This window comes from Capricornis sumatraensis, chromosome 9 (genome assembly GCF_032405125.1).
Source record: "Capricornis sumatraensis isolate serow.1 chromosome 9, serow.2, whole genome shotgun sequence".
NCBI classification, from domain to species: Eukaryota; Metazoa; Chordata; class Mammalia; order Artiodactyla; family Bovidae; genus Capricornis; species Capricornis sumatraensis.
Window position 1 is genome coordinate 68840696 of NC_091077.1, and position 72089 is coordinate 68912784.

General features: G+C 37.3%; 1 protein-coding gene across 2 annotated transcripts; it reads right to left on the bottom strand.

The window, feature by feature from the left end:
• Positions 1–1172: 1172 nt before the first annotated feature.
• CLINT1 (clathrin interactor 1) lies at positions 1173–60593 on the bottom strand. 2 transcript variants are annotated; one of them, XM_068979695.1, is made up of 12 exons: positions 60412–60593; positions 27807–27911; positions 27175–27271; positions 25594–25702; positions 24487–24651; positions 21339–21516; positions 17573–17819; positions 15243–15312; positions 8718–8792; positions 5502–5794; positions 3807–3957; positions 1173–2858 (listed from the first exon to the last, which is right to left on the bottom strand). In XM_068979695.1, the coding sequence occupies exons 1-12, from the start codon at positions 60450–60452 to the stop codon at positions 2512–2514; spliced, it is 1878 nt and encodes a 625-aa protein (XP_068835796.1). In that variant the 5' UTR covers positions 60453–60593; the 3' UTR covers positions 1173–2511. The 2 variants fall into 2 exon arrangements, with proteins under 2 accessions (XP_068835796.1, XP_068835795.1); XM_068979694.1 differs by having other exon boundaries at positions 3807–4011.
• Positions 60594–72089: the final 11496 nt, after the last annotated feature.

Sequence of the window (72089 nt, forward strand, 5' to 3'; positions counted from 1 at the left end):
TTCAGAAATCTATTCACCGTTAAGGTGTGTTCTGTGCTCAGGACAGTTAGCCTTATTTCACTATTTCATAAATATTTGAGAGAAAAAAGTATTAACCCTTCCCTCCAAATATAAGTAACTATAGGCCTCAATTTATTAGTGACTAGCCCCTAACCAATAGCATTATGGATATCATTCAGGCAATTTATTAAAATTTTTAAAAAAGTAAACATCCAAAGTACTGTACAAGAACACTGTATACATTTATGGTTCCGAAAGATAACAAAGAAGTAAAAAACATCTGAAGAGGGAAAAAAAGTGAATCTGGAATGGCAGTGGAGAGTCACACAAGTGTATGTAAATTGCAAGAACACCCCCAAATTCTCCTTCACACCCCCAAATATTAAGCAAATGTTCATTAAACTGAATGGAACCCCAATGAGGCAAGTTTTGTTTTCCTTTCATGGGCTCTGAAACAAAAACTACTAGTAAAACAGCAAACTGTATGTTGAGACACAGTAATAACTAAGGTAGGGGCTCACTTGTCTACAGAAGTACAACACTGGAAGAAGCCATAGTACAAAAAATGCTTGAGATAAATCTCAGTTTTATTAAAAAAATTTTTTTAAACACAAAAGTTTAGAAACAAACTATTTCTTTTAAGGACCGGATATATTTGAGAAGGTGATGCTATACTTCTCAATTTAAAGAAAAAATTCAAGATTACAGATTTCAAGTATCAGAGAAGATACTCTCCATGCTGCTTACCAGAGCCTGGTTTGATTGCTCTGAAGTAACAGCACTTGAAAGCTCCTATTCTTTGAAACTAATTTAAACACATTGAATTGTTGAAAGATTAAAAACCACAGTCAGCTAATTACACTCTCTCTCATCTCTTATTCAGCAAATGAATCACTTTTCATTACTGCTTAGCAGAAGTACATGAATATCTGCCTAATTAGAAATGTTGTAGATGGAACATTAGCAAAAATGGAGCAGGTCAGGATATCTTTGCTGCTTCATTTTTAATTCCTAACAGTAGAGTCTGATAGGAAGGAATAGAGAAGTCATTAAATAATTTTAAATTATTTATAAAAATTACTTTACCCAAATTATAATTATTTTTTCCCCAAACGGTTTCAAATGTCTAACATAATGAAAGAAAAAGCAGTTCAACATTGATTTTAATGAACATTTTAATGTTATGTATAACAGAACTTTATGAATACAATGGAAACAAAGTTTCATCAATTTAATTAAAAAAATTTCAACACAAAGTGGGGAGGTAATAATTTGATACCTATATTATTCATTTTAAAAAATATTCCCAGCTTGAGGGTGAAACAATTTTGCATTCCAAACTCTAGAATCATGATTTTCATGTGAGCTTAATGCAGAATTACAGCAGGAAAACAAAAACATCTTAATTAATTTCCTTTATTTGCATTAAATCAATAAAATCTTTGACTGCTACAGGTCTCCTTTAATAATATAGATATTTAACTCACCTCTATTGGAACCATATTGCTAATGCCATATTATATACACTCAAAACCAAAACAAAACAATACTGTATAAAATCTAAAAGCCAACATTGTTGAGTTCTTACATTTATATTTAAGGTCTTAATGAGTTTTCACCTTTTCAATTTTTTTAAAAGACACCAAAAAAAATAAATATTTTTCTCTTTGACTGTTCCTATTATGTGGTGGCTACAAGGATAAACATGGAAGGGAAGTCTTACCAAGTTAATCACTGCAAAGTGTAAATAATGACTGCTAAAACCAAAAATACTGGAGGTTTTTTTTCTTTAAAGGAAACCATAGAGCAGTCCCGAAAAAAATATTTTTTCTAGTTCTGCACAGGATAATTATAGCAGAAGAAATGGGAAAAGTCCCATAGCTGACACCAATTGCTTAAAGAGGTTTTGTTACAATAAAAATTTGGATAGTATAATAGCAGTGTTGTTGGAACATTAGCAAAAGTATATACATTCCAGTTACCTTTGATTTAGCCATAATCACATATGTATGCCTTTTTTGGACAAAAATATATATTTTTATAAAAAACTGATCATCCAACTTTAATGATTTCATATATGGACTCAAGAGTGGTAGTAAAAGGAACAGACCCAATTGTGACAAGGTGATTCAGGGACAGAAAAATCAAGTTCTTCAGGAAAAGAAAAGTATAAAATTTGATATTCAAACATGTTTATTCAGCCCTATTCTAGTCTTCCCACATATTATGATATTAAAATTGGCTCTTCAATTTATAAAGGCTTTCAACGATCTCACTACCCCATTTGTGGTCTCACTGGAAAAAAGTTTCAGACTGCCTCATCAAGTGCCCTTGCCTGGCCATCTAAAATACTAGACATTTCACTTTTATAAAACAGCCTTTTTGGCTCTTAATGTAGGTTTATTTTAATTAATTGATAAAAGAAAGGGGAGTTGATGAGCATTTTCCATCCCAACATCACCTATCTACACCACTAAAAATCCTTCACTCAATCTGTTCCTTTATATTCTCTTATTTGCTAAAGTTGGCGAAATTTGCAAAGGCATCTTGCTTGGGTTGCACAGTTCCAGAAGTCATGGCTAAGTTGGGCATGCCCATTCCCATTGTGCCTGTCAGGCCCATCCCTGTAGTTGACATCCCTATGTTCATATTCATGCCCATCATGCTCTGGTTCATCATTGGACTATTTCCAAGAGGGGCCATTCCCATGGTGCCAGTCATCACATTGGGCATGCTCATAGGCATGGGTGCCCCCATCAAAGGATTAGTTTGAGGCCGGACAGGAAGCATGTTCGATGGAGAACTGAGGTTTACAGCTCCGAAACTTTGGGTCATCATATTCATAGGCTGTTGCATATCTAACAGAAGAAGAGACAAAAGAACTTTACCATTCTGAATTCTTAGACTTAGACAGCAGAAAAATAATACAATCTTCCTGACCATCAATACTTGTAAGCCCCAATAAAATTACTTCATAGTGATTTTATAAGAGAAGTCAATTGTCAATTAACTTGTATTGATTACTCATGAGAAATATTCAGCAGCTGTCAGCTCTGGTTTCCCCAAGATGAAGAAACATAGGAGTGGCCTGGGGGAAAACATCAGGCAATTTAAAATCATTCCTATAAAATCTATTATTGAATCCAACCTAACAAGTTGTCAAGAGCTATTGTGTATCAAAACCTTTAAAAAGATTTTATCCTTTGACTTGCTCTATATTTAGAACATCATACTAAGGGGAAAAAAATCACAAGTACAAAGATTTACACAAAATCATGGAGTTATTTATAGCAAAAAGCTTGAAACAACGGAAATAGACGAACTGCACAGTAATACGATAGATAACTATAAAGATACAAAAATCATACTTTCTTAAGAATATTCAACATAGGAAAAACAACAATTTAATGTTGAATGTGAACTCCAAGAAATATAGACATAACGCTCTCAAGCATTAAAAATGCAGTTAGCAAAGATGGAATGTGAAGAAATATCAATTAATGGTGATTATCCCTGGATTATGGAGTTCAGATGAGTTTTGTTTCCTTGACATATTTGCCTATGTTAAAAACAGTATTTTTTATTTTAGTGATCAGGCTGTCAAAACTCACCATCATACAATAAATGTTATCATGCTAAGACCAGAATACAAAGCAATTTAATGCGGCAGGAGGGATACCAGATCTTATGTGAAAAAAAATCTTAATGTGAACACAAAGCTGCCTTCAATACGTTTTAAAGTAGTCCTGGCATAAGGGCAAAGGATTACAAGCACACAAACAAATGGATGTCTTGCAGTAACTTACTCTGTTGTTGAATCATTGTATTGAGTGATGGCTGCTGGGGTTTGGAAGGCTGCATACCAGGTAGTAAGTTGTCTAGGCTGATGTTTACACTGGGGTCAGACCAAGTAGAGGGCAGGGTTTTGTTGACTGACTTCTGGACCATATCTGTATTCTGATTATAGAGAGGATTAGGCTTCTGCAGCACTGTGCTAACATTTTGCAAAGGCTGGAAAATAGAAAAATGCTCTAAAAATTAAGTATCTTATCTATAAAGATTATCAAATGGCAGGTTAATCACAGTAACTCCAAATACTGATATATACTAGACTTTGTAATAAACTTCTGAAACTTTTAATGTTCTATATGAAGGTCTTCAATACCCTTCCTGTACCACTAGCCTCCCATAATATTCCTCCTGAAGTCCAAATCATATTTGGAGAAAAAACTAAGATATTTACATTAACAATTATCCTCCCATCACCCCAAGTCTAGAAGCCACCATTTCAAGGTAACTACTAACTTCAGGTTAGTACAACTTTAAGTAAATACACAAGTGGAAATTTATTCTTACAAAATGGAATTCAGGGTATAAGTTCTCATGCTAAAAAAAAAAAAAAAAAGCAAAACCATCAAGACAGCAAATTATACTCCAGAAAACCCGACTGATATATCCTTGCTCCATGTACATTTCTATTACCTAAAGTGAACAACACTAGTGGAACTTGCTATAATATGGACCAATTCAGGAGGAGAGATTCAGGAAAAAGAAGCAGAGGTACCTGGTCATTACTACCAGAATAACTGCAGCAAGGACAGAAAAAGGGAGAGATAGGAGTAGGAGGAATAATTAAAAATGGACCAATGCAAAGAATCACAACACAGATGCAACTAAGATTGTGAATAAGTAGACTGGCTTTATGATAAGACCATACGAAAGAAATGCTATAAAGAATAAACCAGCTTGGGCTTGTTCAGTTCAATTTAATGGCACTGGTATGGCTTTTATGTCCTTTGTTTTTAATGTTAGGTCTAATATCTGTTATACAGATGAGTCACCTTTCTGTTTCTTCCATCTCTCCCTTCATCCTAACACCCCAAAGAAGGTAATCTACACATTAAACTGAATAATTAGCATCATAAGCAAATATTCTGAATAGCCTGAGTCAAAAGTAGCAAGTTCCTGGTACAACTGCAGACAAATATGCACTTGTTTTAGTTCTAAGTGAGTATCAGGTGATTTAGATTTAATTTTTAAAAGTGAATTACAAAGTTCCTATTCAGTTGTCTTTAGGAAAGTGAGAGTTGAAAGCCTATATAAACAGTATATAATGTATAGGAGGCCTAGAATAGGGAAGTACATTATTTTAGAGAATAATCTTCTATATTAGCAATATATCTCTATTCCTTCTTCTTAAAAACACTTTTTTAAACTATTAAAATAAATACCAATTATTTGTTCAATAAAATTTTCAGCAAATGCCTCCTCTGTGAAAGGCATTACACTTGGCTTTGCATGGATAGCCAGATGGGTGGGAAAGCCTTGCCCTGGAGAACCAGATGACTATTCCAGGGGAAAGGGCACAAGGTAAATGCAATGTACAAAAGTAATCATGTATCACATACTTATTTTTCTGTTTTATGCCAACCTTCCATTAGATTAGTCACAGCACATCAAAAATTATGAATTACCATTTCCAAGGGAGGCAGGTAACTTACCTGTGATCTTGACATGGGCAAACCCAGCCCTACAGTATTAGTGCTCATCATGGAGAAATTCATACTCTGGGAAGATGTCATGGTTGCCTGTGATGAGCCCATAAGATCAAATAGGTCTGAGGAATTTGAGGCAGCTGGAGGTGGGCCTAAAGCTGGTTGTGAGCTACTGACAAGCTCTACAGCTGGCTGTGAGGCACTGCCGAAGAGCTCGCCACTGGCAGCAACAGGGACTGATGGGGCTTGGTTGAAGGCACTCCAGTCACCAAAGTCTCCATTCCCACTTGTTGCTGTTACTGAGAAAGAATGATAAGGGTAAGAAAGTTTCTGAGATGCCCAGAACAAATGTAACAATCTACCAACTGAAACAAATTAGAGCTGATCTGTGTCCATCCAAATTAGCATCTGTAGGTACCATCTCCATCTGGATGTTATTTTTTCTCATGAATATTCCATGAGTGTTATTTAACAAGGTGGCAAAGAAAAAACAAAAACTTCCACATATAAAGTAAAATCCACCTCTGGCCATTGGCAGGTCTAAGGTAACAACAAGAAATGATAGAAACCAAAACTTTCCTTTAACCTAAGCATGCATATCAACTACGTTTCTAGCTAAATTAATATGAACTAGCCTGAGCTCCCCTCAAAACAAGAACAAAACTCTAAACTGGTTAAACCTTTTGCTGGGAGAGTTCATTCATTATTTGGAAAGGGTCAAAGAGAAAGCAAGCTATGACTTATACCATCTCATGGAAATAAAACCCCAAATTCATTAAAACATGAAACAAAAACACAACGAAATTAAGAGCAGGACTAGTAAATTTCTGTAAGAAGTTCTCACCCATTTGGCCATGCTTCCACTTACAATACAAAGGCTACAGAGAGCTATGATATTATAACCTTAGAAAACTGCTCACTTCAAATGCAACTGTTCAATCTATTTACATTAAAAAGTGGGGCAAGTCTTAAGAGGGGAACTCCTGCTAATATTTTTTTAAAAAGGAACAAAACTATCACTATGCTTCAAAGTATAATAAGTTTAAGAACTTAAAAAAATTTTTTTAATTAGTCTATACAAAATAAACAAATCTTACTTCAAGAAAGGGACAAATAGATACATGTGAATTAATGGAAGTTGAAAAAAGCAAAGGTGAAGAAAGAGCTACATGTAAACTGTCATCTGAAAGTGAATAATATCCAGTTCCAAGTTAATTAACACCATTTCTTTGCTATCTTCACTTACAACTTGGAAATACATTTTGTCTAGCCTAAAAGGTAAGCAACCACTTCAATACTGTATCTCATTATGCTGAATATCAAAAGAGAACAATAACATTAAGTCTTTACAATTATATTCTTCTATTACCATATTATATTATAAGCACCCTCAAAAGAGAAAATAATTCATTAGAAACCCCAAGCTCTATTAACAATTTAATGTAAGAACTGGGCTAATATTCATTACCTCAGGGTTTTGCTAAAATATGTCTTTGATCTTCTTTATAAACACGACTGAATTAAGTTTTACAATTAGTTCTATATATTAAACAATTTAAATTAATTTAAAGAAGACTGCTGGATAAAGGTAAACTGTATGCTGATTTTCTATCTACTTGATCTAGAAAACAGAGTAAGAATGGAAACTGGGGCAAAATGTGTTGCCCCTTCTGAAAACTTTATCTGAAATGATTAATCATGAGAGGAAGAGATTTCTAGTGAGGCATATATTGTTCAGAAATGATTAATCATTGTTGCAACAGTTTCAGCCCCTTGCGTAATGGTGATCAGGTTATATTAATCACACGCATACAGATGAAGAGATGCATCACTTACCAACATTAACATATTTGAATTATTTGCATAGTAGGCAACTTTATATACATAAAACTTTTGAGAATTACACAAGCAGCCTATAAAACTAGGGCAATGTTTATTTTCCACTTTGATTTGCCTAAAGTAAGGTATTAATGTTTAAAAGTCATAGTCACCCTTTTAAAATGAAGCACTTCATTACTCCACAATGCTAATTTCTGGGAAATACTTGGAATTTATACAAGTTGTCCAAATAACCCAACTCACATTAAAAACTATGCAACTTTCTTCCTAAATCCTCACAAACCTAAACTAGCTGTTACTAAATATAAATTTTAATCTAATTTAATGGGGACATACAACTCTACTTAAAATAAGACTAATTAAGTTAAATATTTTCTCCTTGCCTCACCTCATGCTTATGATTTTTAAATGTAAGTTTTTTATACTATCTCTCAAATTTGAGACCGACCAGATTTTATGGAAAAAACATTAGAACCAACACTTTACAACCTAAGAGACACTTAATAATGAACTTAAGACTCCATTCTACACATTTCTATGGACATTATCAAGAACCATGACAAGAAGCATTATTCCCAATCTTAGAAAGGTAGAGGCTCATATACTAAAGCATATGGCAGAGGCAGTAAGATAAAACATATTAATAAAAAGGGGGAAAAATACAAGCCCTTCACTCAATCCACGATGTTTAAGTCTGTATTTGCTTAGATGTTAGCACTTTTTTGCCATCAAAAAAAAAATTGAGGGTCTAATTGATATGTAACATTCTGTTAGTTTCAGGTAGACAACATAATGATTTGATCTTTACCAATACTGTGAATGGATCACAGCAAATCTAGGGTATTTTAAAATTTCTTATTTAACTAACATGGAATGAGGAAGTTTTATTTTCCTCACATTCAAGGATATGTCAAAATGAAGTTCAGTTATTTTTCATAAAAATTCTCTTAAGATACCTAAATTTCAAAGAAATTAATTTTGGCAAAACAGTCTGCCCAATTCCAATGTCCTTGAATTTCATTCAAGAAAATCATTAATATTTTCTTTTGCTAAGATGAGATTTATACTTATTCACACTCCTACCCACCTACCCCCACCCACTTCCTCCCTCCAGAGGAAACTAAACAAGAGTCACTTATGAGTGAGGAGAACTTTATTTAGGTGTACCTGAGTAGTCTGCAATGAAATTAATTCATTGGGCACATCTAGGATACTAGTCTAATAAAATACCTTTGTGAATAAATTATTTGATAAGTGGGAATTACAAATACTACAAGTAGAAAAATGGCCAAAAGAAGCAGATAGGGAATACGGTGGGGGAAGAGCTGTTTTGGTAACCTTTTCACTGCCTCTAGATTTCTGGCCAGTCAAATCATATCATACCTTGGGAAGGGAAGTTGCCTGATGCAGCAGCTGAGCCAAAGTCAGCAAATCCTCCAAATAAATCAGCTGAGCCTCCTAGAAATTAAATATGAGGGAAAAATTGTTAGGACCACAGCACAATTGATAGCAGTTTTATTAGGAAGCTATTTTAGCACAGTACTCAAAAATTACTCAATATATTAGACCCCAAGACCTATCATAAAAGCTAGTTAGCTGATCTAGCTTTTTATGCCACCATGTTCCCTTTCAGCTATCACCAACTCTCTAACATTCTCAGTTCTATATCTCTACTGATTGATACAACTGTTATTAAAGTTATCCCTTACTTAGACTTCACAAACCTAATGTAGGCATACAGTTTATCTGGCTAATCACGCCCTTTATAAGAATCTTCAATGGATGCTAAAACCTGGGAAACATGTTTCTGGGTAATAAGATAATCACATATTCTCAAATCATCACCCTACAGATTATTTACAAATAAAAAGGGATGAAGCTATTTTTACAATGCAGAAATTAGATGGATATCATCTTAAACAATGTCAGGTGCTCAAACTTAATGTCACTAATAACTGGAGAATATAGTACTCATAGGCCTTCTAATGTAAGGGACTAAAAAAGAGATCATCACCCATGCAGAAATTCTTTCCCAGAATATTTAACGGGAATCCAGTCATGAGGAATAAATCAGACAAATACAAACTGAGGGATATTCTGCAAAACAACTCTCCAGATTTTCAGAACATGTCATCATAAAAGACAAAAAAGACTGGGACCACTCCAGATTAAAGAAGCCTAAAGGAACATGACAAGTAAACAAAATGCATGAAATGATGTAATTGAGATACCAGGGAAATGTGAATATGGTCTATTATACAGTAATACTGTTTTAATGTTAAATTCCCAAAGTATGATCATTATATTATGATGATGATGGAAAATGTCCTTGTTGTAAGGAGACATATACTCAAGTACTTTAGGGTAAAATGTCACAATGCTTGTAATTCTCTCTCAAACAGTGTACAATAAGAAAAAAAAAAGAACTAGAAAGAGAAACTGTGACACATTTTCTGCAGCTTGATATTTTAAAAAATAGAAATAGGAAAAAAAAAAAAAACCTTGAAGTTGATCTGCACAGAAGTCAGTTTTAATAACTACAGGAAAAAGAATGAACGCAATGATTTAGGTGGACCTTTTTTTTCTCCTACTATTTACTTGCAAATACATGCATTTTTAGTATTTGAAAAAATAGTAGCTTTCTGCTGCTTCCAGACTGGTGTTTCTAAAGAGGTGAGATTCAAATCATAAGGCTGCAGGTCAAACTCTGCTTGCATAACATCACATTCTCATACACATTTTCACTTGTAAACACTACATAAATAAGAATATTTCCTTTTATCTACAATTTGAACAGTAACATTGTTAAATTTTATATTCCACTTCTTAATTCAGTTACCAAGGAAACAGCAATAGTCAATGGATCTAAAACCTTAAATAGCTGTCCTTGTTTTTTGTTTGTCCTTAAAGATTTCACCTCTTAAAAAGAGTCACAACCTTAGAAATTTAGAGCAGCAGTTCAATTATAGTGCTTTTAGTGTTATGTGAACATTATATAGGTTACATCACAGCTGCTTAGCCTGCAGTGCTTAGAAACTAGCCAGGTGGGACTAGAACATCTGGGCTGCACTCAAACACCACCAGGGACAGCTTCCAACATCTGGTGCCATTTCTGAATTGTCTTATCGCTGCAAGACATTCTGCCCCATCTGCTACACTCAACTGGGTTAATTAAACTAGAACCATCTCCCCTTCTTAATAAATGGCCAGCAGTAATAAAAGGAACAAATCAGTTTCTGATACATGTATACTTGGTATTTCTTTTTAATGCACATTTACTATAGTCACCTATCAGCAGGTCTAACGAATTCCTCATTTCTTCACCTCATAAAAGATGCACAAATTCACATATATACCCATTCACCATGAACTAACGTCCATGAAGGCCAAGGTTCTCTACTCCGAGCAACAATTACAGCTCACATGTCTACTTCTGCTTTATCTAAAGATAAATATCATAATGATTTCTCTCTAAAGGTACATATGTCATAATATATACAAAAGATGATGGGTACAAAAGATCAGTGAGCTGTATTTTTTACCTATATAAACAAGCACATATGATCCAAGTATACAGTTAGGTAACAGAAAGATAATCTTTTATTATAGCATTAAGGGATTATTAATAGAAGGAAAACTGGGGATTATTTTCATTTTCTTCATTTAAGCAGTGAATAGATATCAATATGTAATTTATTATGCCAAATAAGTTAGGGATTTTCAAATCTTATCCAGTCTGGGCTACAAAGAAAATTCATGCTGTGAAGAAAAGCACTGAATAACGTGAAATCATAATTTCACACTGGTGACATATTTTATTTTTGTCACATCCTGAATTTAATATTTCAAGTGAGAATCTATTTTAGTTATTCTACTGCTCTACCTTTTAACACCTAAACTAAAATTATACAATGTTCATAATGTGTCTACAGCAAATATTATTATTTTCTCCAACCATACTATAGGGAATTTAATTTCAAATATGACTAATTTAAGAACAATGGAGGGGAAAGAGTAGAAACACACATATAAATATTTTACAAATAGAAGCCACCTTTCCTTGAAAGGGATTTAACTTTTCTCCATCTTTTGAAGTACTGCAGATTATGCTTCTACTTATGTTTTACATAATGTTGTCCTCAACTTTGGAAACTATCTCAGAAATTAAAAATCTCTTATTTCATTTAGAAAAGTTTCTCACGCTGAGAAGGGACTATCCATACCTATATGCATGACGTTATGCATACCAATGCTTAAATTTAACAAAATTTCTTTATTTAAGCATTTTTCTAGATAACATCTATCTAAGGAAATTTAAATAAGAATAATTTACCAAAAATTGCTGCATGGGGAAGACTGCTAAATTTCACAATAAGAGCTATCCTTCAAGATTCCCACATGAGAGGTGTCATTATAAATGAACCATTTCCATCTGCCTTTTCAGGGCAGCAAGGAGGTTATTTACAGTCACCAGCTGGGAACATGTATTTCCAAAGCAATACTGTGAACAGGAAAAACACAGCTGAACTAGACAGTGCTTTAACTACAAATGGACATTTTCTTTAACAAAGAATTTAATCTAGATTATATTATGAAAACTTTTCCAAGAGGAATTTTAATAAATACAAAATGAAAATGCAAAAAATTATAAATATATGAATAACTAATATAAATAAGTTTTTTAAAAAAATAAGGATAAACAACCCCATTTTTTTTAAAAAAAAGGACAAAAGAAATGAATAGACAAGTTACAACTGGCATATAAAACATGAAGAGTTTCAAATTCAGTCATCAAACACATGCAAAATAAAATGAAATACTGTTTTTCTCCTTAGCAAAATGCAGTATTTTCAAAGATACTATTTCCCTACTTTTATAACAGAGAAAAGTTTGGAAACAAAACCTAATGTCCAAAAAATAAGACGCTGCCCAGTCAAGTAGATTACAGCATATTTAGATAATGTTAAGATTATAAAGCAAAGGTCTGCAAATATCAACTATTTTTAAAGCATGGTCATGAGATTTTAAGTGAAAAAGAAATTTTTAAAAATGTAATAATAATAAAAATCTTTATCTAGAAGCCTGAAAAAGACATGAAAGATAATGCTTAAATATACTGACTATATAGAAAATATAAAATAAGAATATTCACCCCAATTATTAACAGTTAACTTTATCTCAGTTACAGTAAATCACTTTTTTTCCATAAAATTTCTAAAATAAGCATACATTACTTTTAATTAGTGAAAACAGAATATGGTAAAACATTTTATTTTTAGTAAACTTGGTTTAAACTAGAGACAACTCCCATGAAAATTCTAATATATAAATTGGTTTCTAACAACCAGTAACTTGGCTATAACAAGGTAGTTCCTATTCTTGTAAATATCCTCCACTAACTGGGTACAGGGCAACAGGTTCAAATGTATATATAGTGAAGATTTTGGATTTGATGTATGTTAATCTTATATATTTTTTAGCTTAAATTCAAAACATATCGCAAGCCTTGTAAAGTCTTTCGATTTTCTCTTCAACCTCATTAATTGTACTAGAAATAACTTACAGAGTAGTATGTTAATCAAGACCTAAATTCATTAATTACAAAAGGGACAAAGGAGACAATGTAAACTTTTAGGACAATATATACTAAAAAATGAAACAGAATGACTCTTGGCATTATATTTGTAACTGGCTTATTTTCTAAATACAGCAAATATACTATACATAAAAGTCATCAAAATATCATTTGAGTACATATCTTAAAAGAACATCACCACAGTGGGATATATCAAGATAGTCTCAAATAAATCTTGATAAATGGGTTTCATATGTGTATTTTTAAACTTGGTTGATATTCTGCAACGATTTTACCACATATACTTCTAAAGATGCTAACAAGAAGGATGTAACAACACATAAAAAAAGAAAATCCATTTTCTCCAAGGAGACATTTTTCTGGTGAGTGGTACAGAAGTCATATCTGCTTAGGTTTACAGTTCATGCCCATATTACTTGCATGATGGCACCATTATAAACACAGGCACATCTGGTAAATGACACCCAAATGGCATACCAAATAGCAATGTTAGTATGGTAGATTCTTTAAGACTTTCTCACATACAGGTGCTAAAGATTTAAAATACAACTTTTTTTCCACTGCTGAATTCAATTTAAAATGTTATTATTACTAAAAATATTTAAATAGAAATTCATGGAAATGAAATTCATCTTACTGATTGGAGGGGGTTCTGCACAAACTGGTTAAACAAACTGTTTCAAATAGAAGAGAACTTTAAAAAATAATTAGATTGTCAACCCACTATCAGATGGTTTTAAGAAAATATTAAAATAAAAAATTAAGACAAGAAATATTTTAGATTTCATTCAGACTTTGTCTCAATTACTCTATTAACTACTACTTCTATTTAATTAGTCAATCTACTGTTAGCACTGGAAAAGAAAAATCACTCAAAGGTTTCTTGCCAAGCAAAGGAAGCATGTTGGATTTAGTAATTCTCTCTGTTCAAAGCAATCCTGATAATACCAAGGAAAAGTGAGATTCACTCATCTGACCTTTCTAGTTAATTCTTCTCTGATTGCTCCATTAAAACTTTCCACAGATACATGAAAGAGGCTCTTAAATATTTCATACCAGGAAGTCCAAAGTAGTTGATATTATGTAACACCAAGTCTCTACTATATGATTACATGCTAACTACCAGTTAATACTACAGTTAAAATCTTCAGCATACAAAAAGACAGCACATAAATTGTTAAACAACTAATGTGGTTGTTTGTTACTTTGGGCATGACAGTTCAATAGAGTTTAAAGAATAATTTTAGGAACAGTTATAGTTACAGAAAAAGAGAGACTGGGAATTGAAGAATCTCAGACATTGGTTTGAACCAGACACCCTAGTAAGTTAACACCCAATCTAAGAATTAATTTTATGGTAATAGGTAAGGAGTGGGAGAAAATAATCCCACTGTAAATTAGTAAAATAAATTAATCACATGTACTAAACTATCAGTGAGAAGTAATTTTCATCATAAACATCCACTTAAACTCTACTGTAAATTTTAAAATAATTAAGTTTTGAAAAATCATTACACACAACTAGAAACAATAGATTTACTTTGACATTATTTCTATGCCTATCTTGCCAGTTATATTTTAACGTGAAATGAACTTTAAACAAAGATTTATTTATTAAGCTACTTTGACTTGTAGTAGTTTATTATGACTCCACAATCCTCAAATGCATCCCTAAAATACCAATTTTCTTGAAAACAACTTATAGGGGATTAGTAAAAAAAATCTACCACGTATTAGAAATCAAATTGAAGAAATCATTGAACTTCTCTGTGAGAAAATCATGGTAAATGGACTATTTTCTTTTGATATAGCCCTCTTAAAATATGGAAGGTAGATAGTTACACACTTTCACAGAATGCCCCTTTCCTCTGTATGTCTGTAACTATTTGTGACTCTTTACTAAGCATTGTATCAATACCTCAAGCACCCAGGCCAGTGTCTGGTTCAATAAATGTTTACTGAATAAATGAATGAAAAGTGTAAATGAACTCTAGGCATGGCTAATTTGAGAATATGAAAAGACAGTGAAATGGGAAGAGCAGTATATTTCACTTACAGAGAAAGTAAAGGGACCCCAAATACTCAGTTCTAAGGAAATTGAGAGATTACTGAATTATCAAATACTTAAGTACTCATTTTCCTTATTTTAGGGAATTAAATATTTCCTCCTAAATAATGCTTAAGGCTCATTAATTTCACTTTAAAAGTAAATCTACCGTAAGAAAAATTTTTTAAAAATGTTCATTCCATCTCTTATTTGCCATTAAAAAAAATTACTTTGAAACCAACAAAAAGCCAGTGTCGAAGCTTACCTGTTGATTGGCTGGTGCCATCAAACAGATCGACAAGGTCACCAGATGACTTGCTGCTAGGCACTGAAGTCTGGAAACACACACAGAAACTAATAAGCTTAGGAAACAAATTTCTACTACTTAAAAAAAATCTGCTCTATTCATCTCTAATTCTCAACTTAGACACAAAAACCTGTAATTATCTGAATAAAGGCAGATTTCCTTTTCTGAATAAAGAAAAGTGAACTTGAATCCCTTTAAAGAGATATTTTTAAGTAATTCTATTCCTAACTTACCCACACTCCTCTTTCCCCTAACTCCTTTCTTTTCAGAAATCAGATGAGTTTGGCATGCCCACTACTCCTGGATTACTTTCTCAATTCTTTTCTTATTGTATTTCACTATGAGAAAACATACCTTCCAGATCCCACTCAAATATTAATGAAGAATCATTTGAGAAGCATACACACACACATATATTTTATATGTATATAAACATATACATATATATACAATATGCTGAATCATAATTGCCCAGGGTGGGATCCTGGTCTGTAAAGTCTTACAAAGCTCCCTTGGTAATTTCAATGTGTAAGGAGGTCTGAGATCTACTAGATTGGAGGCCAAGATCCTATCCAGCTCTAAAATTTTATGACTTTGTGAAGTTCAGCAACACTGTCTGTATATCATGTTTGTCAGTATAATTCTATATTGGTTTGATACACCTTGACATATGTTTTATATTTAGTTTCCAAACTAAACTGTGGGGCTAGAGTTGTAATGTAATTTCTCTCTTCTCCATAGTCCTAAACACTCTAATATATAGGTTCAATATGTTCAATACAAACACACTAAATTAGAACAAAAAGTGCTAGCAATAGGGAAACACTGTAAATAAGTAGGCATATTAATTTGAGGTTTGAAGATTAAAACACTGTATGCTGCTGCTGCTGCTAAGTCGCTTCAGTCGTGTCTGACTCTGTGCAACCCCACAGATGGCAGCCCACCGGGCTCCCCCGTCCCTGGGATCCTCCAGGCAAGAATACTGGAGTGGGTAAAACACTGTATACTGTGGGTCAAAAAGGCCTTGAGATTGAAAGATATCTGAAGTGGCTGAGTAACTTTTCAAGAACTTGAGAGTTCAAGACATCTGTTCAGCAGTAAAAGAAAGTCAAAAAGCTTATATACTACAAATATAAAATATTTTTGGTGTGACATACATTCAGGCTGTACTACAAATTTATATTTAAAATCTTTTAAGATGAAAAAGTTTCAGTTTATTGTTTAAAAAATATATACAGGTTGAATGATTTTCCCCATACAACCTGGAATGAATTCTCCATATGACAACCATCATGTATTTGGGTTTTAATTATGACTACCAAATCTTAGAGTCATCAGTTAACTAACTGTATCCACAGCAGGGGAAAGCTAAGACCACAAAGAAATAACAGCACCATTTCCCCCTTTTAACTGCAACTAAAGTTGAGTTATAATTTTGAATTTTGAGGTTTTCATCAGATCTATACAGAGGACAGTATGAGTGAAACACCAGAAAATATTTGGGAAAAGTTGACACAGTTTTTGCCACTAAGTAGGACTAGCTTTATTTTTAGAGTCACCTGCAATTCACAGAATACATTAGCAAAATATTTTCCGCAGGCTACATTTGATAAGAAGGTACAAACTGTGAGAACACTAGCAGGGGTATAGGAACAAAACAACTATTTAGCCTTTTGGGGTAAACCTCCCTCTTTGGCAGATTTCTCCCCAAAAGACTAGCTTGCAGTCAGGTATCTGGTGAGTGGGTTTCATCTCTTTGGTGGAAAAAAAAATGATGACGGTACATGAAGTAATGCTGCTACTGATCAATACTGGCCACAAGGCAAATTAACCTCCCATCACAGGCACCATCCCTGTATTAAACAAGACCATTTCCCCTATATATAAGCTTGTCATATATACACATTGTCATTGCTTACAACTTTCAAACACTACCACGTTTGCCTTAATGAATCTGGCACTTGGCACCAGTGGTAGTGCCTAGTAGGAAATAAAGGCACTACATTCTGATTCACAACTTTTCCCAAATGAACCAAGAGTGTCATTACTATTTCCACAGAAAGTGCATAGATAATCATTCAGCAACTGGACAGGTTTCTTCCTCCAAAGAGATTTCTTATTATTAATGACTGACTAATATATGCCAGTCACTTCACTTCAATATATGCCAGATGATCTATAATTAATAAGATTACCTAGAAATGCCTGAGACTACGAATGCAATAAATCTAAAAGTAATTTTTTAAGAATAAAGTTGTGTATAATGTGTAAACTTGTGCCATTCGCACCTTAAGTGAAGACTGAGGTGTATGAGTTGAAGCATTCTGATCTGGACTTGCTTTGTCCCCCGTGTAATGTGCTGCTGCGCCAAGATCAATGGTTTTGGAAGGATTTGCTGTGCGCTTGTGTCTTGTGGTGGTGGTCTCTGTGGCCTGTGTGATATGGATATGCTTTGTCGTCACAGTCTCCTCTTCATCTTTGAATTCACCTTTGGGAGATCTGCCTCTTCTTGCTTTCTTTTCCTCATCACTGTCACTAAAAGATATTTAAAATGAAGGAAAATAATAAGACAAGGGATTATTTTTAAATGGAGCCTTCAGTGATTTGAGCTAAAGAATTTCAAATGCAGTCACTCCAAAATTCTGTACTTTGACTTACTTGACAGTGATCAAGACAATGTTATCTAAGCTATCTGAATATGATATGTGTGCAATGGGGAGGGGAAGTGGGAACCCATCAAATTCCCCAGGTAAGACTAAAACACTGCTACAAAAAAGCATTTACATAAATGTGTACAAACAAAAAGGCCTGAAATAATTCACGTGCTTATTTATTACAGATTTAAAGTTTAATTAAAAAATAAAATAGCTGAATTATTATCATATCAGAATCAACTAATGAGACCCTGGGAGCTCAAACAACTGCAAGTTACATTTTCTTGAAATGGATTTTGTGCAACAACTACAGTTTCATTTATATAATTCTGTCAGTGACTCTCATATACTAAGCAAATATATAATAAAATACTATAATTTCAATGAATATATTCTAAATATCATCCTATCTGAATTCAAATGATTAAACTCTCATCTGTAAATGCAGAAAAAGGAGATAGTGCACTTTACAACAACTGTGCTCTAATTTACTATATACAGAATCAGGAGATCAAACTTTTACAAAACTATGAAAACTGTTCTACAGAAAATTTAAATGTATTTTAAATGTTTTGAAATCATTCTTTTTTGGGCACATTAAAAAAAAAAAAAAACTTCTTTTCCTTAACAGTGTGAAAGTAAAAAATAAAATAAAAATGCAGAATGAGTAAAAAATGCATATTTCATATGCCATGAATAGAAAATGTCAGCAATAATGTATTCTCCAGTAATGATGTATTGAGGGTTTTTTTTCTGGTACAAGTAAGACAGAGAGAGAAATTACCTGAAATATGTTCTATTACCTTTATTTCTTAATTTTAGAGTAGGTGGTTTAAATTATAAATATTCTGAAATAAAATACTTAAAATTCTCCTTAAAATTATGAGTATTACTACTGATGCAAATTAACTAAGACTAAAGCAATATCTACTTAAATATAAATCAGTTTGGAGCCTGTATAAATCAAGAATCAAGAAGAATGACTTCCCACACTGAGTAAAGGGGTTAAATGTATTTTTATCTACAAGCATTTTAAGGAATCTACTAGTTCTGATTAAGTATTCAAAAGCCCTTGTCACTAACTTCTAAGCAACAAATGACCTGAAGATTCCCATCATCAGTACTGTATCTAAAACTGAAATTTCTTACCTTTCTCATGTTCAATTTGATTCCAGAGCAAGATAACTTCTTTACAAGTTGAGAACAGAAACCTGACTAGCACACAATGAAATGGAAGCTTCATATATGATCAGTGTTCAAGAATTTCTAAATATAATGATGAACGAAAAGTCTGAAATTCTGATAACATGCCGAAGAGGTCCCATGCAACTTTGTCTAAAAATCCATTCTTCTCTCACAAATACTCCAAGATATAAAGTCCCTAGCGTGCTCTTTAGCTACTAAAACAAACACACACTGAATTTTCACTCTTTTAAACCTGAATACTCAAGATTTAGGAACTCTAACAGATCCTGTCTTAGAGGCAAACATAGAAAAAAAAAATCAAGGGAGAAACAGAAAGAAAAAAAAAGGAATAGGAAGACAAAGCAAAACAAAGAAAAACTGAATGTGGAGGGCAAAGAGAAAAGTAATAGAACGAGAATGTACATAGTTAGATCTCTAACCAGCCTACCTACCTGACTGCCATACTTCTTCAGAATATAACAAGAGAATATGTGGCCATTATGTTTTCTAAATCAAACCAAAAATGTAAATGCTAAGGCCACAAAAACACTAATGAGGGAAAAATAGCACAGAGTATTTGAAGTAGGCATAATTTTCCAAAGTTCAACTATCTATTATTACTATATACATATACTTTCAGTATAAAAGAGCTGGAAATCTAGTTGTAAAATATATTCAAACTATTAAAAATAAATTCTGGTTCTTCAAAGACCATATTCCATAAATAGACAGGAATTCCATAGATGAACCTTAATAGTTTCAAAATTGTATTTTTATTTCTTTTTCATGACCCCTAATCTGAACTGTCAAAGAGTGTTTTTAATAAGAGAAAAAGAGATGGTACTTAAGTTAAATGAACTCACTTGAAGTTGTGGTTGCATCTCTGTGTAACTATAGGCAAGTTCCACACAGATGACTGGGCCTCAGGTTTTACTTCCAAAAAATAAGGGTAAAATCCTTGCTCTAGACTACCTACTAGCAATATGGTGAGATACAAATGACCAAGATCTTATAAAACTTGCTTTGCAAATTAAATGCTATATATTTTACCCTCTTAACTGGCAGAAAGACTAATTAATAGCTATCCTGATAGGTAAGAACAAAAAGTGAATGCTAAAAAGTTCCAAGTACTATTCTATGTAAAACCAAATACAAATACCCCACCATCAGAAAATAAATCTATAAAAATACCGGTACTATGTGAAAATATTTTAGCTCAAAAATCAATCTGGATTTTTTTTTTTCTGGTATACAGTGACACATGATTTAAATGAAATGTCACAGAAAGAATTAAATTTCAACCCCCTTAACTTCTGTTTTAAACCTAATATACTAAACTTCATCATCCCTCAGCAATACCTTAGGTCCCTGGATCATCAGATGCTCAAGTACAAAATAAACCATCAAAGTTCTTACTGGAAAAAAAAATCCAATTAAATAGCCTGAATAAAAACATATAGGAAATGTGATCAAATTTAGACATAAATGGACATAGACAAGGAAAATGTGCCAATACTAAGTGCAAATAATGTCTGATCTAGCATCTTATAAACAGCTATACTGTATATATTATGTATGTATGCATACATACACACACACACAATATATGCATAAATCAGCATATATGGAAACTGGAACAATACAGAGAAAATCTGCATGTCCTGGGAACTGCCTGGTAATCCAGTGGTTAGGACTCGGCACTTTCACTGCCATGGCCTGTGTTCAATCCTTGGTTGGGGAACTAGACTAGTATGTCCCTGTGCAAGGACAAGAGTTCACAAACTATTCCATATTTTCACACAAGCACTTTTAGGAGAGTGAAACTACTCTGTGTGATTCTGTAATGGTGGATACTATGCATTTGCCAACTGTACAACACCGTGAACCCTAATGCAAACGGAAGAGTTTAGTTAACAATACTGGTTCTCAATTGTTAATGAATGTACACATGAATGCAAGATGTCAGTAACAGGAGAAAGTGTGTGTGTGAGCACACGCTTTTACTCAGAGAGGTGGGATTATGTGGCAGCTCCCTGTACTTCAGGCACAATTTTTCTATGAAACTAAAAATGCTTTAAAAAATAAAATCCATTAAATAAACAAACAACAAAAGCTGAATTTCAGATAATGCCAACACTCAAACAAAAAAACCCAAGACCCACCTGAATAAACCTAGTACCCTTTCCGAGAGACCCAGGAGACAAAGTGTTAATACCTGCATCTTTCTGGAGAGTCTTCTCTATCTTTCCTCCGGAACTTGCTGATGGTGTCATCAATTGTGCTTCCAATTTTATCACTCAGTTCACCTAATTTATCACTGAATGGAAAAGCACTCTTGTTTTTATCCCACTCCTCATCCCATTTTGATTTGGGCTCAGGATCGTATCTTTCACCTATATAAAGCATTAAAAAGAGAAGCGAGTCTAAGGACATTAAATTCAAAAGGGGTCTATAGTCCTTATTTCTAAAGCTTTTCCTCATAATAAAATAGTTTTCAAAGGAAAACAGAAAGCTCCCACAGTGCTGAATCAACACAATTACAGCAAGGCACAGCATGTAGTGCCAGTCATTAAGTGGCAGGAATGCAGATTCAAAAGCTTTTGTTTATGAAAACTTACACAACCTTAATGCAAAGCACAGCATATCCAGAAGTTCTTAAGCGCTGTTGAAAGGAGTAGAAGAAAACACAAAAACCAACACAGGATGTATAAGCAAAAGAGAAATGGAAATCTTTTTGTTTTTATGTGGTTTTGTGGGGTTTTTTGTTTGTTTGTTTTGGCCACGAGGCATGTGGGATCTTAGTTCCCTGACCAGGGATGGAACCTGCACTCCTGCAACAGAAGTGCAGAGTCTTAACCACTGGACTGCCTGGGAAGTCCTGAAATCTTTTTATTTTTACAGAAGTTGCTTATTGCATTATATTTCATTCTCATCTCTTAATGGTTTTTCAATTATTAGGAAAGTATCTGGACAGCAACAATCTCTTAAAAGACACAAACTATAGGAAACACTATTCTGAATGCTGCGTATCTCAATATAGTGTAAAGACTCATAACTGTCATTCTTTACTATCAAACTAGAAAAATAAATGTCTTTCATCGCCTGGGAAAGCACCTTTCAATTATTTTAAAAAGAAAAGAATATTCTAACTACCAAAAACTATACAGACTAGAATGATGAAATATGCTCAGGTGGTTCACAACAGTGATGATCTATACAAACACCAAGTCCAAACATATGCTGGGACTGGCAAAACCTAGGGAGCCTCTGTGTGAATTTGTGAATTGAGTCAGTAGATCAGTGGAAAAAAGCCCCCAAATCTGTTTTAGTCCTTGTCCTTGAGGGCCTAGAGGAGAGATAGGAATTGTAGGCACTAACTGGAACCTTTTCCATTTCCATGTCCAAACTTAAGAGCCAAGAGTAAAATGTCGGAGAAATCACGTGAGGTTAAAAAGAAGAAGACTGAAAACTAAGGCAGGGTGCAGAGAAAAAGAAAAGACCAATGAGAAACAGCAAAATAATCAAAAGCTGGATAATTGAGCTTTTATCTTAAAAGTTGGTTAACAAGTTCGGATGGCATACATGCCCATTGGAGATTGAACAAAATCATTGTGTTGAATTACTAAGTAAAACTACAGAGCAAAATTTTCTGTAAGAGGTAGAGGATTTAAAAATATGTCTACTAAATCTGAAAGTGATCACCAACTTAAAGAGAACATGACAAAATGTTTTCTAAACAAAATTTAAGCCAGGATGGTATTATAAAAGTGAGTAGCTTTCCAACAATGTATATGTACACTTTAGTAACAATGTGATGAACTAGGCGTTGAAAAAAACAAGTTTATAGGAAAAAATGAAAAAAGCACATGAAAACTAAACTGATTAGCATGGTAAGCATCATACTAAGAAAGTGTCAAAGAGACTGCATATTGGCAAGACATTTTCTAATGTCAAAATGAAAACCAGGTAAAATAGTTACAAAGTTGACTACTTAAGTCTCTGAATAATACATATAGCATTAAAAACAACGTATAAAAGAAGCCAATGCAGATACACAGGACACTGAATTCTATCTCAAATGCAAATGCTGTAATTAGTTCACTCTGAAGTCTAAAAACTTATTCAATTGTCTAAATGCATCTAATTATATATTGCGCTGATTTAAAAAAGGACTACTAGCAAGTAGAATGAGGAAATGAGTGGCAAATAGCTATTTCTGCTAAAAACCACATTGATCTGCTAAAGCTACCTTGAAAAATCTAAAGAATAGAGTATCTATTGAATATGTGGGTAAAAAATTAAAAGACTTACTTCCCTAAACAAGAACTCCAAAATATATTTATGTAATTTAAGAGAAACATTTTTGCCAATTCAAGGACTGACTTGTATGTGATATGAGACATAAAAGGAATTTTTCTGCCATTAGAAACATTAGCCTATTAAGTGCAGTACTTTTTCTTTAATGGCAAGAAAAGCAGAGGAGCAAAAGAGTGAAGATATTTTATAAATACTCACAAAGTAAGAAATAGAAGATTTTTACATGTTTACAATGAAGAATCACGAGATCTCAGTGAAATTCAAATATAAAAAACAGCTATGGTTGTGGATGGTTAGAGAGTTCCAATATGCAGCTGCTAAGTATACAAAGCATTGGCCAGTCCCTTACACAAAATGGCAAGGGACTGTCAGCATTCAAAGAAGACAGAACGAGTCCAAAGGAACATATTGTGAAACAGAGTTCTTACTTTCTGTATCTGTTTCAAGCACCTACCTAGTGACCTATTTTAGGAAAACTATATTATACATTAAAAATAAACATGAGAGATGAATGTTCTAGCTGTCCTTAAATATATTAAGAACATATATGTGACAGGCCTAGATGAAAAACTGATGGTATCGTTACCTTTTTCTACATCAAATTAACATAGTGCTTAATTAAGGGAGGGAATTAAGGATGGACTAACTTGCAGCTCTATTTTTAGCCAAAAATATAACTAAACTGGTTTTGAATTAACAGGATGAATCTCCTGATCAAACTTTTTTAAATTGCTCTAAATGGTTAAGTTAGAGGAATCCTTTTCTTCTTAGAATGGGAACTCCAAGAGGAAAGGACATATATCTATTTTATTCTTTGTATGTCAACTCAAAGTTTGGTCATTCAATAATGCTTAATGATTAAAAGCATATTCTCGAACCACAAAAGTAAAAAAATAGATCCAGAGGATCCAAAGGAAACAAAATGAGTATTACATATGTCTTAGTATCATATATATTCAGAATAGCATTTTTGTCTTCTGTGATTCTTAAAATATACCCAAGAAGCTAAACTGATGTTCAGGTGCTAATCTGTCTTTGATACTCACTGTATCTGAATCCTCCAACACTGTCTGAGGAAACCCCAACATATTTGTCTTTGTTCTTCTTGGCTTTCTTTCGCTCTTCACGAAGCCTGTCATCATCCTGGGCAAATTCAACCAATTCTTTCACCTTCTGGCGAATATTTATACCCTGATCCTTGCCATGCTCATCTGTGAGGATGGTAAGGGAGAAACAAAACCTTAAGAATTCAGTTAATATGTATTAAACCTTTTAATACACACGCAAAGACATGAATATTTCAACGTAAGAAACCACCTTCAATATTTTTAAATTAATAAAAAGAGGCAAACTGTGTTACTGAATTTTGTCATTTCCTCATCAAATCCTAAGTCCTGAGAGACAATTCTGGCTTATAAGAGCTTGCAGAAATGAACTAAAAAGAAGCACAGATAACGGTGCCATGCAAAATCAATTAAATATCCACTAAAAAGGATTACTAACAATAACCATACAAAAATGGACTAATATCCAAAAATGTTTTCTCTTTCTATAGTATTTTAACAAAACAAAATCTACATTTTAATGACTGAAAAGCACCTAAATGCCTTCCTCTCCCCAATACAAGTTTGAAAACACTAATTACCCGGATTTAGTATAGCTGAAAAACTGAAATTTTAAAGTGTTTTCAACTGGGGTACACTACAAAATGAAATGTGGTTCATTCTGTATCCTCTTTCACATTCAAAACACACTCTGGCCTTGCTGCCTTTGCACAGTAAATATTATTTGGTGGGAGGAAAAAAACCCCAGCTTCAAACAGATGTGTGTGTTTTGGAGCTCTAACCTTTTCTTCCCATATGATTAAAGCTATTCCTTTATGGACACCACAGGGGACCAGTCTCCAGTGCATATTTTAATATAAACCCGAACACTCATGTTGTGTTGGTTCTGTTGTTATTAGCCAGTCTTTTCTGCAAGTTCTTGTCTTCACTAATTAATACTCTAGGGCCCCACGTCTTGGATTCTGCACTCGTCACACAACCAGCAACAGTCACATTCTAATTAGAGCAGAGAAGCTTCTAAGCTGGTTCAGGTGACTGACAACTCCAACTACTGTTTTAATTTGCTTATAAGGTTTTTCTATTGCTCACCTACAAAGTGGTAATTTTCCAGGGATCGCAAATCATAAATGTGTTCTCTGGCACTTGTAACAACACGCTCTGATCCATTCCTTATGAGGTAAGCTAGGAGCAGCAATGACTGTAAAAATACAAAGCACCAAATGATTTAACGAAATAAATTCTGGTAGAGCTCTGGTAAATAGTTTTAAAAAAATAAAATCTAACAGCAAATAAATAATCTGTGTGTCTGTGTGTGTGTCTATGTGTGTGTGTGTGTGGGGGGGGGTGGAGGGCATTCTTTACCATACATTAGACTTTAAGTACATTTAAAACCTCGTATTTTCAATTTAGAGTTCCTCTTACACCAAGCATAATAAATTATAAAATGTCCACTGGATACATGTGTCAAAAGATTTTTAAAAAATTAGATGTTAGGAAAAATCTGAATGTATGATATAAATGAACACTAAGCTTTTAGAAAGCTGATTCAGTTTTACTGTTAGAAACATTAGTTTAAAGAAAATAATTATTTGGTAATTATATGATCTCACAGCACTTTTCCCAAATAAAATTTAACTTGGGAGGTTTGTGATGTGGCTTTTGTTTAAAAAACTTGCTACCAACAAATATGAGAAAAAAACATTAAGAATTTCTTTTTGAGATGATGAAAACTGTTTTGATTTAGACAGTAGTAACAATGCACAACTTTGTGAATGCACTAAAAATCAATGAATTCTCAATTCTAAACTTTGTTTGGAACAAACCTCACATAAAGATGATTAGACCTATGAAAATCTAGTTAGGCTGGAGAATTGAGGGACAAAAAACTCATCTGAGCAGGAATTTATTCTTTAAAAAAGTAGTTTACTCTAGAATTATTAAAACAAAACCCTCTAATTATAAAAAATTAATTTATAGGAATTTAAACTATTTCATCACTACTACTGTACAAGTTAAAGAAATGACAGTAAATGTTTTCAGAAACAAACAACATCAAAAACATAGAACTAAATAAACAACTAATTTTTAACGCTGAAAGCCAGAAATGTTACTTTTAAAGTTTCATATATGAATATTATAATGACATTTTGGAAAGCATAAAAAAACTTTGCAAGCAGCAAGAAAATATAGAGGAGGTGGAAGAACCGCTTACTATCTTGTTTAGAATTCTACACTATATGATGAGATCAGAATTAAATGAAAGGAATCTAACAGAAAAGTACATATATGCAAGTTTTAAAATGTTAGAATTTTAATGATTTAGAATTTATTATATTTAAAAATGACACATTTCTGGTGCACAATACTGTAATACTACTGGAAAAGTTTTATGTAGAGATGACAAATGATATTAGAGGGTGGTTTTTATCTTAAATGCTCAAACACTGAACACAGATACTACTATAGATTCATTACTTTCAATATGCTCAAATACATGAATAGCTGTTTATGGTGACTAAAAAACACAACTCAAATAGCAAATCAATTTTTTATCTGTTTTAGAATATTCTATTCTAGGATTCAGTGTCCATCATAATCACTTATGTATGTACACTTTAAAATTTCACGTCTTCTACATGTCAAGTAATAAACACAGACTAATACCCATACCTTATAAACTCTTCTCCAATTTTTTTTGTTGTCTTTTAACATTCGTGACCAAAGCATGTTCATAAGTTCTGGAAATTGTTCATACATAAAGGTAGCCCTGAAAAAAGAACAGTTTTCCTCAAGAGTTTGTAGTATGTTGATTTTGACAGTAGATGGCAGGCTTGTTCTAAGTTACTGTATTTTCCTAAATAGCTTTAAAAAATAAGTTTAATTAAAAAAAATTTAGATATGGTACCTTAAAAATGTCTATTTTATATAGTATCTAGCACGTAAATCCCACTAATATCATATTTCATTAGCCCTTCATTCAGTGGCATAGTCAGCCAGATGTTTGTCAGAAAAAAAATTTCCTAGTTTTAAGTCATTTTATATGCATTTGTCAGAATTTTACATAGTTAAGCTACAGGAAGTCTCTAAACGTCATTGAAAAAGAAAAATTTTGTTTTACTTTATTGAGCTAATATTTAGTAGGAATGGATCCTTATAAAATTTCCTGCACTGATATCAGAACGATTATATGCAAAATTTATTATATCTGGCAGTTGAACAGTTTAAAACTGAAAGCAAATTTCACATTTCTGGGTAAAGATAGTTGCATTCTTTCTGCACCGCTGAGTCAAATTATCACTTACTTGGCAATCTCTCCCATGAGTTGCCCAGAAGGTCCCCAAGGATCGTCATTCGTTGCTTCTCGAACCTTAGACTCGATCTCTGAATAATTCATAACCACATTGGTGCTGAAGACAAAAAAAATGCACGCACATACACACAAAGATTAGCATCAAAACTGAGAAACACATGAAAACTTAATAATGACACTACTGGGTGTCCTAATGAGATACCTCTACAGGGTGGGAAAGAAAACATCTTTTGTGCACAAGCTACCCTTAGGACACTATATAACACATATAAGTTATCTTTAGGAAGATTTTACTATTCCATTAGCCTTCAAGAATATAAATGAGAGATTACATTAGAGCTGGCATAAGTCCAGTAAAAAATGGCTTTAGGTCAAATTAAAAAGGAAATTGAACATGCTAAAGTCTATTATAAAACTAACTTGTCAGTTTGCTGACCACACCTGGTTTACATTCAGTCTTAGGTTCCCTGTTTACAGAAATTCTTTAAGTTAATGAGCAAAATTATGTAGAAGCTGAATGTTATTTATACTGTATTTAAATTAACACACAATAAAATATCAAACATAACACTAAAGATGTCTAGAATCACTATGGATTTTAACTGTAATCCTTGCCTTTTTTCATTTACTGTACCACACACATTTTCTATGTCACTGTAACCCTTACTTTTAATGGCTACATAATATTCCATCAGAGGATCATATGACAATGTATTTAATTTTCACTTAAGACTTCATCAGTGGTCCAAAACATGGGTTCTAGGAGTCAGAGAGATCTGACTACAATTACTTTGTGATCTTTAGCAAAATTATTTTACTTCTCTTAGTTTTCTTAAATGTAAAAATGGGAATAAGGAGGAATACTATTTACTACCTCAAAGAGTAACATATCAAATGGTATACCATGGTACAGTGTCTAGCTAATATCCCTTATTAGAATTTTAAAATATTAAGTAATATTTTTATAAGAAAGAACTACCATTGAAAAAAGCACCTTACAATTAAGATATGAGATGGCAAAACATCTGGTTGTTAAAAAAGAATTTCTCATGCTTAAATGGATTTAAGAATTCAAAAACATTCTGAGGAATAAATACTTTGAGAATGTGACATACTGTAGTCGTGCTCATTTGACATAGAGAGCTCCAATTATTACATAAAAAATTATTGTAACAGATGCCTGTGAATTTGGTAATTCAAATCTTCCACTTAAAACTGAGTTTTTGCAATAATCAAAAAGTGAGAATTTGTTAACTGCTATGGGCAGAGACATTACTTTGCCAACAAAGGTCCGTCTAGTCAAGGCTATGGTTTCCAGTGGTGATGTATGGATGTGAGAGTTGGACTATGAAGAAACCTGAGCGCCGAAGAATTGATGCTTTTGAACTGTGGTGCTGGAGAAGACTCTTGAGAGTCTCTTGGACTGCAAGGAGATCCAACCAGTCCATTCTGAAGGAGATCAGATTTCTTTGGAAGGAATGATGCTAAAGCTGAAACTCCAGTACTTTGGCCACCTCATGCGAAGAGTTGACACATTGGAAAGGACTCTGATGCTGGGAGGGATTGGGGGCAGGAGGAGAAGGGGACGACGGAGGATGAGATGGTTGGATGGCATCACGGACTCGATGGACGTGAGTCTGAGTGAACTCCGGGAGTTGGTGGTGGACAGGGAGGCCTGGCGTGCTGCGATTCATGGGGTCGCAAAGAGTCGGACACGACTGAGCGACTGAACTGAAGTGATGGGCTTCCCGGATGGCTCAGATGGTGAAGAAGCTGCCTGTGATGCAGGAGACCCTAATTCGAAGGTTGGGTTGGGAAGATTCCCTGGAGAAGGGAATGGCTACCAACTCCAGTATTCCTGCCTTGGAGAAACAATTCCCATGACAGAGGGGCCTGGTGGACTATAGTCCATGGGGACACAAAGAATCAGACAGGACTGAACAACTAAACATGATGTGACAATGACATTAGCTATATCTATCCCACTTTTGTTATATGGTTTTTCAGTTATCAAAAAAGTTACATGTTTTAAGTAATGAAGTTTTGTTAATAACTGGCACTCAAATCTCTCACATATAAACTTCAAATTTATTACAAATACTTAAATTAATAAACAGTACTAGTTCAAATCTTAAAGGAACCATTATGTATAAATGATGTGCCAAATCACAAAACTAATCTGGCTTCTAGGTTTACATTCAGAATTCAGTTCTATTAAGGTAGAAAAGTGAAATTCTATTACTTTCTTTCAAATCTTAAAGAAAGCAACACTGGTTTGATAACACAAATACAAATTATTTCCCTAGCACTAAAATAAATCCATGGTCTCTACTGCCTCTTTAAAATTTAAGACTATTAATGAATGGACTTTTATAAAACCCAGTAATCATTCTATTGGCAATTTTATATATAAATATAAAGAGATAATTTTTTTCCTAATTTTTGCTAACAGTGGAACCAAAATAAAATCAAGGCAGCCAATGGCATGTCTGCAATTTAAGATGCCACAAAATAACAGATTTCAAAATGCTTTTGTTAATCTTACTGGTTGAAAAATGCATGCATTAGGGAGTTAATAGTGTCAATGCAGTGTGGGAATGAACAATAGCAATTAGGATTAAAATTCATCCAAGAATTTCATGACCAAGAAAGCACTTGAAATTGCACTGTTTAATTTGTTGAAGAACGAGATGAAAAGAGTTAATCTCTAGTCCATGTACATGAAATATTTTTACAAGAGCCTTCATAAATGCTGCAGCTTTCAGAACACTACTTTCCTTGTTCAAGTTACAAAAGCCCATGGGTCAAATGAGAAAGGTCTTGTTTCCCTAACCCTTCACAAGATCCTTAACTGAAGGCCTGTGTGTTTGAGCGCTGTGTGTTCAAGAGGAAGAGGTGGCAGAAAGCCAATAGCTTAAGAATCTCCTATTTCCTTGGTTGAAAAACAGTGGCAACTATGTAAAAGGACAACTTGCCATTAGAACACACTCACAATACAAAATGGCAACAATATGGAAAAATATGGCAACAATAGTAAGAAAAAGTAACAAAGTTAGAAAACTCCATGAAAAGTATCAGGTTCTATTTTGAAACCATTTTCCAATGAAACCATTGCTTTCCAGAAACTGAAACCACTCAGGATAAGATCTAATGGCATCAAGAACTCCAAAATGAAGTATTTTAAAGCTACACTTAATTCAGGAACAAATGTAAACTAAAACAAAACAACACTGTATAGTTTGGCCTTATTCCAGGTTATTTAAAAATAATTATTTCTAAAAAGGTAAAAATAGCATTTTGATCCTTCCCATCCATGTTTTCTATTGCCCCCAATCCACACCCTGCCCATAATTCTAGCGACCTTTTTAAGAAAGGAAAATAACTCCCTGCTTTCTCCCATAAATGAAAAGCTAAAAAAAAAAAAAAAAAAATCATGTCCAGATGTGAAAGGAAAACACAGCTAGCTTAATTCCTAAAACTTACCACTGACACAAATGTTTTAAGAATGGATAATTCAGACACTAGAGGGGGATCTCTCATCAGTTTTTTAAAACACAGAAAATTCAGACAAAGGTTGAGGATCCACTCCACAAACAAAATTACAGGAAATTACCAGGGAATGACCATGTGCTAAAGATTTTTACCTTAAAGCAATACAGAACTACTGCTTTTTATAAGGATAAAACCCACAATTGAAATCAAACCACTTACACACTTTCACATTTGCTCCTTATAACATCCCAGCAATAGGATACAAGACTGACTACCAGTCTCCAAGAGGAGTACTTAACTCTGAACAACCCAGCACTACACTCGAATCACTGGATTTTCAATTTCCAACTACTAACAGTTACATCCTCAAGTCCTCTACATACACTTCTATGGCTATATGAACAGTCAATATTCAATTAATGTCTAATATTCAGTTATTCAATTTGTAAACAATTAGTGTTTATTTTGGCCCTCCTCTTTATTCCCCATTTTCTCTGCTTATTTCACTGGTCACTACTGATAAAATACCACATTATTTTACTTGGTAATAATTTTGGTCCAGGGTTTAGAGGCAAAATTGGTTGAAAGTAAAAGCTAAAATGGAGTTTTGACCTACAGATGGTCAATGATTCTTCTAACGTCCTTAAAGAAGAATCAGTAAAATAACAGACAAGAAAAAACTTAGTCTTATGGAATTTTTTTCCTGCCAAAAATTCAAGAATATTCTTTGCTAAAACAAAACTACTAACCAGGAGAAAAGGTAAAGTATGGGTATAATCCAGTCCTAACTGCTAACAAAGGATAATGAAAATTGAAACTGATTTAGTAAAAAGTCTTTTTCCTAGCCTGCTTTTTAATTTTACATTTAAAAAATGAAATCAAATGGGTCCATATTTTTAATAGTTTCTACTTTTTGTTTCAAAGTTACTATAAAGACTATTCATTCTGAGTTCAGGAGAAAATATTTAGCAGTATTTTCTATTAGTTTTCAGTTTGTGTTTTTTCATACGAACATCCACACTTACATACATAAGAGAGTCAGAAAAACAGAGGCAGAGACAAGAGACAAACGAAGCATTCAAACTAATGGTTTTAAATAATGGTTTTTTTTTTTTCTTCGAACTATTTTCTTTTTCCCGTATTTTCCAAAATTTCCCCCATGAATATTATATTGTAACAAAGGGGAAAGTATTAAAATGCCATTAAGAATACAAATGAGTACTATTCATCATTAGCAACATTTTAACTATTAATAGGCAAATAAGCATCATGGTAGATCAAATGAGTATTATTTGTACTTCCAATGTCGGACTGAGCGATTGAACTGAACTGAACTCAACTGAATGTCTTATTATTATCAGAATAATAATTGCAGCAAACTAGTAACTACACATATGTATGTACACATCCTAAAATATGTATACCAAATGCTACCTGTGTAAAACCACAGCGATCAACTTAGGTACCAATATTGAAATTAACTTGCTTTAAAAAACACTGTATTAGAGAAGAATGATTCTAGATATTAAAATCTATATTTAAAAGTGACCTCTCAATGCCACAGATTTCAGAATATACTTTTATGATATAGGCAAAATTATCATGCTCCCTCTAAAATATTAATCTTTTTAAAACTTATTAAAAACAATAACATACTCTTAAAATAAACACTGATAAAAGACAGTTTTCTCAGGTAACAAGTTACATAAGCCAGGAAAATCTGTTCCTTTTTAAAAATGTTTCTAACCAAAATAGCAGGGAAATAATTTTAAAAATACTTGCTCTAAAAGCTAGTTAATGGACCATGTGACATTCATTTTTCATCAGGGGATGATGGTCTTCACCACATTGCCCTTATTTGCAAGCTGAACAATTACAGGTTCAATACTCATATTTTAAAACCAAGTTAGATGTTACTACAATCCTGTGAATGATATCAAATTTATGGTCAATAACCAAGAAGTCTAGTACTCCTAAATTCGACAAATACGTAACTTTCATTTTTATCAAAAAATCTTAATGTATAGAAATGGGGAGGGGAGGTGGGAAAATTGGTTCATCTACTTGGCTGGGTATTTGCTACCCATTTAAAAAAAAAAAAAAAAGCCCTTTCTGGATCTGAAAATGAAACACAAAGCAATGAATAATGTCCTAACACAAGTAATGGTTCAGTACAGAAATTAATGCTGCTAAAGCCGATATTATCGTGTTTGATTACACAGCATCTTAGTTATAAAATAGCTACAATGCTAAAACAAAGAAAAAAACTACAGTACTCCCTCCATAAGAAAACTAGCAAGTTAACTATTGAAAACTACCGAAGAAACAAAATAACAAACCCAATGCTTGCCACTTTCTCTTCAGCGCTGCCACTACTAGCAAAAGTCCCTCTACCAAAAAGTAATTTAAAAATTTGAGAGAGGAGGAAGGGAAAAATATTTAATAGCATCTCTTTGGTAGAGAAGTTTAAATAAAAACTTACACTCAGGATGAAAAGACTAGTAAATACCAATAGATATCCAAACTGTCAGGGTTTTGAATTCTAATTAAATGTAGCCCATTTCCTATTATGCCGTAATGCTGTAGAATCAGAGACTTAGTAATATCACCTAAGCTAAAAGTCTACTAGTTAATATAGTTTATATGTAAGATGATATCACAAGTTATGCTACAAAAAGAACTAAATGCTGAATTAGTATTTTAAAAAATATATTCTTGGTCATGGAAATTACATTTCCTTTGGTTTTACTAAAATTAAATACAAACCAGTTAAAAAGGAGGAAACCAATGTACTCCTCTCTTAAACATATTCTTAAAAGCAATGTAAAGAAAACATCAGTTTAAATAGGAAATAACTGAGACTGAAGACATCTAAAATCTGAGGCTCTGTTAACCATGCCCCTGCAGTAACAAGATTTCAGAAAAGAATAACCAAGCTACTTTTAAAAAATTACCTTATATCAATCTACTTCCACTTATAAATATGTACTGACAATATGCTCATGTGCATATTATTTATGACCACTTATTTACACAGTGGACTATGCTGATTATGTACCTTCTGTTTTCCTTTTCACTTTTCAAGAGAAGAACATTAAAATGCTAAAATATTTAACCTGCTACTTTTAAAAATAACCAACAAGAATAATAGGCACTGAAATATTATATCTCATTCTTTAGCTCTCACAGTCAAGAAACATTAAAACCAAATAAATATTAAATAGCAATTTACCAAGTTTTATTGAGGGAGGAAGGGAGTCCCATAATCATTTTTAAAGCTTCTAACTTTTAAAATAATTCTGGATACTTAAAGATCAAGTTATGAAGATCATACTATAGCCAGATACTGAATACATTTTAAAAATATGGCACAGGCAGAAAAACTAAGTCCAAAACTCAAGCAGTCTGCCTATATGACATTAAAACCACAGAAAATGTATTAATGTTCAAAAACACCATATTAATTATTCTCTCTCCACATAGTACTAGGTAATATAAAAGTTGTTGTTCAGTTGCTCAGTTGTGTTGCGAGCCCATGGACTGCAGCGTGCCAGGCTTCCTTGTCCTTCACTATCTCCCAGAGCTTGCTCAAACTCATGTCCATCAAGTCGGTGCTGCCATTCAACCATCTCATCCTCTGTCTTCCCCTTCTCCTCCCACCTTCAATCTTTCTTGGAATCAGGGTCTTTTCCAATTAGTCAGTTCTTTGCATTAGGTGGCCAAGTATTGGGGTTTTCAGCTTCAACATCAGTCCCTCCAATGAACATTCAGGATTGATTTCCTGTAGGACTTACTGGTTTGATCTTGCAGTCCAAGGGACTTGAGTCTTCTCAACACCACAGTTCAAAAGCATCAGTTCTTTGGTGCTCAGCCTTCTTTATGGCCCAACTCTCACATCCATATATGACTACTGGAAAAACCACAGCTTTGACTAGACGGACCTTTGTTGGCAAAGCAGTATCTCTGGCTTTTTAAAATGCTGTCTAGGTTTGTCATAGTTGTTTTTCCAAGGAGCAAGCATCTTTTAATTTCATGGCTACAGTCACCATCTGCAATGATTTTGGAGCCCAAGAAAATAAAGCTTCCATCGTTTCCCCATCTAATTGCCATTAAGTGATGGGGCCAGATGCCATCATCTTCGTTTTTTGAATACTGAGTTTTAATAAAAAAGTACCCCTGATATACTTTTAAAAATTGTAATTAAATTGTAAGAAAATTAAGGACTATATACTCTTTTTTAATCAAAAGCTATTATCACATCAATCCTACTACCAAATTCTTTGATGCATTCTGAGTGATGCTGGCCATCAATTTCAGTAACAGTTCAGACCAGTACTATTTTGAGGTTGGAAAACTGAACTATAGAATTTTAATCACCTGTGGTGTTTTCCTATTATTGAACACTGTTGATAGATACAGCTCAATATTCTTATAATCTTAACTCAAAATTTTACACTGCATTTGTACTATGTACAGATAAAGTAAAGTGGAAGGATAAATTCTACAAAACTATTTTCTATAGAAGTATTTTTCATTGCAGTGGCATGGTGGGGGGAGGGGGGAGGACAGGGAGTAGCATGAACAGAGAACAAATGAAGCACTACTTTAAGGTAGAAGAAGCTATAGAAATAAAACCCCTAACAGTGCTGAAAGATAAACTGAAGGACTCTGGGTATAAAAATGCAGACTCCTGACAACCTCCCAAATTCAATCAAGAATTAAGTATCCTCTGCATATTATACTTCCTCAATACAAGATAACCAATATTTAAATTAACCAAATTATATTTCTTAGGTAAGCAACTTTTGCATGGGAGAACATGTTCCATAAATTTCTTCTACTGATTCCATATAGATTTGATTGTGTCATCAATCCAAGGTACTACCAAACCCAATGCGTTCCTCTTTAAATATGTATAAAACTTCTATTTTCTATCTGTGAATTTTACAAGGCTCTGCCACATTCAATACCAATACTAAATCCAGGCTTTCTGTGAGTCGTTTTTCACAAAAAAGCTAAGGTGTTACCACAGCCAGAGAGCTGGAACACAACAAAGCTGAGCTGCAAGACGGATACCAGTGACTGACTTAGCTAAGTGACTAGTTTCCACACATGCAAGTCAGATTTGGATCATAACAAAATTAAACATTATTTCCTGTTGTTAACAAATCCTCTTTAAGAAGAGTTTAAAAACTCAAAACTCTGAAGAGAAAAATCTATCAAGACTCTACTGTACTTTAGAAAGAACGCTTACAACAGTAGGAAATGTAATGCAAAAAAAATTAATCTAAGAACTTTTATCAGTAACTGACACTAACCAATTTATAACGTACTATCTCTTTTAATCTCTAAAAACACCCATTACAGATTTTCAGTATTCCAAATGATATCTTTATGTAAAGATTACAAACTCAAAACCAGCACTCCAAAGCCACACAATTTCACAATGTGTGTTTAAAAAATAACTTAGTTCTTTGCTTTAGTAAATTTACCAAACATTCCATGAACATTTCCAGTATTGATTCAGTATCAGTTTGCATACGCCAAAACGAACCAGACCCACATCTAATATTTCTGATATTTCTGATTTTTTCATCATTTAAGTGTAAACTGGTCCTAACATGTAACTAGTAGAAATAATAAATCTTACGAATTTCCTCCCCCCACAAAAGAAAAACACAGAAAAATCATTATTCTATGGTTTATGCAGAATTCAAGGTCAGGAAAGGGCAAAGTCATTAAGGAAACCAACATTCCAAATTTAGTTTCAAATAGCAAACTTTGTACCAGACTAGAATGTATAAATAAATTGATCACTGGAAAGATAAAAACTTAACAGAAGCAGTAACTAAAATACCTCATTTTATATGAAAGATCATTAAATATTTATAGTCCAACATAAAGTCTTTTGGGAAACACATTAGAAACCACATATAATTTTATTTCAATGCCTCAAAAAAAATATAGGAATTGATCCAAAAAAAACCCCAAAACCTTAAATTGGGATGGTAGTTGGATTTCTGCCCCTCAGAGTCTGTCATTTAATTCTTTTTTCCAAAAGGTACCACCCCTTGATCACTACTAGTGTGACAAACTGGCAACTTTTCAAGGAAGTAGTTTAGTAATTTATGTAACAGATGTGCAAAGGAAAACTATATGGATCAGATAAGTCAAGAAAAACATCCTGATGTCCACAACTAAATTATGACCTGTAGGAGGAAGAAACTATAAAACTATTTCCCTTCCTGTACAACTTCAGAGGTTAGCAATACCAAATTAAATAATCCATTTGATGGCAGCCCATATTCAGACATTAAAACGGGCTCGGGCTTGACTCTGACTCTAGGAACTGGTCCAAAACACAAGGCCACACTAGAGGAAAATATTGTACAACCACTAATTTTCACAATCTGCTTCATCTCTTACGGCTGTTTTGTAGAAAACATATATAGTAACTGACCAACAATTTATTAGAAACGAATAGGGCCCATATCTTATCTCTGATCCCTGGACAAATCAACCACTTATGTGTCTCAGCTACCTAATCTGAAAGGTAGTTCCCTTGTATTACTGAGATTAAATTGAACAGCATGTAAAGCATTTAGCACACATGGTTATTTTTCTGCCAACATTTATCATTTTTAGTTTGAAGATACTCTTTATATGGCCCCTTAGAATATACTGGCATTAATACTTATTACTTACCTATGCTATTCATTGTTGTGGAACTTTATAGTCAAGGTAACTGGCAGCCTATTTGACCCACAGTATGCATGCTGAAATGAAGAGTTCAAAGATATAACTACACTTCAAGGCAGGATGACTAGTATTTTAAAATGGCCAAAGATCTGGAAATGAGTTTCTCTAAGGGACAGGACAAGTATCAATACAAGCCATTTTACAAACAGAGTTTGTATTTTGAAGTTCACTCTCTTTAATCTCAGTACCACCAACCATGTTCTAGGGTTTTATTTTACATTAAGCAGCAATTTCTCCTGTAGTGGTAATCTGATAATGTCTTTAACATTTTTTTGGATTTACCAAACTAACTCATCTGTATCAGCTACTCGAGACAGACATCCCAAAAGCAAATTATGTGAAAAACAAAACATGTTTAGGCTATTATAAAAAGAAACTTTCTCAGCATGAAGTTTATATCTACAATTTAGATACTGGAAGTTGGAGAATTTTAAGCTTTCAAAATGCCAAAAATAAGGTCCATGTAACTGATTCCATGAAGTGTCTACCTGAACAAAGGATGTTAGAAAAGCCACGACAACCAGTTTCTCCAATCGGTTTCCTGTGTAACAGCGCAAATTATTATCCTAGGAAGTGTCTGAATATTCACAGGTCTTATATGGAAGCCCTTCTCTCTAGCACAAGTGCTGCTAACATGAACTGGACAGCAGATGATAGGATCAGAGAAAAGCTTTCCCAACGTAGGCTAGTCCCATGATGCTACAAGTTATTATTTTCAGAGAGGCACTCTGGCAGCAGTAAGATTTGAGGAGGGTGGCAAAATGGAAGACTTTTATTGTGTGTGGTTCAGAAAAGCAGAATGAGAAGCTGCTCCCAAAATGTTGCAGCAGTGTGCTTGGAACAACATAGCAACAGAACAGGCAGAGGCAGCCACCAGCAGGAAATTCTTCCCTTCATAGCCATAAGAAGCTCTCACAATACAAAATTGTATGAACACTACTACCAACTATATAAAAACAACTTTGTGCATGTGGACAAAGCCTAAAGTTAAAAAGCCCATAAAAAGTGTTGGGGTGGAGGCACACATTTAAAATTTCATTTATACACTGAAACAAAAACTAATTTGGGGGAGGGGGGGAAGAAAAATAGTACTTCTAGATACAACTTCTTTACACTTGCTAAGTGCCCGCCGGCTAGGCTGATTTAATTCTGCCGAGGATCGGCTTCCACTCCCCTGACTCAGCAGCCTGTGTGTTGTATCAATGCCCGGTGTGCACAGATAAAAGCTTTCTGAAAAGACAGCTATGGATAGAAGGCCAGAAGATAGAAGTATCAAGTTACTCTCAGCCCCTTGGCTCCGAAGGACACTGCTGCCTCAAAAGGAGCCTGTTCCCAAGGAATGAATGCAAGCCCCAACCCAAAACCATTTTCTATTTCCAGATGACCTTTTTTTTCCTTTAACACATATCTCTGTAACTGTTAAGATTTTCAGTTTTTATTTTCTTCTGAAACAGTACTCTAGTGTTTTGCGAAAAATACTCTGGGAGACATTAATAGGTGTTATGTGAGAAACGTGTTCCATGGTCAGGTTTAGGAAATGTTACATAAAACAAAGGCAACTTTATTACTGCAACACTTCTTGGAGACTTTACTATTCTCGCGTGCATTATGAGTCTCCAAGAGGGGACTATATTAAATATTTCTAAAACTTTGGGGACAACATACCTTTTCCCTGGAGCATATCGTAAGTGTCCCAAGAAACCCATTTCAATGTATTTTTAAAAAATGGCCCTTTTCCCCCAAACTTCTAAAAATATTGTCAGCTGATACCTTTTATTTTACCATTGTTTTTACTTTCTATTATTTCTTATCGTTAACCTCATGAATAGCTTTTCCTTTAACCTTTTATGTTTTTAAACTGCTGGTTGGCTTTCAGCCTTTTGTCTTGCTTTACTTCTTACCTAGTTTTATCATACTTAAAAAAAAACAAAAAACCTTGATTGATCTTTACTGTTAATGTTAGTTTTCTTTTTCTTTTTTTAATATGGTCACGTCACTCAGCTTGAGGGATCTTAGTTCTCCGACCAGGGATCAAACCGTGGCCCCAGCAGTGAAAACCCCAAGTGCTAATCACTAGACCGCCAGGGAATTCCCTCAATACTATTTTAAGTCTCATCTGTTTTACTCTTTTTGAACCCTTTCTGCATTGGGTTTTTTAATGTTTAAAACTTTATTCCAACCTCTCCAAAGTTTTCACTTTATTTTAGCTTCAACTTTTAATTTCTTAATTTTCATTTAATAACCATGTTAAATCTTATTTAAATATCTTTATTAGTTAAATAAAGTTAAATATATTTATTTCCTGCATATTTTACTTATTTTATGATATTTTATGACACACAGCTAAACAAAGAGCAAGAACACAGAAAAACAAAGAAACACAGCAAAGAGCTCAGGAAGAGATGGATGACCTCTCCCCACAGGCCTTACTCTCACACTAGTAGCTGCTTTTCTGGGCTCCCTCATGCAGACCTAACATTTTTCACAAGGATCAATACCCATATGAGATACCCCAATAGTCCCAAAGTGGAAAACATGACTATTCTTACAAATTAGAGCTGGTTTTTAACAAGAAAACGTCTCTATGTATTTTAAGAGGTAGCAACACGGAAGCAGCTTCACCATTTTTCACCCTGATACATGATCTCAGAGCACATGATAAAAGCTGGGCAGGCTGGGTGCAGTTGTTGGGATGTTTGGAGTTATCTTTGGGAGTCTCTTCCCACCGTGCCTACTTCTTATTAATTTCCAAAACCTGTTCATTCTGCATTTAAAATATAGGTACTCACCTCCAGCCTAGTCCTACAAAAGCACTTAACACTCTCTCCAATTCAGGTGTATTATCCTTTCATTCATCTTCCAAAGCAAAACAGATTTGTCTTCCTAGTGTTTAGTGTTGGTCATGTTAGCTAACCACAAACTCAATAAATCCATCTTCCCCTGAAACATCTTCCTCCTCCTGTGCAGTGGACAGTACCATCCAGGGTTACAGTTTGAACATCACTATTGATTACTTCTCTCCCCTCTTCTAGCCAGCATCCAATCCATTCCCAGGCCTTTTCAACTCCGTTTTCGAGGTATCTCTCAAATATCTCCATCTGCTTCTCCCACATGCACCCCCACTACCTTAGTCCAGGGTGACCACCATTACTCACAGGGACTATTGCCAACAACCACGTAACTAGTCTGCTTCCCATCCATCTCCCAACAGGCTAGAGCCAACATGAACTCCTGCCGAAATAAAAATCCTATCTATTTGACCTCCCATTTTAAATCCAGCAAAGATTTCCTTATTACCTTCAAGATGAAGTCCTCAATCCTTCATATGAGATATCAATTTATTTTTTCAGTCCCACCACTGCCATTCTCTCCAGGTCTTTGCACATACTTTCTTTTGGTTTTTAAATCCTCTGCCCATCCATCCCATCCCCCCACCTAATTCCCACCTTATTAGATTTTAGCTTAAATGTTACTTCTTCCAAGAAATCTTCTTTCAACTTTGGGGAACTGCCTATATGCTCTACATAGCAAAGAACAGTATATGCTTTCTATTACCTTGAACTAAAACTAAAACTGGGGCACTATATAATGGGCATGTTTGTTTCCTTGCTTGTCTCACCTTCTAGACTGAAAACATCCAGAGGACACAAATTTGTCTTTCTCACTTAAGAACCTCAGTACCTGGAAGAGGTTTAGTGACAGCAGATGTTGAGTAAATATTTATTAAGTAACTGAACAAAAGGATTATAATTCTTAAATGTTTTCTTTCCTCTGACTAAAAAAGTCCTAACTGACTTTTGATAGTAGTCCTCAACCAATCTCTCCAGCCTTTTCTCCCACTACTTGTTTCATTTACTTTATGAGATAATCATAGTGTATTACTAGTTGAAATTTAAGCATGCTTCCCTGGTGGCTCAATGGTAAAGAAGCCACCTGCAATGCAGGAGACACGGGTTTGATTCCTGGGTCAGGCAGATCCCATGGAGAAGGGAATGGTAACTCACTCCAGTATTCTTGCTTAGATAATTCCAGGGACAAGAGGAGCCTGTGGGCTACAGTGCATGGGGTTGCAAAGAGTCAGACGCAACTAAACAACTAACACTTCACTTTACTTTCTTACCTGACTGTTTACTCCTGGAATCCCCACCTCTTCTTTCAGTTAAAATCAACCCTAATTTTAAACAAAGATGCAAAAATGAAGTCTTCCTGACTCTTTCCAACCCATAATCTTCCTTTCCTATGAAGAAATAAGCATTACATTTATAACTCTTATGAATTATATTCTGCCTTGTACAATGGTTATAACTGAGTTTAATTTCCTTAATATGTTTAAAAAGCAAATAGAGTTGACTATTTGAGGACTCTGTTAGTCTATTTCCTCACCAAAATATATTTTTAACACCAAAATCAATATTCATAGCACTTTCATGGTCATTTGTGAACAGTGTGCAGCAAAACTCTGAGTTAACTGTCTTACAGTCCCAGATGAGGTCAAAAAGGTGTGGCTCTCATTTCAGTTCTCATACTGTAAACAAATGTCCTTTCTCTGGCTTACTCTGTCATATTTTTTTACATCTTTATGATTTCTCTTGATTTTGTTGTTTAACATGGCCCCCAAACTGGGTGCTGAAGTGCTGTCTAGTGTTTTCCAAGAGGTTATGATGTGTATTATAGAAAAAATATCTTCATATAAGACATGTAATATAGTTGGCCTTGGGTTCAATGTTAATGAATCAACAATATATGTAATAAAGAAGGCATCTTTAAACAAAAATACACATAAAACAAGGTTACATACTAACTGGTTGATGAAAATGTTGTGATCAGAGGCACACAGGAACCTAATCCTGTATTTCCTCTAAGAACAAAGATTCAGTATTTGCAGTAACTTTTAAAAACATAACTACCTCAATTAATCAGTACTGACTGTACTATGTATTATGCATTTTTGTTTCCCTCTCAGTACCCAACAATGGATGTCTCACATAAAATGGGTTATTTAATAAATGACCAGTGAATACATAAATGAAATCTATGATCTCTTGGTAACAGATAGTAACAGAGAGGGGGGATGGAAGATAAGGACTTTGAGATTAAGATATGAATAGAGAGGACTAAAATAAACAGCCGCTGACCAACATATACACAAACAGAATGACATGAGAAGTAATACCCTCAAAATTTCTTTTTAAAGAGCTGTCACAGATGTTTCAATCCCAGGCTTTTTGGAGGCACAGTCTGAAAGATTTGTTAAATTATTTTAAGCCCTAAAATTAGCTTATTGACCCCCAGTAAAGACTTTAAACGGTAAGATACCTTGGCCTAAGACTTCTGTGTCCCATATAAATATATGAAAAGCTAAATATGAAATTTAAGGCTAAAAAATTTTGTTAAATCTCTTACTCATGCTCAGTATCAACTATGAATTTGAAAGCATCATGGATTTCACTTCTCCAGATGCTGGAATTCTAATATACAAGGCTCCTTTCACATGGCATCTTGTTAATTGAAACTCCTACATATTGGACCAGGCTCTCACTTTGCACAATCTATTACCACAGAAGAACAAAGCAAAGCATATACTGTATAACAGTAATTCTCATGTATTCTTTCCAAAGTAACACAAATAGGAGGCAAACACACACATTTTATTGCCCACTTTACATCCTATTCCATAACCGTTATGCTATAATTATGATTTTAACCAGTGCCCCTTTCTACTCATGTCCCCACCTCAACCTCCAATCCATTATTCAACTCAGCACCAACAGTAAGGTACATATATGGGATCACTTCACTCCTTTGCTTATCAAAATTCCACTGTTTAACATACTTGAAATAAATCCAAACTCCATGCAATAACCTACAAATCCCTGAGCCTACCACTCTTCTTCCACACGCTCCTGCCATACTGTTCTCTAATATTCTCACCAGCTCCTTCCTTATTTGCTCACTCCATGAGTGAAACACTCCAAGGATAAAACATTCTTCCTTTATTCTATGTGCTATAAATTCTTTACAAATACCACATCCGCAAAAGACCTACTGCTGCTGCTAAGTTGCTTCAGTCGTGTCCAACTGTGTGTGACCCCCAGAGACAGCAGCCCACCAGGCTCCTCCGTCCCTGGGATTCTCCAGGCAAGAACACTGGAGTGGGTTGCCATTTCCTTCTGCAACGCACACATGCATGTTAAATCGCTTCAGTCGTGTCCAACTCTATGTAACCCTATGGACAGCAGCCCACCAGGCTCCTCTGTCCACAAGATTCTCTAGGCAAGAATACTGGAGTGGGTTGCCATGTCCTTCTCCAAAAAGGCCTACTATCACCACCCTAAATGAAAGAGCCCCATTCACCACTCTCTACTTCAGTCCCTTTTCTTCATAACACTTGAAAAATGTAATTAATTTGCTTACTTTTTAGTTATCTCTCCCCACCAAAACTTGCTTACAACTGTACTTTAAGTATCTGAAAGAGTTCCAAATGCTCAGTGAACAGTCATTTAAGTGAATGCATGCATGACACACGCTAAGTCACTTCAGTCGTGTCTGACTCTGTGCAACCCTACTGACTGTAGCCCACCAGGCTCCTCTGTCCATGGGATTCTCCAGGCAAGAATACTGGAGCGGGTTGCCATACCCTCCTCCAAGGGATCTTCCCCACTTAGGGATTGAACCTGCATCTCGTAAGTCTCCTGCATTGGCAGGCAGGTTCTTCACCACTAGCGGTGCCTGGGAAGCCCTTGTAGGTGAATAAGCCAGGATATCCTGCAGCTTCCCTGCAACCTTTAGTGTACTTCATTCTCCTTGTCATATGAGTAATCTGACATGAGAAGCAGACCTATAATTTGAGTTTTCTTTATTAACAGATTATCTAAGTATTCGGTTCGGTTCAGTTCAGTCGCTCAGTCATGTCCGACTCTTTGCAACCCCATGAATCGCAGCACGCCAGGCCTCCCTGTCCATCACCGTCTCCCAGAGTTCACTCAGACTCACGTCCATCAAGTCAGTGATGCCATCCAGCCATCTCATCCTCTGTCGTCGCCTTCTCCTCCTGCCCCCAATCCCTCCCAGCATCAGAGTCTTTTCCAATGAGTCAACTCTTCACATGAGGTGGCCAAAGTACTGGAGCTTCAGCTTTAGCATCAGTCCTTCCAAAGAAATCCCAGGGTTGATCTCCCTCAGAATGGACTGGTTGGATCTCCTTGCAGTCCAAGGGACTCTCAAGAGTCTTCTCCAACACCACAGTTCAAAAGCATCAATTCTTCGGTGCTCAGCTTTCTTCACAGTCCAACTCTCACATCCATACATGACCACAGGAAAAACCATAGCCTTGACTAGACGGACCTTAGTTGGCAAAGTAACGTCTCTGCTTTTGAATATACTATCTAGATTGGTCATAACTTTTCTTCCAAGGAGTAAGCGTCTCAATTTCATGGCTGCAGTCACCATCTGCAGTGATTTTGGAGCCCCAAAAAATAAAGTAGGACACTGTTTCTACTGTTTCCCCATGTATTTCCCATGAAGTGATGGGACCGGATGCCATGATCTTCGTTTTGTGAATGCTGAGCTTTAAGCCAACTTTTTCGCCCCCCTCTTTCACTTTCATCAAGAGGCTTTTTAGTTCCTCTTCACTTTCTGCCATAAGGGTGGCGTCATCTGCATATCTGAGGTTATTGAGATTTCTCCCGGCAATCTTGATTCCAGCTTGTGTTTCTTCCAGTCCAGCGTTTCTCATGAAGTACTCTGCATATAATTTAAATAAGCAGGGTGACAATATACAGCCTTGATGTACTTCTTTTCCTATTTGGAACCAGTCTGTTGTTCCATGTCCGGTTCTAACTGTTGCTTCCTGACCTGCATACAGATTTCTCAAGAGGCAGGTTAGGTGGTCTGGTATTCCCATCTCTTTCAGAATTTTCCACAGTTTATTGTGATTCACACAGTCAAAGGCTTTGGCATAGTCAATAAAGCAGAAGTAGATGTTTTTCTGGAACTCTCTAGCTTTTTTGATGATCCAGCAGATGTTGGCAATTTGATCTCTCGTTCCTCTGCCTTTTCTAAAACCAGCTTGAACATCAGGGAGTTCAAGGTTCACGTATTGCTGAAGCCTGGCTTGGAGAATTTTGAGCATTACTTTACTAGCATGTGAGATGAGTGCCATTGTGCGGTAGTTTGAGCATTCTTTGGAATTGCCTTTTTTTGGAATTGGAATGAAAACTGACCTTTTCCAGTCCTGTGGCCACTGCTGAGTTTTCCAAATTTGCTGGCATATTGAGTGCAGCACTTTCACAGCATCATCTTTCAGGATTTGAAACAACTCCACTGGAATTCCATCACCTCCACTAGCTTTGTTCATAGTGATGCTTTCTAAGGCCCCCTTGACTTCACATTCCAAGATGTCTGGCTCTAGATGAGTGATCACACCATCATGATTATCTGGGTCATGACAATCTTTTTTGTACAGTTCTTCTGTGTATTCCTGCCACCTCTTCTTAATATCTTCTGCTTCTGTTAGGTCCATACCATTTCTGTCCTTTATCAAGCCCATCTTTGCAGGAAATGTTCCCTTGGTATCTCTAATTTTCTTGAGGAGATCGCTAGCCTTTCCCATTCTGTTGTTTTCCTCTATTTCTTCACATTGATAGCTGAAGAAAGCTCTCTTATCTCTTCTTGCTGTTCTTTGGAACTCTGCATTCAGATGCTTATATCTTTCCTTTTCTCCTTTGCTTTTCGCCTCTCTTCTTTTCACAGCTATAAGTATTAAGAATATATAACTCATTCATGAAAAGATTATCACCATTTATTCTAAAAAACTCATCTTAAAAATGTTATCATTCTAGGATTGTTTCTCTTGTGTTGCCAGAATGCCTCTGTATCTCTGCCCCCTTGTCCCCTCTGGCTATGTCTTTCTGAAAATAAAATGATGGATCTTCAGCAAAAAAAAAAAGAACCTTATCAGTCTAAAAGGAATGTTAATTAAATATTGTTATTGTTTTCCGCTTATTCCTTATATATCTCAACACAGCCAAAGGCAGATTACCTATGTTAAATTCCAACACCAGGGCTATATCTCCAGCAAATTTCTCAAGTTCTTTTAACTCTTAATGTTCATATTACTTGTATTTGTTTTAATTATTTAATATTATATAATCTTGCTGCTTTTTACATTTATACATATATAGTTAATTTGTTAATTATTCAGAAAATGAGATTCTCAACATATGGACCAGTTCTTTCCAATTTAGGTCAAAAGGATTTCATATTCCAAATGAGTTATCTATTTGGTTTGGAGTAAAGTAGGCATTATATCTACACTTAAGATAGATATCCTAAGATTATCTACAGAAAATTATTCTTCAATACTTATTTCCACAAATGTCACAAACAAGTATTTTATATTTGCTTGCTAAATAAAGCGCCAACATTCAGCACTCTAATTAGAACAGTACTGCCATAATTAAGTGAGACTTAAATTACTCAGTAATCAGCTGCTAGTATAAACAATTCAAAAGCCAAACAGGAATTTAGTATGTGAATTACAGGTTGTAACATGAAATACCATTAGGAAAAGTACATTCTAGAGGGCATTTTATTGACATAATCACATTATCTACAATATATATACTTGTACAGAAAATGCTTTGCTATTTGTCTTTCATACTTAAGTGATTTACAGAAAGTAAATTACATTGTTGGGGAGAGAATGGCAATGTAGCACCCTTCACAAATCTTAATTATCTTAAGGTTTAAAAATATGAAACAAAAATGTAAAACCTTAATTATTCAAAAGAAAAATACCACCACTGTACTTCCAAAGAGGTCTTTATCCCATGTGCCAACTCTTTTACTGTAGGTGTTCCTACACATAGGAAATTCTAGCAACATCTTAACTGTGACAGAAGAATCTCTCTAGTCCACCATACATTTCCTTTAAAAATGTGTCCCACTACTAAATACAACCAAAACCAGGGATCCTTGCAGAAATTGCCAACTCCAGGGCTGAAGTAGTGAAAATACAGGATAAGCTTGAAACAGCTTGTGCCAGAATGTTAGAAAGTGCTCAGAAAAATAAAACAGCATGACAAATATAATCATTCCTCCATTAAAGCCTTAAAGAGTTTTAATAGAGTGAACATTTTATGTTATGCTTTTAGATACAGAATGCATCAACTTTAATGTAAAGGAAGTTTATAGTTATAACATGATATTTAGGCTCACCTGGTTTTTTATAATTAATGTCATTTTATAATTAAATTACAGTAAAAAGGAATAACTAGTAATATTATATATGCAAATCTTATTTTTTTGGTACATCAACCATCACACCCCTTGTCTCAAATCAGGTTAACATGTCAAGCAATCTTATTCATATGAGTAAAAAATCCTAAAGGTTAAACATTTCAAGCAACTAATAGGCCAGTCAACCTCAATGACTCTATAGGATTATTCTAGTTACAAAGTGTTCATGAAAAATAGTAATCTATTATTATTTTTAATGACAAAAGTTAATAAAAGCTAGTAAAATGTTACATTTAGATACAACAGTAATATTCTATTTATGACTTTGAATAACTAGAGCACAGATTCCCACTTGCCAGAATAACTTTTAGTGAAATATTCAGCATAAAACATTTGTTTGAAAATTGTTCTGGAAATACCAGTCATTATAAACTCAACTATATATGTTATGACACACATTATCAATGCAAGCACAAGTTTCTAAAATGCCATTTCTAATAAATTTTGAAAGCATATGCTCCTGAGGTCCATATTTTTTTTTAAGTACAGGAATATTATTCCTATTCAAAAACCAGAAACAGTCCTATTCTGTACTTAAAGCAGCTTCAGACTTGCATTGTTTTGTGTATAAGTTTACTTGTGAAACTATCTTTCCTATGGCTGACAACTGCTTAAGGTCACTTAAATAGGTTATTTAGTAAATCAATTTCTTCTCAAAAAAGAAAGGACAGTGTGATGTTTATCTTTATCAAGAGATGTGTATGTTAAACTGGTCCCAGAAACAAATCAAACATCCCAGGGTATTAAAAAATGGATATAGCGTAAGAATTATTAGCATTATACATCCCAATTCTAGTTTTTACAGGTACAATAAAATAGCTACTAAAATTAATAGTAAAGATTTTGTTAAAGGGGTTTATAGTTTATTAAAAAGTTTTGCCAACTTTTAAATTCCTACTCTTTGGAACTAATCTAAGGAGTGAGTTTTTGTTCACCTTTATCTTAATTTTAGGTTACAGCTTTTTAAGGTTACCTTATGACTAAACAAGACCAAAGAACCAGAATTTATTGATAACACAATGGTAAACCTTTTTATAATGTATTATTTCATTTAATTCTAACAGTCCTAGAAGGTAGTAGATCTTATCCCCATTCTATAAAGAAATGTACAAAGTCTCTTGACTTATGTCTTCCCTCAAATTACTCCTTCCACCCCTCATTTAAAAACAAAATTAAAACTCAAAGAAGCTAGCTCAGCTTGGGCATACTCATAACAAATCATCTTTTAAAATATGTGGCAACCTATTTAAAATATCCTATTAACATAATTTTATTAACTGTATTGGGTTTCCCTGGTGATTCAGTGGTAAAGAATCCACCTGCCAGTGCAGAGGATGCAGGTTCAATCCCTTCTTCAGATCCCCTGGAGAAGAAAATGGCAACCCACTCCAGTATTCTTGCCTGGGAAATCCCATGGACGAAGGAGCCTGGTGGGTTACATACAGTCCATGGGGTCACAAAAGAGTCAAGACACGACTTAGTGACTAAACAACAACAATTATTAACTGTATTATCAGACTCCTTCAGGAAAATAATGTAAAAGAAAGTACCAAAATTAGTTAAACTTTAAGGAAAAGCATAAAACCCTTCTAAGAGGAGAAAATGATGAAAGATCCTACACTGGGACAATATATGAAAATTACACCTTTGTAGACACAAATGCTTGACACTGTACAGTCTGGCCACATCACTTATAGGTATTTCCACTTCTATGTGATTAAGTTCAGATGTACTCCCAAATATTAAACACTAACTAAAAGAATATAAAAAATCCTATCAATAGAATAATGAGAAATCCTGCACCTCAGCAGTGATAGTTTGAGTTTATAGAACTACCCGTAAGTGAACTCTAATACTTGTTATTTTTAAATTTTAAGTGTTACTTAAAATTTTTAAATTAAGTCAGCAATATTTTCTCCCACTTTCATCCATGATTAAACTTAGATTTACTCAAATGACATTTGAATCCCAAAAACTAGACTCAACTTTTCTGACATTAAAGAAACTGTTCCCAGAACGTTACTACTAAAATTCTGAAACCTATATAATTTATCTCCCCTCAAAGTCTCAAACAAACACACACCATCAAACACCAGTACTTTATTTAATCTGGATTATCTGGGGATAGAAGGGGAACTTCCTTTTGAAACAGAACAGCTTCTGAAACAGTATCACTGATGTCATCCTCTGCTTGGAACCATTCAGCAGTAGGTTCTTATTAGCGACCACATCATTTGACCTGTGTTTCAGATGTTTCATTCCATGTTTAATACCTTTTTCGGCCTTATTGTCCTTTCGGCAGATACGCATTTTTGAAATCCCAGGATTTATCTATTTCATTAAGCTTTTGCTCAGTCTTAATTGTTCTTTCCATTCCCTGAATTTCTACAGTATTTATCTATACCACAAATTTGGCTATCATAGCATCTTATATTATTCTGTCTTTTTCATGTGCATCCACTTAACAGAACCATAAGCTGCCCTGGAACCGTAAGGTCTGTCACTCAGTTTACAGTGCTATCCAGTGCTATCCACTTCACTCACTGAAGGATCCCTATAAGATTAGTAAGAATACCAGCAATGTACTTTCAGCTATTGTATACCATTTAGATGTTTACAACCTATGCCATCCTCCTTGGATAGACACATACTGAACTAAGGAAAATTATTTTCAAATTACCCAATTTAAGCTGAGTAAAGTTGGGAAACTCTGGACATATATCAGGGATTAATACAACACAGCACTACAGGCACAGCTAACTGACATAATATAAAGATCAAAGAATTGAGGGAAGTTTATTAAAGCTGTGGAAGCTGATTACAGGGTAATTTTGAACCTATGATACAGCTTATGACTGTCATGAACTTTTTTTTAGGATTAATTATAATAAGTAAGTTCATTATAATAGCTAAGATTTCCTTTTCCACTGACAAAACAACTGTTTGCTTCTCGACCATTGAAGGGCATCCTACTTATAGACAATATTCAGAGTCTAGAAAAATTTTCTTTTATGATCAGTACCCATAGGGAAAAAAAGAATAAAATGCTTATTGAATTTGATTCAGAAGCATATAAACTTCTTCCAAGTAATTTTTAACTGCTTTAAGTAAAACCAGTAATTCACCTTTATTACAGTAATGTCTTGTACAAGTTAGCAAAAACTGTGAAATATACGTTCTAAAAGCTCACACTAGATTTAAATCTAGACTCTATTTTCTAGATGTGTTATTTCAGGCAAGTTTCTGGACTTATCTGTGGCCAATTTTCTCAACCACAAACTAATACTAATAATAATGCTGTCACTATTGTTACTGGCACATGGCAAATACTCAATAATGATTTATTAGAAGTATCTGGACTTGCCCTCAAGAGGCTTACATCCCAGAGGCAGCAGATGGACAGATGTAAATAAAAGTAGCAGAAGTGGCTTGTGCTAAAATAATAGCAGAGCAGCTTCTGTGAATGCAGGCATCTTATTAGACTGGCACAGAACAGTGAATGTGGGAGAGTGGTGGTACATGAGGTCAGAGGGAGCCGCAGAGCTAGACCAAGTAGAGGCTGGTAAGCAGCAAAATAAAAAGTGGCTGGAGAGTTCTGAACCGATGTGACTTAAACAGTTTTAAAGAATCACCCTTGTTGCTATGTGCAGATTACAGGATTACAATTTTTATCTGGCTTCATGAGAAATGGGCCACACTTCAGAAACCCATTCAATACCAAACTTATAACTATAAACCAAACATATCATACCATTATGGTTTAACTGTTAACAAAAAGTTTTAATCATACTTAAGTCACTTTTAAAAACTACAAGTGATGAATGTTCTTTAATGATTGCTAATACTGTATGAAAACAAATAGCAAGAAAAACAAATTGAATTTTCAATGTATATCTTCTTTCTCTAACAAAAATAAAGGCTATCTAAGGGAATTCCTTGGTGGGCTAGTGGTTAGGACTCCACGTTTTCACTGAGAGGGTCTGATTCAAGGCCTGGTGGGAAAACTAAGATCCCACAAGCCACGATGGTACAGCCAAAGAGAAAAACAAAAGTGGGGCCAGGGTGGGGTGTGTCACCAGTATCTAGATAAGAATTTTTTTTTTTTGAGTGAAAAATTTTACCTGATGTGTGGAAGTCTGTGTGGAAGTTATAAAATGTTGGGCTTCCCTTGTGGCTCAGCTGGTAAAGAATCTGCCTGCAATGCAGGAGGCCTGGGTTTGATCCCTGGGATGGGAAGATCCCCTGGCGAAGGGAAAGGCGACCCACTCCAGTATTCTGGCTTGCAGAATTTCATGGACTCTATAGTCCATGGGATTGCAAAGAGTTGGACACGACTGAGTGACTTTCACTATAAAAAAGTATTCATAATTAGAATTATGTATAACTTACTAAAGCTGAAACTCCAGTACTTTGGCCACCTCATGCAAAGAGTTGACTCACTGGAAAAGACTCTGATGCTGGGAGGGATTGGGGGCAGGAGGAGAAGGGAACGACGGAGGATGAGATGGTTGGATGGCATCACCGACTCGATGGATGTGAGTTTGAGTGAACTCCGAGAGTTGGTGATGGACAGGGAGGCCTGGTGTGCTGCGATTCATGGGGTAGCAAAGAGTCGGACACGACTGAGCGACTGAACTGAACTGAACTGGTAACTTACTCTCCAGGTGTGTGCATGTATGATCAGTTGTATCTAACTCTTTGAGACTCCATGGACTATAGCCAGCCAGGCTCCTCTGTCCATGGAATTTTCCAGGTAAAGAATACTGGAGTGGGTTGCCATTTCCTTCTCCAGGGGATCTTCCCAACCCAGGGATTGAAACTTACTCTCCTGAGAATTTATAAACTAAGCAAAATTCCTATGTCAAAAGAAGACACTCCAAAACAGGGCTAACTGGACTTAATCTTAAGTACAAAACACGCCTGGCTATTGTTGCATATTAACAAAATTATTCATATTTAATAATTCATTAGCTAGATCTATGCACAGTCATGAGGAGCTATCAACTTGTTCCAGTGTAGGAATGCATTATGTTACTTTACCTATATTTAATTTTCTGGCTAATGGACTCTGGTAAGCCAAAATGAAGCCAAAATGATTTCTTACCAACTTGGGACAGTGTAGCGAAAAACTGGAAAGCACACTGTAACGTGCTTTCCTTGTACATGTGTGCTCACTCAGTTGTGTCTGACTCTTCACAACCCCATGGGGACTGCAGCCCACCAGGCTCCTCTGTCCCTGGGATTTCCCAGGAAAGAATACCGGAGTGGGTTGCCATTTCCTTCTCCAGGGGATCTTCCTGACCCAGGGATTGATCCCATGCTTTCTGCATCTCCTGCATTGGCAGGCAGGTTCCTTATCCACTGAGCCACCTGGGAAGCTCCCTTTCTTGCATATACTGCTCATCTACTATCAGAGACTATGAATTGGGTATCACATTTTAGAGTTACTTTTCTTGATCCTGTTCAGTTTCTTTAAGGATAGATTGTCCACTTCTATTTGCCTTCATAAGTCTTTATATATTTTAGAAGAAATATTTTATATTAGTAGCATCTTTAAAACCTTGAGAAATACAAAACAAGCTGAAAAAAACTGAGCAGATTGAAACTGCAATATGTCTTTCCAAAGACTTTATTCCTCAACGTGTTTTTCAAAAGTTTCTGTAATACGCTTTACAATATTAAAGGCATTTGTGATTTGCTAAACACAACACAAGGCATACATAACAGAGATATTTTTATGAGTTCTATGGGTTGCTTACTGTGTCTATTTAGGTGAATACACATTGAAAATAATGATTTATGGATTAAGACACAGTTCTTACACACTTGTAAATAATTTAGTTTGACATTTTCTTTATTCCTTCAAACACTGTATCTTTTGATTTTTTTCTACAGGTTATAAATTGTTATAAATTATTTTGTGCTTTGCATAATAAAAGTAGCATTTCAAGAGTTTATTTTATGTCAAGCACTATGCTAAGTGTTTCAAATTTAATCCTCACAAGAACTCTGTAAAACAAAATACCATCCTATTTTATAGATGGGAAAGTTTGGAGATATTGTCCCAATCCCCAGGATCACTATTTCTTAGTGATGGACCTAGGATTTCAATCCAGTTCTGATCTCTGAATCACAAACTTCTTCCCAGATTCACTCAACACCAGATGGAAGTACCTAAGTATAAGACAGTGCATATAGCCAGAAAAGCAATATAAAAATATATACAGGGACTAGCATACATAATTAGACTTAACAATGAAAGGTCATAAGAAGTGACACCTTAAAAAAAAATAAACAGTTAAGTATACTGTCCCAGAATGTTAGGTAATGTCAGCTAAGACTAAAAATCTTTATACATAAGACTTATTAAAAGTACTACAAATGTACTTTGACTCTATGAAGTAGTCCTGTTGTCCCCAAAACTGGAATTTGAATTTATCAAGTGAGTAGATACAATTACCAAATTGCAGGACATATAGATGTTAGAGAAACAAACAACCTTATGGGAACCAACTAACAAAATCCAAACTGAAGAAAGTACAAAAGACTTAATTTCTTCAACAAATGAACAGTATGAGTGAAAAAAAAGACCAGGATTGAACTTAGACAAAAAGAGAATCAAGAGGTACACCCACCAACTCAGAAACATCAAAGAAGAATCATGAGGTAAATGAGAAAGGAATGATGACTGGACATTCAATATAAAGTAATCATCTTTTTTAAAAGGCATGATAATGATATTATGGTTATAATAAAAAAAAGATGACTCTACCTTTTTGAGATTGATACAAATGAAATGATACATTGTCTTGAATCTGCTTCAAAATAACATGGAGTGGGGATTGTAGGCAGAGACACAGATAAAGCAAGACTAGCCAAACTTTGAAGCTAGGTCTGTGTAAGCAGGGATTCACTACCTCCATTTTTGGATATATTTAAAGTTTTCCAAAATAAAAGCCCAAAATTAAATTCCAATTAGATCTAAATATGAAACATAAAATTTCTTCACGATTAAAAGAAGTTACTTAAGTTGCCTATACTCTTTCTTTTTTCTTAAAGGAAATATTAAACACTGGAAATAGGAAGAAAATAACAGAAGAGCACAGAAAAAGGTTCAACTATGGAGCCATACTGGAAAACCTAGGAGTATTAGTTAGAGGTACTTAAAATTTAAAAAGCCAAATACGTTTAGTGGATGTATCAGTAAACAGACAAAAAACTACTTGAAAACACTAGGGCACAGGAAAACATAAGACGCAGCTAAGAGCTTTTAAGAAGCACCTTGGCAACAGTACTAACTAGACTAATTTAAACTACAGAAAAATCACTCCTAAGATATGGTCGCAAGATAAAACTCCTCTTTCTTAGGAATTAAATTCTTAGTATTTACTTGTGTCCAGTTACTAGAAGAGAGGAAGAAAGGATAATGAATTTACTGTTTCAGCAATAACAATTGGTTTAAAGAAAAGTTGATATGGAGAGACTAGAAAGCTGAAAGTCACCTTTATTTTCAAATTCTAAGAAGCAAACTGAACAGAGATTTACTGGTAAGATAGGGAAGTTAGGGGGAATACATATGAGGACTGAAAGGGAAAACCAATGATAAGTTCAAGTTGTAGCATATCTGTAGTGGCAAATTTTTTTAAGACAAGTATTGTATTTTTCAAGTCCAGAAAATACAGTACTATTCCAATAAATAATAAATGTATTATCTGTTGAAATAACTGAATGAAATATTTTCTATTAAATGCAAAGGGTTCTCCTTCTGGGGTCAGCTAGATTAGAATAGCAATTTACACAATTCTATTATGTTATGCAAACATTTAGAAACTAAAAACATGCAAATACACCAACAAAAATCATCTTAAAGGGGAAAAATTGCAAGTTATGCTTAACAGAATAACTTAAAATGGACAATCTATAGCAATTGCTAGCACTGTTTGAATCACTATCTTAAAGAGAATAAGGGCCACTGATGAAATAGATTTACCATTAATATTACTCCCTGCATGAAAGAGAAGGGTTGGTTGGCCTTGAACAGGAAGCAGTAGTAAGCGGTTTGATTCTCCACTACCAGGTTATCTTCACTGCATTTCCAAAATTTGAAGAAGACAACAGAACTGCAGCAACTTTCAGTTTATACCAAAAATGGGATAACAAAAAATAAAAGTGCTCAATTTTATTTCAGCATCACATGAAGGGAGGCAGGTCAAAGGATGACAGTGGTCAAGCTAGTCCCAGTTGGTGGGAGTGGTGCCACTTATCCTTTCCTGCCACAGCTCCCTTTAATGCAACTTGAGTACAAGTGGGAGGAAACTGGCACTCCAAGCTCTGGTGAGCTTTTGTTTTTATCTGCTTTTCCTCAGTTCCACAATGTCCTGCAAAACAGAGGCATTTAATACCACGAGCAGGTTCAAAACTTGTGGAAAGTATCTCCCTAACCCTCTGTGAAAGTTTTCAAATTCTCAAAAGTCAATATTTAAAATATATCATTATACTTAAGAACTGCCATCATACTGGATCTAACAGTAACTTCAGAGGACACAAGAGCACATTTTTCCTTCTGAAGTAAACCTCATTGGGTAGGGATACATACTAAATAAAAGTCCTAATTTTCCAGAGTCATGGATTGCACTTATTTATTGCATAAAGCAATTAAATATAACATTTATTGATTGTCACATAAAAAAAATGTCTTTTCAGCTGAAACTGTCTCTGGTGGATAATGATTTTCTAAAATTTATCTGCTGTTATGAAATACTTGCTCCATTTTTCCCCTGACAGAAATTCATATCTCCAAAATGCCAACAAGGTTGGAAAAAGTCATTCTAACACAATCCCATCATTTTAAAGGTAAGGAATCCAAGCTCTGGAGAGTCATATGATTCTGCCTCAAATTATACATAGGGCTAATTTAAAAAGCAGTATCAGAATGTGAACCTAGGTCTCCCCAAACCTCTGCTGCTGCAGCTAAGTCGCTTCAGTCGTGTCCGACTCTGTGCAGCTCCATAGACGGCAGCCCACAAGGCTCCCCCGTCCCTGAGATTCTCCAGGCAAGAACACTGGAGTGGGTTGCCATTTCCTTCTCCAATGCATGAAAGAGAAAAGTGATCCAGTGCTATATCATATAAAGCCTCATTTCTATTCAACACAGCTCTCAGAGCAGTCCTTAATCACTTTATTGTTTCCTCTTTTGCAAGTTTCCTCATCACCTTATCCCCTTGATAATCTGAATAGCTGTTCTATGGATCTGTTTCACTTCCATTATGGCAATTTAAGATGAACAGTCTAAATGGGCATAATGCCACAGGTACTGGTTTTGTAAAATGTTTGTCTTTGGGGAGGAAGAACTATTTCTTTTCTGTCAGTGAAAGATGAAAATTAAGTACTCATCAGTAAAATAACCTCATGTTCTAATCCTAATATGTGTCAGACACCACTGAAAGTTTTTTAAAAAGTCCTTGGTGGCAACATTCTTACATGTTCTTGAGTAACTTGGTTTAATTTTCCATTCTTTTAAAAAAATTTTAAGATACTTATCTGGCTGCACCTAGTCTTAGTTGCTTGCCTAGAGAATCCTGTGGACAGAGGAGCCTGGTGGACTACTGGCCATAGGTCTGCAGAGAGTTAGACATGGCTGGAGAGACTTAGCATGCATGCATGCTCTGGAGGAGGAAACGGCAACCCACTCCAGTATTCTTGCTTGGAGAATCCCAGGGACAGAGGAGCCTGGTGGGCTGCTGTCTATGGGGTTGCACAGAGTTGGACATGACTGAAGCAACTTAGCAGCAGCAGTCTTAGTTGCTGCATGTGGGATCTAGTTCTCTGACCAGGGATGGAACCCAGCCGGGCCCCCTGCACTGAAGCCCCAAGTCTTTGTCACTGGACCACCAGGGAAATCCCCAAGGTTTCCATTCTTATTTGGGTAGTAAAAAGGAAGACTGAAGTTATTTTTCAACAGCAGCTCTTCCATTAGATTGACTTGATAGCTATTTACGTGACAAATTTAATATGAGGTACTTGAAACTTAGTAACAAAGGTGAGAACAACAACATGAAAAGAACAAGAGCAAGAATATTGCCTTGATTTGTCTCCTGAAAAAGTGTACCTTGTCTTCAAATTTTTGAGTACCACAAATTTAGTCCCCTAAGGTAAGAAGGTGCTTTTTTAGTGATTTTTCTTCCACCGACCTCTGGTTAAGAAATAGTTTTGTAGAGATTTTTGGATCTTCAAAGACTGTTTAAGCTAGTATCCTTTACACCACATATTAAAGAACAACCAATAAACTTGGATTAAAAAAAAAAAAAACATGATTTTATTTTTACCTTTGGAAAGCAAAGGATATATAAATAGCAAAACAAAACCAAAATAAAGGACCAAGGACTTAATGGTCAAATAAATGGTTGACAAAGCAAAACCACCAAATCACTTTTCAAACATGGATCTTTTCTCTTAACGAATTTTAATATTACTCTTGATGTAGAACATGAGCTATAATTATCAAAAGCATACTGATCTAAACTTACTGCATTATGGCCTTTATACGCTATTTAAGTTCTTCGCCCTTAATTCTCATAACATTCTAAGGTAAATATTCATCACTATTTTCATATTTCACCTGAGAAAACTGGGACACTTCAAGGTTAAGTAATTTGCCAAGGTTACAGAGTTTGAACCCAGCTCTGCAGGTTCAGAAATCTGTGCTCCTTAGGCACTCTACTGCATTCTCGATAGCACAGAAAACTTGAAAATAGAGTCAAACTGTAAATTCTATGTGATGCATTATCCAAGCCACTGAATTTTTTCTTACTGAAGTATAGTTGATTTATTAGTTTCAGGTGTACAAACAGTAATTTGATAATTTAACAGATTATACTGTTTATAGTTATTATAAAATGGTGGCTGTATTTCCTGTGCTGTACATTATATGCTTGGATCTAATTTATTTTATACATAGCAGTTTACAATAAGTTATTTTTTGGGAGGTCAAGAAAGCCAAGAATTTGCCATCCTCACTTCCTGATTTTAGATCGGATGAGTGGCACAAATAAACTGTTTTTGCCATTACTTATTATATCATCACTAAAACCTGAAAAGAAGGGGACTAGTTAAATTCTTAAACTTCACTTCCTGCTGTTCTAGCAGAACTTACTTAACCACTGTTTTAATCTATATGATACACTCAATATAAATGTTAAGGTTTCCCTAGGGTAGTAACATACTAAAGTGATCACTTAAATCTTAAAGAGTATCAGCTATGCATTAGTCATTTTACCTGTCCGTACTTACAAGCAGATCAACAGGATATAAACCTTGGTTGTTTCCTTTTTAGGAGCCATTTCTTGTTAATTCAATGATTAGTTAACTAAACCAAATGGAACAAATGGCCCTCCAAAAATGAAATGTAGTGGAAAAGGAAAGAGAGGAAAGGAATCACAGTAAGTTACATGGTGATCTACTCTCACTAGTGTTAGAAAAGCAAAGGAGAGAGTCTTGAGTAACTTCAGTCTGACCACAATGACCACTTGTTACACCTACCACCCACTACAATACCTCAGGCTCATTAGGAATTAAAAGTAGCTCAGCAAGGTAAAGGACACATCCCAACCAGGCCTAAGGTCTCCACAACCGCTGCACAGGGAGCCACTGAAATTAGTTTCCCCACCCTCAAGCTTTCACTGCTGCCCAGGAGGCAAAGACCAAAAGCCAGGGGCCAAGACAGTTCTCCGGCCAGGGCAGTGACCCAGCTCGAGACAACCCTCCCCCGCCCCTGATCAAAGTGTCCGCGCCTAGAGGGGTGGGGTAGCTGCAGGGTGAGGAAGGCCTGGATAGGAGATAAGGGGACTAAGATGTTTCGACAGAGAAAAGGTCCCTTCGGTTGGCGGATCGGGACGCGGGCCCGGGCCGAGAAGAGTCGCCCGCCGCCATGATAGGGCCGGCCCATCTGGGGGGCGTGACGCGGCCGGCCGGGAGCGCAGAACCGGCTCCCCTTTCCCCCCGCCCCTCCCCCGCGTGGGCCTCGGCCACAACTGCCCCCCGATACTCACGCTTTGTCCACCAGCTCCCGCACCTTCCACATGTTCAACATCTTGCCCGACCGGGCCGGGCCTCCACCTCCCTCTCCTGTACCCCACGGACCCCGGAACACTTCCGCGCCGGGGCAGATCCAGGCCGGGGTCGCTGCCGCTGTCGCCGCCGCCGCCCGCCGCCTCAAACTCCCCCAGTCAGCTCCTTCTCTTGCCACAGCCGCGGCGCCGCCAGTGACACGTCGAGACGCGGGGGCAGAGGCGCTGCGTGGGGCGGAAGTGCCTGACTTTCCGCCCGCTGCGCACGGGGCACGCTGGGACTTGTAGTTCTCTGTGCGCCAAATTAGGCTGAAAGAGTTTCAGAGGAAAGCTAAAGTTAGGATTCTTCGGTAAAAGAGCTCTCTGGATTTTCCGCACCCCTCCGTAGTAGTCATGTATGGATGTATGGATGTGAAAGTTGGGCCGTAAAGAAAGCTGAGAGCCGAGGAATTGATCCTTTTGAACTGTGGTGTTGGAGAAGACCCTTTTCCCTTAGACTGCAAGGAGATCCAACCAGTCAGTCCTAAAGGAAATCGGTCCTGAATGTTCATTGGAGGGACTGATGCTGAAGCTGAAACTCCAATACTTTGACCACCTGATGCGAAGAAATGACTCATTAGAAAAAACCCTGATGCTGGGAAAGATTGAAGGCGGGAGGAGAAGGGGAATTCAGAGGATGAGACGGTTGCGTGGCGTCACCAACTCGATAGACATGAGTTTGAGTAAGCTCCAGGAGATGGTGAAGGACAGGAAAGACTGGTGTGCTGTAGTCGATGGGGTCGCAAAGAGTCGGACACGACTGAGTGGCTGAGCAACAACAACAACAACAATGGACAGAGGAACCTGCCAGGCTGCAGTCCATAGGATCTCAGAGTCGGAAACGACTGAAGTGACAGCATGCACGCGATGACTATAAGAAGTATAATTGGCATACGTACTCCTCATTGACAGAAGTAATTCTGTAGTTGGTTCCAAATGCCCAAATATACTTCCTTCCTTGGGCTTTAGTTTCCATCCTTGTACATTGAAAAGGCTGTATCTTAAAACCTATTCCATTCTAATTCTACCATACAGTGCTCTTATATTTAGACAGATACTTAATATCCTTGTTAGAAACTTACTATAAAGTTCAGAACCTCAGTTCACACTCCATGGGAAATTGTAGAAAAACAACACTACGACATTACGACGGGCCCAAGAACCTGACACGTGTATATTCTCAAAGTGTAGATACACATCTACGCTGCATTCATTGTTTTATTGCAATGATTATTTTCACTTTATTTTTCACTTACTTATTTTTTGACAATGTTCATGTTAGAGCCACAAACACAAAGTTCATTTGGTCAAACTGCTTAAATTTTACAGTTCTTCACATTCTACAAATTTTTCTTGAACATTTTCTATGTGCCAGGAATGGGGAGAAGGAGAAGGGGATGACAGAGGATGAGATGGTTGGATGGTATCACCGACTCAGTGGACATGAGTTTGAGTAAACGCTGAGAGTTGGTGATGGACAGGGAGGCCTGGTGTGCTGCAGTCCATGGGGTCGCAAAGAGTTGGACACAACTGAGTGACTGAGCCGAACTGAACTGAAGGAGTGGAGAACCCAGCTGGGAAGAAGACAGGCAAGGCCTCAGCTCTCTTGGATCTTAAAGGTCTTTGGAGGAAAACATAGTAATTGAGGGAACATTTAAGATAATTGCTGATAGAAAGTGCTTGAAGAAAACAGAAGATAATATTATAGAGAATGATGTTAGAGGAAAATAGTATTAGGGAATATTTAGGGTGTCTTTGAGAAGGCAATGGCACCCCACTCCAGTGCTCTTGCCTGGAAAATCCCATGGATGGAGGAGCCTGGTAGGCTGCAGTCCATGGGCTCGCTAAGAGTCGGATACGACTGAGTGACTTCACTTTCACTTTTCACTTTCATGCATTGGAGAAGGAAATGGCAACCCACTCCAGTGTTCTTGCCTGGAGAATCCCGGAGACGGGGGAGCCTGGTGGGCTGCCATCTATGGGGTCACACAGAGTCGGACTGAAGCGACTTAGCAATAGCAATAGCAGGGTGTCTTTGAGGACAGTTTTTTTAGGGGGGAGGTAGGATCTTAGTTCCCCCACCTGGGATTGAACCCACCCCCCTGCAGTGAATGCATGGGAAGTCCCTGAGGACTTTTTATTTAAGCTGAAACTTGAATGATAAAAAGGAAATGGCAAGAAAAAAATTTTTTTTTAATCTGCAAGACAAGAATTTCTATTGAGTACTGATTCACAAAGGAGACATGAAATTGATTGCTGCTAGTCATGAAGCTAGGTAAAAATGATCCCAAATCAAGAATCTAGAACACCTGACCCTTAGTTCTTCAGGTCAAATCAGCTCCTCATACTGCATTCATTAAATAACTGGAAGGAGCTCTGGAAGATTTCCTGAGAAATCTGTATGCAGGTTCAAAAGCAACAGTTAGAACTGGACATGGAACAACAGACTGGTTCCAAATCAGGAAAAAAGTATGTTAAGACTGTATATTGTCACCCTGCTTATTTAACTTATATGCAGAATACGTCATTCGAAATGGCTGGGCTGGTTGAAGCACAAGCTAGAATCAAGATTGCCAGGAGAAATATCAGTAACCTCAGATATGCAGATGACACCACCCTTATGGCAGAAAGTGAAGAAGAACTAAAGAGCCTCTTGATGAAAGTGAAAGAGGAGAGTGAAAAAGTTGGCAAAAAACTCAACATTTGGAAAACTAAGATCATGGCCATCATTCAGAAAACTAAGATCATGGTATCTGGTCCCATCGCTTCATGGCAAATAGATGGGGAAAATGTGTAAACAGTGGCTGACTTTATTTCTCTGAGCTCCAAAATTACTGCAGATGGTGATTGCAGCCATGAAATTAAAAGACGCTTACTCCTTGGAAGGAAAGTTATGACCAACCTAGACAGCATATTAAAAAGCAGAGACATTACTTTGTCAACAAAGGTCCATCTAGTTAAGGCTATGGTTTTTCCAGTGGTCATGTATGGATGTGAGAATTGGACTATAAAGAAAGCTGAGCGCTGAAGAATTGATGCTTTTGAACTGTGGTGTTGGAGAAGACTCTTGAGAGTCCCTTGAACTGCAAGGCGATCCAACCAGTCCATCCTAAAGTAGATCAGTCCTGGGTGTTCATTGGAAGGACTGATGTTGAAGATGAAACTCCAATACTTTGGCCACCTGATGTGAAGAGCTGACTCATCTGAAAAGTTCCTAATGCTGGGAAAGATTGAGCACAGGAGGAGAAAGGGACAACAGAGGATGAGATGGTTGGATGGCATCACCAACTCAATGGACATTGGTTTGGGTGGACTCAGGGTGTTGGTGATGGACAGGGAGGCCTGGTGTGCTGCGGTTCGTGGGGTCACATAGAGTCGGACACAACTGAGCAACTGAACTGAACTGAACTGAAGATCATGGGATCTGGTCCCATCACTTCATGGCAAATAGATGGGGAGCAATAGAAACAGGGACAGACTTTCTATTTTGGGGTTCCAAAATCACTGCAGATGGTAACTGCTGCTGCTGCTGCTGCTGCTGCTAAGTCACTTCAGTCGTGTCCAACTCTGTGCGACCCCATGAACCGCAGATGATAACTACAGCCATGAAATTAAAAGACGCTTGCTCCTTGGAAGAAGAGCTATGACCAACCTAAATAGCCTATTAAAAACCAGAGACATTACTTTGCCAACAAAGGTCCGTCTAGTCAAAGCGATGGTTTTTCCAGTAGTCATGTATGGATGTGAGAGTTGGACCATAAAGAAAGCTGAGCACTGAAAAACTGATGCTTTTGAACTGTGGTGCTGGAGAAGACTCTTGAGAGTCCCTTGGACTGCAAGGAAATCCAACCAGTCAATCCTAAAGGAAATCAGTCCTGAATGTTCATTGGAAGGACTGATATTAAAGCTCAAACTCCAACACTTTGGCCACCTGAAAAGAACTGACTCACTGGAAAAGACCCTGATGCTGGGAAAGATTGAAGATGGGAGGAGAAGGGGAAGGCAGAGGACAAAATGGTTGGATGGCATCACTGACTTGATGGACATGAGTTTGAGCAAGCTCTGGGAGTTGGTGATAGACAGGGAAGCCTGGCATGCTGCAGTCCATGGGGTCACAAAGAGTTGGACAGGACTGAGCGACTGAACTGACTGAGCTCTAGAAGGGCTTTCAGTAAGACTTCAGGATTTTAAAAAGACAAATTGAAAGAATTGCCAGGCAGAAAAGTATAAAAAGCACAAATCAGATCAAAACTGAGAGCTTTGTCAAGATAGGAGTGCTCAGGCAGATAGAAGTAAAGTGAGTTGAAGAGGTGGGTGGGGAGGCACACGTAGAGATAGGCAGAGAAATAGGGCTTTCAAATGAGAATTTTGTGTTTCATATTGAATGGACTGTCCAGCTCAAGATTCAAAGGGTGGAATGTGGCCAGGGAAGATAAGAAAGAGAATCTGCTTTCCGTAAATAAGAGCTCAGCAAGTTAACTTTCAAACAAGCAGGTCCAGGGTACACCAGCAGAAAGAGCCTGGCATGAAAATAACCGCCTTCCCCGCCCTAGGCCTGTTTACACATTCATAGTAATTCATGATCAACTTCACCAGATTTACCCAATGAGTACAATGTTGTCACCTGCTTTGCCTGTTCCGATAACAAGTTTGAAAGTGTCTAGACTTATTCCAATGTTGTCACCTGTGGTCTGTTCACAGTTGACCAGTGCCATCTAGAATGTAACACCAAAAACCTGCGTGTCTATCTTTGATTCAAAAGAGCCTTTAATAGAAGAACCAAACAAGGAGAGTTTGTTAAAAAGTGGTCTGGTCTCTAAAGACTAATCATTTGCATTTTAACAAAGTGTTCCATTTTTACCCTTTATCTTGCAACTTTGAGAGCAGTTTCCATAGTAACATCGTTGTGGCAATTTAAATGTGTCCACAGTAGAAAAATAAACAAGAAAATGTCCCACCTACCCCTCTTCAGGAAAACATATTTTTTACTAAATGGGCTTTTAGTGAGGCCAAACTGGCACAAGGTTTGAAAGCAAACGTACTCAGCAGTGTTACTTATGTGTGAGGAGCAATTATAAGTATGCTTATCTCCTATGGTTGGCTCCTTGGTGTATCCTTCAGAGGAGTTTAATTCCTAGTACAAGGCTGTGGTAGCCATGGGAAGGCACCTCCCAGATCTTTCTTCAAGAGAACCCATTGAGGGGAGTGTGGATGGCCAACAGCTCCAGCAGCCACATCTACTTCTTGGGAATGAGGTGCAGCATTTATGCCAAGGCTGTGCTGTCAATGGGCTACTCCCAGGCAATGACTGAACAAGGTGTTCTGGAGCCAGCCATTGCAAGACTTCTCTGCTGGGCCAGCAATTGCCTTCGGCTCCCCCCAACCCCAACCTGGCCCACATTTCCTCAGTTTTGCTGCAACTGAACGGATTATCTTCCAACCCAATCTTCCTTCCTTCTCCTTTCTCCCTTGACAGAACTTCTTGTAGCTTGAGACTCTTCCCGTGTACTCTTGTTCCTTCTTCCATTTATCTATCCTTTAATGCATCTCTAATCTACTCTTCTAATTCCAGCTTGGCTTCTGCTTCTTGCAGTATCCAAACTGAAACAAGAGGAAAAGAGTTATACCTTGGTTTCAGTATTTGACCCAGTGACTGTTGTTTTTGATCACACATAACTGCTTTTCTCTAGAAGTCTAGATATTTGGTTTCTGATATTAATATGAGGGTTGCCACAAGAGCTAGGCAGAATATGTATTGTACAACCCTAGAGTCCTATTTATATGTAGTACCGTGAGCTGTCAGTTAACCACAGAGAGAAAGTATAAAGTAGTGGTTCAAGAGTGCAGGATCTGTACTCAAACAAACTAGGTTCAAATTCTGTATTTGCTATTCAGTAGCTTGGTCATTCTGGATGAATTAAGTAAACTCGTAAAGCATAGAGGTTGTGAATTAGATCTCTGGAGCCAGATTGCCTGGGTTTGAATCTTAGTTTTGCTACTTACTAGCTGTAAATATATGACTTTGGAATTATTTGACGTCTCATATAGATCAGTCGGTAAAGAATCTGCCTGCAGTGCTGGAGACCTGGGTTCAGTTCCTCAGTTAGGAAGATCCCCTGGAGAAGGAAATGGCAACCCATTCCAGTATTCTTGCCTGGAAAATCCCAAGGACAGAGGAGCCTGGCAGGCTACAGTCCACTGGGTTGCAAGAGTTGGACACAACTTAAGTGTTATCTTTTCTTTTCTGTGACTTAGTTTTCTTATTATAACGAAGAATAACAGAAACTCATCTTAAAAACTTTCTCAGATAATTAAATAAGCTAAAGTTTAAAAATAACTTAGAATAAAATCTAACACAAAGTAAACACTCAGTAAATGTTAGTGATCCTCCTGCTACTTGGGCTTCCCAGGTGTTGCTTATGGTAAAGAACCTGCCTGCCAACGCAGGAGATGTAAGAGACCCAGGTTCAATCTCTGGGTCAGGGAGACCCCTCGAGAAGGGCATGGCAACCCACTCCAGTATTGCCTGGAGAATCCCATGGACAGAGAAGCCTGGTGGGCTCTGGTCCATAGGGGTGCAGAGAGTCGGACACAATTGAAGTGACCTAGCACAGCACACTGCTGCTACTAATACAATTACTGCTGCTAGTAATTATATTAATCTTCAAAATTTATTCAATATTACAAGTATTTAGTAAGCTCCTACTATGTTCTACACACTGTGCTAGGTGGTGAGGTGGTGGGCATATAGTCAGAGATAAAATAGACATATTAAACAAGCAAATAGATTTGGTAAACATAGTAAATTCAAAGTGATAGGCTGAGGATTGAATGAGGTAATACATATAACTCATTTCACATTGTGTCCTGCACGCAGTAAGCCCTCACTAAATTCTGCCTTATCATTATTATCAATCTGTTATGTGGATCTCTGGCTTCCCTGGTGGCTCAGATGGTAAAGAACCTGCTTGCAATGCAGAAGACCCAAGTTTGATCCCTGGGTTGTGAAGATCCCTTGGAGGAGGGAAAGGTAACCCACTCCAGTATTCTTGCCTGGAGAATTCCATGGACAGAGGAGCCTGGCAGGATACAGTCCATGGGGTCGCAAAGAGTCAGATAGGACTAAGCGATTAACACTTTCACTTTTTTTACTATGTGGATCTCAACTTTTTCCTTATAATGAACAGTTGGTCTATCAGAGTATCCTAAGCCTAACCAGAGTAAGAGAAATTATTGACCCAGGAGACAGAGGAGTTCATAGATTGAATTTGCCTCAGGATCTTAGCAAATACCGGAGAAGGCAATGGCACCCCACTCCAGTACTCTTGCCTGGAAAATCCCATGGATGGAGGAGCCTGGTAGGCTGCAGTCCATGGGCTCGCTAAGAGTCGGACATGACTGAGCGACTTCACTTTCACTTTTCACTTTCACGCATTGGAGAAGGAAATGGCAACCCACTCCAGTGTTCTTGCCTGGAGAATCCCAGGGACGGGGGAGCCTGGTGGGCTACCATCTATGGGGTCGCACAGAGTCAGACACGACTGGAACGACTTGGCAGCAGCGGCGGCAGCAGCTTACCAAATATAGTCAGAACTCTCTCTGATTTTCATGTTCCTTTATTGCAGTTAAGTTTCTTCTAGTTGGCAAGAAATAGGGCATTAGCTTGTGGAGAATAGGTTCCATTTTTTGGTTAGGCAACTGAAAGGTCAGGGCAAGGCCAGGATGAAAGGTCAGGGTGAGGTCAGGATGAAAGGTCAGGGAAAGGTCAGGTGTGCTGAGGCATGCCCCGGCAGAGGGCGCTGCAGACACACCCCGGAGACGGGCCGGCAACCAAGCCGACCAATCAGGAGCCGACATGAAGCCCTTGCCGTCAAATCAGGAACCGACATGGAGCCCTTGAACACCAATCACCGCTGAGCCTGCGTTTTCTTCCTTATATGGGAGCCCCGGCCCGGGCTATAAAACCCCTTCCCCACCCCTCACACCTCGCAGACTCCACAGACTCCCTTTACCCCGCAGACTCCCTTTGCTTCGCAGACCCCCTTCGCTCCCTTGCTTACCCGCCCCCCGGGGAGTTCTGCCCGAGAGCGACCGCCCAATAAAAGGCCCTGTTCAATGGTCCATAGGGGTGGTTCCTTCTTCCCGCGGCGTTTCTTACATCTGGCGCCCAACATGGGGCTCGAGGTGAGGGCTTCCGGCACTCGCCGTAGAGGCCCCCTCGGGCTCCACCGCCGCGGTAGCCCCCCGGATCCAGGCGGCTGACCAACCTCCCGGACGGCAGGATACGGGGTAAGTCCCTTCGGCTTTGGAGCCCGCCCTCCCTGGCGACCACTTCCTAGGACCCGGTAACCAGTGGCCACTTACTGGGTCCTCCCGGTCACCAGCTCGTGAGGGAGACGTCCCGAACGGCTGTGTAGACCTCCGGCTTCAGCCTCCGGCTTCGGCCTTCCTCGGTCCCCAGCTCGGGAGGGAGACATCCCGAACGGCTGTGTGGATCCTCCGGCTTCGGCCTTCCTCGGTCCCCCAGTACGGGAGGAAGATGTTCCGAATGGCTGTGCGGACCCCCGGCTTCCCTTGGCACCCGAAGACGTTCGGGCAGGGAGGGTTAGTCTCCGTTTGGTGATCGCCATGGGATCAACGGCCTCCAAACCCGATCCCCAATATTCCACCCGCTTAGAGTGCCTGCTGGCTAACCTGCGGACCCTAAAACTAAAGGGATATATCCGCCCCAAGCAGCTCACTTTTCTGTGTTCACAAGCCTGGCCTCAGTATCCCCTAGATAATGGCTCACAATGGCCAGCCACAGGGACATTTGACTTTGATGTCCTCCGTGATTTAGATAACTACTGCCGGAGAACGGGAAAATGGTCTGAGGCCCCCTATGTTCAGGCCTTTTGGGCGTTGCGCTCTCGCCCCACCCTGTGCACCACGTGCACTCCCCGCCAAATCCTGCTTACCATGGCCCCCCCTATTCCACCCTCCCGGGCCAAACCAGCTCCTCCCGTCTCTGAGTCCTCCACTTTCTCTGTTCCCCCGGAAGATCTGGTGGCCCCTCCTCCCTATACCTCTCCCACGGCCCTTACCCCTTCCACTCCGGACTCTCCTACCTCCGCTCCCGCCCCCGAGACTCCACCACCGGTCCCGGATCCTCTGGCCCTTAACCCTATCTTGTATCCTCCTCTTCCCCCCGTCACTCCCTCCCCTTCCCCGGTTAGCTCCCACACTCGCTCCCACAGCAACCCTCCGGGAGCCTCCCTTCCCCCTCCCCCAGCCCCGCTACTCCCTCTCCGACAAGTAGCCGGAGCTGAGGGTCTAGCCCAAGTCCATGTCCCCTTCTCCCTCTAAGACTTAGCACAGATTGAGGCCAAACTGGGTTCCTTCTCCTCCAACGCCACTCAGTACATTAAGCAGTTTACTGGTCTGACCCGCTCCTACGCCTTGACATGGCAGGACATATATGTCATCCTGGGGTCTACCACCACCCCTGAGGAGAGGCAGGCTATCTGGACGGCAGCCAAGGCTCAGGCCGACCAGCGGCACTATGCCAACCCCTCCCCCGAGCGCCCCCCCAGGGGCTCAGGCGGTTCCCGACACTGACCCTGATTGGAACTACCAGGAGAGGGGTGGTGGCCAGCTGCGAGTACGCTATATGATCGAGTGTATCCTCGACGGGATGGAAACGTCCTCTCATAAGGTTGTAAACCTCCTCAAACTAGATGAGGTGACCCAGGGGCCCAACGAAAACCCAGCCATGTTCCTTAATCGGCTGACCGAGGCCCTCGTCCAATACACCAGGCTGTCACCTGAGTCCCCCATCGGGGCGGCCACCTTGGCCAATCGTTTTATCTCCCAGTCTGCCCCCGATATCCGGAAAAAGTTGGCCAAGGCCGAGGACGGCCCTCAGACCCCTATCCGAGACCTGGTAAAAATGGCTTTTAAGGTCTACCATGCCCGCGAGGAAACTGCCGAGGCCAGCCGAAAGGCAAGGCTCAAGCAAAAGGCCGAATTTCAGGCAAGCCTCCTAAACCAAGAAACCCAGACCTTGGTAGCGGCCCTGCGGCCGGCAGCGGGTGCAGGGCCCCAAAACCCTCCTCTGGGGGCCTGCTTCAAGTGCGGCCAACAAGGGCACTGGGCCAGGATGTGCCCCAATCCGCGACCTCCTTCCAAGCCGTGCCCGTTGTACAAACGACAAGGACACTGGGCTAGTGACTGTCCCCAGGCCTTTCGGCCCTCGACCTCTAGGGGCCGGGGACCAGAGCGCCCCAGGGAGACCTCCTGCCCTCCTTCGGCTTTGGAGCCGCTGAACTTCGACGGTGACTGATGCCACCCAGACTCGGGGACCCCAATAACCCAAGCCGAGCCCAGGGTAACGCTCCAGGTAGCGGGTAAGTCCATCAATTTTTTGGTTGATACGGGGGCTACCTATTCGGTCCTTCCCTCTTTCGGAGGCACTCTACGTCCTTCCCAGGTTTCGGTTATGGGCATTGACGGCCAACCCTCGTGTCCGCTCCAAACCCAACCACTGTTCTGTCAGTTAGATACCTGTCTATTTACCCACTCCTTTCTGGTCATTCCCTCCTGCCCTACTCCTCTCTTGGGAAGAGATATACTTGCTAAGCTGAAGGCCACTCTTCAGCTAGCTCCAGGATCAGCTCCCACGTCAGGAGCCTTCCTAATGCTACTTGTTGACCCTCCAACCTCTTCTGTTAATCCTGAGGTCTGGGACATCCGAGTCCCAGTGGTGGCTCGACACCACCCTCCAGTCCTCATCCGGCTAAGGGACCCCACCTGTTTCCCAGCCCGGTCCCAGTTTCCTTTATCTACTCGCAACCTCAGGGGGCTAAAGCCCATCATCGACCATCTCATGGGACAGGGTCTCCTGATCCCCACGACCTCCCCCTGTAACACACCTATCCTCCCTGTTCGGAAGGCTTCAGGAGACTACCGGCTAGTGCAGGATCTCCGCCTGATCAACGCGGCGGTAATCCCTGCCCATCCACTTGTCCCTAACCCCTACACCCTCCTTTCTTCCATACCTCCTCAGACTTCTCATTTCACCGTTATTGACCTCAAGGATGCCTTTTTTACCATCCCGCTCCACCCCGACTGCCAATTTCTCTGCGTTCACCTGGACTGACCCCAACACCCAGCTGACCACACAACTCACATGGACCGTACTCCCTCAGGGGTTCAGAGACAGTCCCCACTACTTCGGGCAAGCTCTGTCCCGGGACCTGGCTAGGTGCTCGCTCCGCCCTAGCACCCTCCTCCAGTACGTAGATGACTTGCTCCTTTGCAGCCCCTCAGAAGAGACCTCCCGACAACATACTGCAACCCTCCTCAATTTCCTTGGTTCCCAGGGTTACAGAGCCTCACAATCCAAAGCCCAACTGACTCAGACTTCTGTCGTCTATCTGGGTCTCCGAATCACTCCGACCACTAAAGCCCTGACAGCCGACCGGTGTAGCCTCCTCCGGTCCATTTGCCCTCCGGCCGACGGAAACCAGATATTGTCCTTCTTAGGACTGACGGGATTCTTCCGACACTGGGTCCCAAATTATGCTACCCTGGCCAAACCTCTATATGTGGCAGCCAAAGAGACTCCCACAGGGCCGCTGTCT

What these genes read in the sequence shown, in the direction of transcription:
- CLINT1 (XM_068979694.1), bottom strand. Translation starts at nt 60,452, where the DNA reads ATGTTGAACATGTGGAAGGTGCGGGAGCTGGTGGACAAAGC. An exon ending in GACTCTCCAGAAAGATGCAG is followed by an intron (nt 17,820 to 21,338) that starts GTATTAACACTT and finishes AATATCTTTTAG; the next exon opens with TGACAGTGATGAGGAAAAGA. An exon ending in TACAATGATTCAACAACAGA is followed by an intron (nt 2,859 to 3,806) that starts GTAAGTTACTGC and finishes TTCTTCTGTTAG; the next exon opens with ATATGCAACAGCCTATGAAT.